The sequence below is a fragment of the Populus alba genome, chromosome 10 (assembly GCF_005239225.2).
Source record: "Populus alba chromosome 10, ASM523922v2, whole genome shotgun sequence".
Taxonomy (NCBI): Eukaryota; Viridiplantae; Streptophyta; class Magnoliopsida; order Malpighiales; family Salicaceae; genus Populus; species Populus alba.
The window spans coordinates 11,998,196-12,067,267 of record NC_133293.1 but is presented as its reverse complement, the minus strand read 5'-3'; the positions used below and the strand labels follow the sequence as shown (position 1 = coordinate 12,067,267).

The 69,072-nt window shown below is 35.9% G+C and overlaps 7 protein-coding genes and 2 pseudogenes across 19 annotated transcripts; 6 read left to right on the top strand and 3 right to left on the bottom strand.

The window, feature by feature from the left end:
- Positions 1–691: 691 nt before the first annotated feature.
- On the top strand, positions 692–11,774 carry LOC118046445 (phragmoplastin DRP1C). Its single transcript, XM_035055348.2, has 16 exons — positions 692–1,109; positions 1,207–1,270; positions 1,420–1,524; positions 1,629–1,730; positions 2,712–2,762; positions 2,884–2,945; positions 4,331–4,421; positions 4,541–4,605; positions 4,703–4,897; positions 5,054–5,173; positions 5,270–5,340; positions 5,563–5,788; positions 6,332–6,382; positions 7,473–7,713; positions 8,040–8,179; positions 11,388–11,774. The coding sequence occupies exons 1-16, from the start codon at positions 978–980 to the stop codon at positions 11,511–11,513; spliced, it is 1,842 nt and encodes a 613-aa protein (XP_034911239.1). The 5' UTR covers positions 692–977; the 3' UTR covers positions 11,514–11,774.
- Positions 11,775–20,987: 9,213 nt separating this feature from the next.
- On the bottom strand, positions 20,988–23,875 carry LOC118046446 (adagio protein 3). Of its 4 annotated transcripts, none has more exons than XR_004687172.2 (3): positions 23,495–23,875; positions 21,310–23,073; positions 20,988–21,218 (listed from the first exon to the last, which is right to left on the bottom strand). XR_004687172.2 is itself a non-coding variant. In XM_035055349.2 (2 exons), the coding sequence occupies exons 1-2, from the start codon at positions 23,770–23,772 to the stop codon at positions 21,468–21,470; spliced, it is 1,884 nt and encodes a 627-aa protein (XP_034911240.1). In that variant the 5' UTR covers positions 23,773–23,875; the 3' UTR covers positions 20,988–21,467. The 4 variants fall into 4 exon arrangements, 2 of the variants coding, with proteins under 2 accessions (XP_034911240.1, XP_073268171.1); XR_004687171.2 differs by having other exon boundaries at positions 20,988–21,205; XM_035055349.2 differs by having other exon boundaries at positions 20,988–23,073.
- Positions 23,876–29,638: 5,763 nt separating this feature from the next.
- On the top strand, positions 29,639–35,915 carry LOC118046447 (two-component response regulator ORR21). 2 transcript variants are annotated; one of them, XM_073411786.1, is made up of 7 exons: positions 30,025–30,165; positions 31,270–31,435; positions 31,585–31,737; positions 31,817–32,215; positions 32,697–32,773; positions 33,753–34,910; positions 35,555–35,915. In XM_073411786.1, the coding sequence occupies exons 2-6, from the start codon at positions 31,417–31,419 to the stop codon at positions 34,908–34,910; spliced, it is 1,806 nt and encodes a 601-aa protein (XP_073267887.1). In that variant the 5' UTR covers positions 30,025–30,165; positions 31,270–31,416; the 3' UTR covers positions 35,555–35,915. The 2 variants fall into 2 exon arrangements, with proteins under 2 accessions (XP_034911242.1, XP_073267887.1); XM_035055351.2 differs by lacking the exon at positions 31,270–31,435 and having other exon boundaries at positions 29,639–30,165.
- LOC118046448 (CRAL-TRIO domain-containing protein YKL091C) lies at positions 32,155–43,841 on the top strand. 7 transcript variants are annotated; one of them, XM_073411788.1, is made up of 8 exons: positions 32,155–32,215; positions 32,697–32,773; positions 35,555–35,640; positions 38,178–38,433; positions 39,859–39,895; positions 40,730–40,847; positions 42,235–42,345; positions 42,956–43,308. In XM_073411788.1, exons 3-8 carry the CDS (start codon positions 35,566–35,568, stop codon positions 43,091–43,093), a joined length of 735 nt encoding a protein of 244 aa, XP_073267889.1. In that variant the 5' UTR covers positions 32,155–32,215; positions 32,697–32,773; positions 35,555–35,565; the 3' UTR covers positions 43,094–43,308. The 7 variants fall into 7 exon arrangements, 6 of the variants coding, with proteins under 6 accessions (XP_073267889.1, XP_073267888.1, XP_034911246.1 ...); XM_073411787.1 differs by lacking the exons at positions 32,155–32,215; positions 32,697–32,773 and adding an exon at positions 34,862–34,910; XM_035055355.2 differs by lacking the exons at positions 32,155–32,215; positions 32,697–32,773; positions 35,555–35,640 and adding exons at positions 36,362–36,492; positions 36,627–36,751.
- Positions 43,842–44,654: 813 nt separating this feature from the next.
- On the top strand, positions 44,655–47,338 carry LOC118046449 (uncharacterized; annotated as a pseudogene).
- A 3,866-nt stretch (positions 47,339–51,204) lies between these two features.
- Positions 51,205–57,559, top strand: LOC118046450 (probable RNA-dependent RNA polymerase 1). Of its 2 annotated transcripts, none has more exons than XM_035055358.2 (6): positions 51,205–51,239; positions 51,526–51,593; positions 52,391–52,935; positions 53,648–55,503; positions 55,884–56,034; positions 56,415–57,559. In XM_035055358.2, exons 3-6 carry the CDS (start codon positions 52,408–52,410, stop codon positions 57,237–57,239), a joined length of 3,360 nt encoding a protein of 1,119 aa, XP_034911249.1. In that variant the 5' UTR covers positions 51,205–51,239; positions 51,526–51,593; positions 52,391–52,407; the 3' UTR covers positions 57,240–57,559. The 2 variants fall into 2 exon arrangements, with proteins under 2 accessions (XP_034911249.1, XP_034911250.1); XM_035055359.2 differs by lacking the exon at positions 51,205–51,239 and adding an exon at positions 51,296–51,419.
- Positions 57,560–58,326: 767 nt separating this feature from the next.
- On the top strand, positions 58,327–60,740 carry LOC118046452 (loganic acid O-methyltransferase). Its single transcript, XM_035055362.2, has 3 exons — positions 58,327–58,478; positions 59,238–59,897; positions 60,121–60,740. The coding sequence occupies exons 1-3, from the start codon at positions 58,338–58,340 to the stop codon at positions 60,469–60,471; spliced, it is 1,152 nt and encodes a 383-aa protein (XP_034911253.2). The 5' UTR covers positions 58,327–58,337; the 3' UTR covers positions 60,472–60,740.
- A 202-nt stretch (positions 60,741–60,942) lies between these two features.
- LOC118046614 (loganic acid O-methyltransferase-like) lies at positions 60,943–62,180 on the bottom strand (annotated as a pseudogene).
- A 125-nt stretch (positions 62,181–62,305) lies between these two features.
- LOC118046451 (MACPF domain-containing protein At1g14780) lies at positions 62,306–67,928 on the bottom strand. Of its 2 annotated transcripts, none has more exons than XM_035055361.2 (8): positions 67,425–67,928; positions 67,087–67,341; positions 64,530–64,722; positions 64,344–64,421; positions 63,782–63,965; positions 63,487–63,656; positions 63,338–63,402; positions 62,306–63,157 (listed from the first exon to the last, which is right to left on the bottom strand). In XM_035055361.2, exons 2-8 carry the CDS (start codon positions 67,326–67,328, stop codon positions 62,539–62,541), a joined length of 1,551 nt encoding a protein of 516 aa, XP_034911252.1. In that variant the 5' UTR covers positions 67,329–67,341; positions 67,425–67,928; the 3' UTR covers positions 62,306–62,538. The 2 variants fall into 2 exon arrangements, with proteins under 2 accessions (XP_034911252.1, XP_034911251.1); XM_035055360.2 differs by having other exon boundaries at positions 67,087–67,328.
- Positions 67,929–69,072: the final 1,144 nt, after the last annotated feature.

The following is a 69,072-nucleotide window of genomic DNA, read 5'->3' as shown; positions in this document are numbered from 1 at the left end:
ATAAAATTTGTAATAAATATTCATTTTTATATATAAAAAGGAAACTTTGAAAGGAAAAAAAAATTATTTGAGAATGATCATTATTGTTCATAGTACTATTTAATTATTTTTATACTATAAAAATTAATTTATTATTTTCAATAAATTACATGGCTTAAATGTTTTTCAATTTATTTTTTATTACATTATCAAACATCAAAAAATATTTTTTAAAATTTACTTTTCCAGAATTTACTTTTCCTGAAATTTACTTTTCAAAATAAAACTATTTTTCAACAGACAGCCTAAGTCATCTTCGTCGTAATATATAGTTTTAACTGAGAAAAAATCTAAGTTAAGATTGTCATAGTAAAAATACTTGTCTTAAAAATATTTTCCCAAGAATTTACATGGCAAAGTGCTTTCCATCTACAGGAAGCTACTAGCAGTACGTAAAGATATTGCCACAAAAAAATATTTTATCCCATGTTCATAATTTATAGTATCTCCCAATTTGTATAGTAAAATAAAAGTTGTATTTTTCATCATCGACCCTGTTTTTTCCCATCATTTACCCTCAGGTTTGGCTTAGGATATATAAGTGGATGATTAATGTTAATGTTTACAGCCAAATTTGGGAAAAATGTACACTTTTTTTTTTTTTTACATTGAAAAAAATATATGATATTAAAAGGGAAAGCAGACATGCATGTTGGGTAAGTAAACCTTCCCTCTCTCCAACCGTTTGTTTCTTTATTAAGCATTTTCTCTCCCGGTTTCAGATTCCACGTCCCCATCTATTCTATTCTTCTTGCCGAACTACAAAATCTCCATTTGTTATTCCGCCGATCCAAACACCCCTTTTCACACCTTTCCTGGATCCACAACTCGATCTCTCTCTGTCTCTCTCACACACATTTCTTTTTTTTTACACAAAATCACACGCATTGCATCAGATCTAAAAGATTCATTTTATTTATTCATTTAAGCAATTAAAAATGGCTACAATGGAGAGCTTGATCGGTCTCGTAAACAGAATCCAAAGAGCTTGCACTGTTCTCGGCGATTATGGCGGTGAAGGCATGTCCCTCTGGGAAGCTCTTCCGTCCGTTGCTGTTGTTGGTGGCCAGGTCTTCTTTCTCAACTTTTTTTTTTTGTTTTTTAATTTCTTAATCAGTTTTTTCAGGAGTAATTAATTTTCGTATATTGCCGTGGAAATGTATGTAGAGTTCTGGAAAATCTTCAGTTTTGGAAAGCGTTGTTGGCAGAGATTTCCTTCCTCGTGGATCTGGTAGGCTCTCAATTACCTGACATGATTTGATTTTGCATTTGAATTTCATTTTTTTCTAACAATTTGAAAAAAAACCCGAGGAAATTGAGTATCTAATATTGGCTTAGGATAAGATATTTATCTAATCTTGTTCTGGTTATGTATTGAAGGTATTGTTACAAGGAGGCCACTGGTATTGCAACTTCATAAAATAGATGGCGGGTCTGATTATGCCGAGTTTCTTCATGCGCCCAGGAAGAAGTTTACTGATTTTGGTATGAAAACTAAATCAGTTTTGGCTGAGGATTGCCATCCTCGCTCAGATCGTTGCCGAAAACTTTCTTAACTCAGTTATCTTGTTTATGCTCTATGTTTGTAGCTTCTGTCCGTAAGGAAATCGCAGATGAAACAGATCGCATTACTGGGAAGAGCAAGCAAATCTCTAACGTTCCAATTCATCTCAGTATATATTCTCCAAATGGTCGGTATTTCCCTTGCAACTACATTTTGAATAAAGTTATTTAATTGACCTGCTTAAGCTGTAATTGTGAGAAAAATTCTCTTCCCACAACATTTTTTAAATATCACTTTTCGTACAGTGCCTTATTGTGTTTAAATGTACCTGCATAGGTTTGTTTATTTAAAAAGACTGTTCTACAGAAACCTATGACCTAACTATCTCTAGTTCATCTTAAGACACCATTGAAAGGCCAATGTGAATTGTAGGCATGCCAGTTAAAGAGAAAAATATGGTGCAAGTAACTATTGTTATTGGCACAAGAGTTGGGGCATTTCTAGCAGCTATGATTTGCATCTCCTTTCCAATTTTTGTGCATGATCCTAGCTCCTAACCCCTTGTAGTACTGGTTTGTGATCTTTTGGATACGGGCTGCCCATCCATACCTCTAATGTTTTATATGTCTTCTTTTGGATTTCCTCTCTTCAGGGCAGATGCCATATGTTTTTCATTCAAGGTTCATCATCCTTGCCTGTGCATGTTTTGCATATTGTCACGTGTACTTGTTCTGTAGAACCACTTTCCTGCTACGTAAACCTTTGTCAGTTGAAGGGATCCCTCTAGAATTGACCAAGTTTCAAACTTGTTTCCTTTTCTTGTGATTTTTTTTGGGAGTTCACACAATAAATGCAACCAAGATCCCTCACACAATTTTCATTAGTGACAACCACTCACTCAGTATACATTTGCTGTCTCCCATCTTTCTCTTTCTCTCTCTTGGTTTCTTTATGTTGGGAGGATAAGGCAGGCTAGCTTCTTTGGGAAACAATGATTGTTCAAGCATTTATTCTGATTTTGTTCTTGTTCTTGTGAGTATAATAGACACTTAAAAATTTCAATGTTTCCTCATTCTCTTGCGTTCTCATTTTTCATTAACATAGGTTATTTCTGAGCATCTTGAATCCTTCAGATGGATTGACTTAAATTCATGATTTTGTTTGACAGTTGTCAATCTAACCCTCATAGATCTTCCTGGTTTGACAAAGGTGGCTGTAGGTAAGACTGTCTGCTCTTATCTTCTAGTAAAAATTGCACAAATCAATTCTTAAAATTTCTTTTATAACTGCTAAAAATTTTTGTTCATACATGCAATGATGTTTTATTTTGGGTTTTGCAGAGGGCCAGCCAGAGAGTATAGTTGAAGATATTGAAAATATGGTCCGTTCTTATGTGGAGAAGGTGAGAATAATATCTAACTTTTTAGTAGAAAAAAGATACTCCTTCATATGTGCAAGATGCTTAGAGAATAAATAAGAGAATGTGATCGGTGAAGGGATACCTCTTCACATGCATAATATTTTTAGAGATAAAAAAAGGATTTAATCAATTTCAATAAAATCAGTGATGGGAGAAATCCCATCCAGAACTCCACATGGCAATAAAGGATAAGAAGAAAAGAATAGGGATTTTTTGAGTGATCTAGGATGTTCTACCTGTTAGATTGAATCATGTTGATTCAGACATGGTTTCTTTTAAAATAACTTTGTTTAGTTTAGAGTCAAAGGATTTAATGCCCATATTATTCTGAACTAGAATGGATGCCTTTTAATTCTTGTTAGAAATCAATCAGTAAAAGCAAGTTAAATTTTTCTTTCTGTACTGCTAGTTATTTTAGCCATATGCTATGAATTATTTCCAAATGGTTTCTAATAGACTTAAAACCATTAAGCACAAGCCAGTGCAAGAGCAAGCAACGATTGATCTAGGGTTCAACCTCCATCTAATATGTGCATTGTTTTCTTTTGTTACTTTATTCTTGTTCACTCAAAAGTAGTTTGTAAGAGTAGTTTTGGTATTCCGAACCTTAGCCCCGCCATTTCTGTCTCAGCAACGGACCTTTATCAGTTCATCTGCCCAGGTCCTTGCAGAAGGAGACCACTTCTCCAAAATTGAAACTTCTTGTGTCAGTAATAGAGGCCTGGACTGGATTTTGTAATATATTAGCAGGTGGGATTCAGTAAATGGTGGGAAAAGGCTTGTTGTGTAGTGTTGAAAATCTATGAGCAAGAAAGCACAGAGGTGGGGCCTGTGATGTTTAGAAGCGTGTTGGTTGTAGAATAAATTGCAAGTAGAATAAATTGCAAGTTCAACCCGCACGTCCCCCCCATCTTTCATCTCTTCCTCTTCCACCTGTAGAGTTATTCTCACAGCCTATAAGATTTTGGGTTCTTTTTTTTTTTTTTCCCTGTTGCTGAAGGTTTCTTCAAGAAAACTTGGCCTTGCTAAATTTTGAGACAGTGAGGCAAAATGTCTTGTGTACTGGCTGTTAATGTGGAAGATCACGCTATCCTGTAATGTTTTTTAATGTGCATGGATGACATTATTGTTACTATTCTTCAAAGCATGCCTTACTCTTCTTCTTTGCCAATGCCGTTTCTGTTTCTGTTGCTGTTGACATGACATTTTAAAGTAGGAGCGAAAAGCACTATCTCTTCAAGATCCGTTTCTTTCTGTGTTATACATCACTTTTTAATTCAATTGCTCTACATGAAGTTTTGGCATAATCTATTTTGTGATTACATACTCTTTTACTTATCAGCTTATGGAATTCTCTGATTTGGTAGCCCAACAGCATCATATTGGCAATTTCTCCTGCGAATCAAGATATTGCCACTTCAGACGCCATAAAACTAGCAAGAGAAGTTGATCCTTCAGGTAAGACAACTTAGGCTGCAAATGTTTAAGGGTGAAACTCCTCCCTTCTAAAGCTTTCTTTCAAAGGTGGTTAATGGATGGAGAGTGAAATTTTTGTTTGTTGTATCTGGTGTATTTAGGTGAAAGAACCTTTGGTGTGCTGACAAAGCTTGATCTGATGGACAAGGGAACCAATGCTCTGGATGTATGGATTCATTTTTATTAACTACCTTGATTGCTAACCATGAAATTCATTTCCTCAATATATAAATCTGATAGTTCCTCTACATCAATGAATTAAGGTTCTTGAAGGGCGCTCATATAGGCTACAACATCCCTGGGTTGGAATTGTTAATCGTTCACAAGCTGACATCAACAAGAATGTGGACATGATTGCTGCCCGTCGGAAGGAGAGAGAATATTTTGAAACAAGCCCCGAGTATGGACATTTGTCCAGTAAAATGGGCGCAGAGTATCTTGCAAAACTTTTGTCCAAGGTCTTTTTATCCATATTATCTTCTTACAATGTCCCCTACTTTATAACAAATGTCGTTCCTTTTGGTGCTTTAACTTTTGAATCCCGTCTTAAACTGATGTTTTCTTCTTTGTAACCCCTTCCTTGTTTTTTTTTTTTGCACGTTTTCTCATATTAGCATTTAGAGACAGTTATCAGACAGCGGATACCAAGTATCATTGCTCTAATAAACAAGACTATTGATGAGCTTAATGCAGAGTTGGACCGCATTGGCAGGCCTATAGCTGTAGACTCAGGGGTGAGAAATCACAAGAACGAGAATTTCTGAATTCTTAGTAAATTAAAGTATTCAATCGTCCAATATTAACTTGCAATTATGTTTCCTTTCATACAGGCTCAGCTGTATACGATTCTAGAATTGTGTCGTGCATTTGACCGTGTATTTAAGGAACACCTTGATGGAGGGTAATTGCAATTTCCTTTCTCGATTCTATTTACTGACAGTTTTCCACATTGAAAAATCTACACAGATTCTTTGTTGATTTTATTTTAATTGTACAGACAATTTGATAAAAGTCAGAATTTTGTGTATGATGTTTTTGATTTGGACATGTTTAATTCTTTTATTCTGAAATTTTAATTTTCCCAGATAATTGCCATATACTTGAGTAACAATTCTTATCTCAGGCGTCCTGGTGGAGATCGAATATATGGTGTTTTTGACCATCAACTACCAGCTGCTTTGAAGAAGCTGCCGTTTGATCGTCATCTCTCTATGAAAAATGTGCAAAAAGTTGTTTCAGAAGCTGATGGTTATCAGCCACATTTAATTGCTCCAGAACAGGGATACAGAAGACTAATTGATGGATCCATAAGCTATTTCAAAGGACCAGCGGAAGCAACTGTGGATGCAGTAATGTTCTTACCTGTGCCAGACCTAATGATTTTGAAATTCTGGTAGAACTATATATGCAATGTATTATTTTGCTTAAAAGTCTCTCCATAACATGGTTGGAGGAATTCCTACTACCATGGGCAGCAAGAAGTTTTAGTTCCATATAATTTGCCTGACTTATTCTTCAGGCTTGTCTTTTATACGATGCATAAAATCTGGATAATGTGGGAATGATAGATGTCTTATTCGTCTTTATGTAGAAGTCCTTTGGTTGTGCTACGTATGTATACCCTAGGTGATGGATGCTATAGGATATATCTGAATGACGTGGTTTGATTTTTTATAACCAGGGGATTGAGGGGAAATAATCTAGAGATAGCATACTATCATGATTTTGTAATATTGTAACCAACATTGTTTTCATTTCAGAGAAAAAAAGCCTTGGAAACAAATTGATTTGATTTTTTTCATATATATATAATTATGTAGTTCTGGCATTGGATGCATCTTTTTATTCTATTTCTATCAAAATAATATTTTCTGCTATGCTCTCTTCCTTAGGTGCACTTTGTTTTGAAGGAACTTGTTCGGAAGTCAATAGCTCTAACGGAGGTAAGCAGTCTTTATTTGCAAGCAACTTTTTGCATGTAAATCAAATTTGCTCTCTGTCTAGATGAGTACACTGTAATGATTTCATTGTTTATATAACAAAATAGTCTTCTTTTGTTCCTTAACAGTCCTTGATGAAGTCATGTTGTTTAGTTTGAATGCTTCTAGTTTTTTCTCCTTGGCATAGAAGTTTTTGAGCCCAACTCAGTATAGATGCTGTTGCTACAGTAAAAGATAAAATTTTGGAAGAATAATGCTATTTTATCTTAAAAGTGAAGTGACCTCCTATTTATGTCTGCTTTGGAATACAACCAATATTACTGCCAAATCTAGGGACCCATGGAGACAGAACTGCAGAGAAATATTTGTCAAGCCACATAAGTACTCTTGTATGTACTTGCACTCGACAAAGTATGTGTAACATTGGTATTTGATTCACTATGAGATGCTCATGTGACTTTGGAATAGATTTATTAAGAATCCTGTTGAAATTGAAGTGAAATGGAAACCAATCCTCTCTAAAACATATTTGATAGGCTTGTGTTCAATTGATAGATAAGACCTGATTTTGGGTACTTTTAATGCACTGAGGTGAATTTGGTAAGTTTTACCCTGTTGAAGTTCAGCAAATGATGCTTTTACTTGGATGGCCAAAAAGCTTGACCTGCTGCCAGCCAAAAGCAAGCTGCATGTTGCATTGAAGTCAATTCTTCCCAAAATTTAAGCATCTCCCTGATGAATTGAAATGTGAGGGTTGCATTTGAGGGAAGACTTGTCTTTTTGAATTTTAACACAATAGCTGCTACCATAGTTTCGTTTTGAAGATTGGCTTTATACTTTCTGAAGATAGCCTTGCGCGCAATTTGAGGGCAGAAATGCCACTTGTTAATATGGGAGTTGAATGATGACTGCTGAGAACCAGTGATGTGTCCTCATCTGGAGTTAACTGTTATATGCCATCCAACAATTTCCTACTATAAGTGCGTTGTCATGTGGTCGTATGTGAGCTTGAATGTTCAGTCATGGATGAATCTGAGGATGCCAAAAATGAAAAAAAAAATAAAAAATTGATGCTATCTTATGGCCATTGCAGGAACTGAAGCGATTTCCAACCCTTCAATCTGACATTGCTGCTGCTGCAAATGAAGCTTTGGAGAGATTCCGCGATGAAAGCCGAAGAACAGTTCAACGCCTGGTTGACATGGAGTCTAGCTATCTTACTGTGGAATTTTTCCGAAAGCTTCACCTAGAACCAGAGAAGAACACAAACACCAACCCAAATCAACCAGGCCCAAATGCGGATCGTTACAATGACAATCATTTCAGGAGGATTGGTACGGAATTCTCTAATTGTTTTCCCCTTTGTTCCTTTTTCCTCTTTTATTAGGGAAACTGCGAGGCACTTAGTTTAAAGATCTTCATTTTAGCAATCAGTTTAGTGTTATGGATGAGAACTATCTGTATGATTATTCTTTTTTAATTTGTTTATGTTCTTTCTTGTATGCAAAATTTGGAGCTGTATGAATAGTTGTGTTCATATATTACTAGAAGTTCAATTCTGAAATTCTTTCATTTCTCAGAAATTGGGAAGTATGTAATTATCAAATAGTAGGAAAACATGCGGACCCACAATTGCTGATAAATCATAAATTTATTTCAGGATCCAATGTCAGTGCCTATATTGGTATGGTTTGTGATACACTGCGGAACTCTATTCCGAAAGCGGTGGTTTATTGCCAGGTTCGAGAGGCGAAGAGATGTCTTCTAAATAACTTCTATGCTCAAGTTGGGAGGAGGGAGGTAAAGTTATTAAATTTCTTTCCTTAATGTTTATCTATCATATTTTTTTAACATGGGAAGGCCAAAGACTCAGGACTTGAAGATTACTCTAGTTTGAATGAGTAGCTGTGGTTAGTTAGCGGTTGGATAGGGAGTGGGTAATGCAGACGCACTAGAAATTTTGTCAAATTAAAATATTCCATTAGAAGCATTGATGATCTTGACCTCACCTCCTTAGTCACATTGATGCGAGAGCGAAAGTGGGAGTCCTCTCTCACTTCAATAATGCCCAAGGCCAAGCAAGGGGGGAATCGAGACGGGGAGTGGTGTCCCCAATAACCTTGATTGACACTCCTCCAATACCCTCTCATTTGCGCTTTTCCTGAGACGTCAAAGGATAGGTATTATGAGCCATGTAAATAGAGCTCTCTCCAGGCAGGAAATGGGGAGAATTCGCAACCTAGCCACCACTTTAGAGTTTAAAAAAGCTAATCACTTGGCTGGACTCCATTTTCTCAAATTTTGTAGCAAGAAAGCCAGACTGGACTGTCAGTTCAAATGGGAAAACGTGAAATTGATCAAGTTGCTGGTACAGTCGATTCCCAAAATCAATTAATTTTATCTGGCTAATTTTGCAATGTGCTTGTTCTTACACCCTAGGCCACTTGTAGTTTGGTCCATATCTCATAAAAACTTTGAATTTAACCCAGATTTCACACCTTATCACAGTTAATCCTAGATTAAAAAATTCTCCAATTTTTCTCACATATAAACATATTGAAATTCAGGTTTTTATCTCAAAACTCCTTAACTCCTCTAATCCCGTGATCTGGCTAATTCTGTTACACTAGCAAAAATACATTAAGGAATCAAGATTCAGTCATTGATTGATTTCTTGAGTCAAAAAAGTGATTGGTGGAATTTTTTATTCTATTGATATTTCAACTTGCTGCTTGTGTGCATGCATGCATACGTGAGGGTCTTAGTTTAAGCTCGCGATTGATATTGTAACCTTTAGGAAATATGTATAGCGTCATTGAACTTTCCTCTTGGCTATTTTTACCTTGTGCATGAAAAAAAATCTTTTCACAATGGATATGTCGTGAATTATGCTTGATTAGACTGGGTTGAGTTCACCAATTGAAGGTTAGACTAGGGTTGACCTCTGGAATTTTATCGCTGTTCTTAGGTTAACATAACCACCTACTTAGACCGATTGGTTGCCCACAAAAAAATGGGAAGGTGATGATTAAGCACTCCAATTATCCTGTAATTGCAAACTAGAAGCCATTAATGTTAATCTTTATAAAAGATTACGGTATTGTCGGTTTATTCTTGAAGTAAAACTAGAAGGCATAAATATTTACAATAATGGGAACGGCAGACATATGGCTTCGTCAGATTTTGATATAAAAAGAAGACATTACTCTCTCTACTAAAAGAAGGCATAAATATCCACTCTCATTTTATTTTATTTTTGTAAAAACATCTACCCAACAAATTTTTTTCTTCTAATTTTATCCTTCAATATTTTATTGATTTTGAATTAATTATTATATAATTTATTTTGGTTTTTTTTTATAAAGTTATTGCAGTCTCAAATAAACATCTTAGTATTTAGTTGTATCTAATTTTTACAAATGTTTATTTTTGTTATTATATCATTAAATAAAAACTAATTAAAAACTATTTTTTTTAAAATTTAGTGGAGTTTATGATCTTGATCGTGGGTTTTGCGAGTTAAGCTAGAAAGCCGGGGTCGTTTCAATATATATATCATCTTGAAAAACCAAACCATGCTTTTACTGATCTTCCTAGTTGTTTGTGGACCTGACAAATCAATTGGGTTATGTAGAATCAATTTTTATACGAGTTAATTTTAAACTTGGGTTAAACAAGTAGTTAGATAAGGAGGTTTCAAGGTTGACTTACTGGGTTTGATTTTATAACAATGTCAAATCGTGGAGCCCAAGTTGATTTAATATCTCGCAATCCTAATATATAAAAAAATGTTATTTTAAATTTTTTTTATATAGTCAAATCATGTTTTTTAATCAGTTATCCAGGTTGTTTTTGAATCTATCAAGTCAATTGAGTCACTTTCACATGGTTAATTTTAATTGAGGGCCAGGTAAGAAGTAAAGTTGAGAGAATTTAAAATTGACTTGTTAGATCAGATTTAATAACAACGCAAAATAGTTTCTTAGAACTACATATTTTCTTAGGTTAAAAAAAAAAAACTTTGATATAACGTAGAAAGAATACATACATGTCACAAGAACGTAAACATACTATTCAAACAAGCCAAAACAAAGACACTACAAGCATACTAACACTAGCTAGTTGATAAAATATCCATCCCTTTTAATTTAGATGTTTGGACTCTTACCCTCCCCCTCCCCCCTCCCCTTGTTAGCCAAACAACTAACGAAGTGATAGACACTTGAGGGTCTAGCTCAGTGGTCAACTGCAAGGCTTGCCTTGCGACTGTCCCGAGTTCGATCCTCAAGAGTACCAGCCTGTCACCCCCGCGGTGCCTTACCTGCCTACTGGGCTTGCAGGATGTTCAGTGGGCTCGGGGAATAGTCGTGGTGCGCGTAAGCTGGCCCGGACACCCCGGGTTACCAAAAAAAAAAAAAAAACTAACGAAGTGATAGACAATTCATCCCTTCTCCTATATTCCCTCAGTCCATCTTTCTTCCAATCAATCTTCCCTGAAAAAAAACTCCAAGGGATGCTCCGAGCAGAATACCTAAGAGGAGAGTCAAAGTAATGCAACAAAGTGTTAATTTGATAAAATATTTAGTATGTTGAGAGAATACCCAATCCTCTATTATCCAGGATTGTTGGGATTCTTTGTGTTATATAGATAGAGAGAGCCGGAACCAAATTTCTCTAAAAGTCAAAATTTGCTGAAGCGTGGGGGACTTTAGATTGCTTAACCCGTCTTTGGTTGTTGAGAAGTTACGAAGAAAAAAGAAGCTTTAAAAGTTGGTAAGACTCGAACTTAATATCTCATCTCTTTTGTTTTTGCAAAAGTTCCACTGAGCTGCAAGCTCATCAGTTTAGTTCTTTAACATTGCGTTTGCTAGTTGTTTATCTAAAACTTGCAAACCTTGTCAATCATTGTGGAGAGGCATATGGAGCTCTGGGTTGTCAGGTCCTTGTTTTATGTTTAGAGGGAGTAATTAATTCTACAATTGACAACATTGTCTTGGATTCCTCGCAGAAGGAGCGGCTTGGTGCAATGTTGGATGAGGATCCGCAACTCATGGAGAGGAGAACCGCCATAGCTAAAAGGCTCGAGCTATACAAGTCAGCTAGGGACGAGATTGATTCAGTTGCATGGAAATGATAGGTACTCTGGCACGCGCCACGGCTTTCTTCCAGAAACATAGCAGCCTAGATTTTCTACGTCGGCATTCTCATTGTACTGCTCTTTTTGTGTTTGACAAGAATGAAACTCTACTCGTGCACGTTCCAGGCTAGATTAATACGTTGATGATAAAACTGATTCCATATTCTTTTTGTACTTTATAATAACGCGGAGATTGTACACGGTGCTACTGTACGATGGAGTTTTCTCAATGATATCGCCTCATATGGTTGGATTTGCTATTTGTTCTTCAGTATAATATTCATATTCAGTACGAGATTTGACTCGTCAATCCCTTAGGCATTTATCCAATTTCCAATTTTGCTCCTGAAGTCCAGAATTAATCAATCTTATTCTCTTTCTACCCAACATTTCTTAATGTTCCTCCATCTAAAATTATGAACTACAATGAACTAGCAAGGGAACAAAGAAGCCTGTATTGTTATTTTTTTGACATGGGGATCAATGAATTTATAAAGCTCTTCAGCTGTAAAACTCGACAATTGAAAAAATGATAAGCAACCGGATTTACTTTTTCTATTTCCTAGAAAGTTAAGAAAATATTTTTAAAATTGGAAATGTTATATATATATATTTTTTTTTTCATTTTGAGTTTGATCATAACGAGATCAGAAATTGTTTTTCTTTATTTCCTTGTGCTTGCAAGGAAGAGCCTCGATTTTGAAACCTCTCAAGAATAGAGAAAATTAGGGGTGGCAATACAGGCTCATAGGCCTAGTCCAACAAAGTCAAACATGTGTATTGGAGAAACCCTAATCATGTATAGCTTGTTCAGTCAACTTTACTTGAGTTGAACCATGAATCAATGGCACAATCCTATCCATAGCTAATTACAGCCAGTGATCCGAGTATCACAACCTTGGCTGTTTCACTAGAATGCAGTCAATATATTGACTGATTAATGGAGTACCGGGGCTCACAAAACGCAGGAGTTTGGAGCCACAAGGAGGCTGGGTGGCATTATGAATGGATTGCCTTTGACTATTTGAAGTCATAGGCTTTTCTTCTTGAATTATGGATGATATAGGGTCAGTAACGGTGACAATGGGAACAACAACCACCAATGTCCTGTTTTCTTGTGCTGATCTTTGTTCGGAAATTTGAGCATTGTTGCGGCACTGGCAGCACATTTGCAAATGTGAGCTGCATTCCAAATGAAAACAAGGCACTTCTCGAGTTCAGGGATGGTCTTATTGATCATTTAAACTGGCTGCTGTCGTAGATAGGAGAAGACCGCTGTCCCTGGAAAGGAGTGGTTTGCAGCAGGACTAGCGGTCATGTTATCAAGCTTGATCTTCGAAATCAGTTTCAGCTAGATGAGCTAGGCATTCCCTATTTCGATTTCTATCCTGGAAATTATAGCAGCGTTTTCTTGAAAGGTGATATAAATCCTTCTCTTCTTGATTTGAAGCATTTGGAATATCTAGACCTGAGCATGAACGATTTCTCTTCGAGATCCAAAATTCCATGATTTATATGGTCCTTGATAAAATTCAAATATCTAAACCTTTCCTCTGCGGGTTTCCTAGCAAAGGTTCCCGTTCATCTTGGAAACCCTTCAAGCCTGCAGTATCTTGATCTTGGCACTTTTTCAGCTTTCTGTGCTCCTTCGAATTTCTTGACTTCTGACAACCTCCAATGGACGTTTACTCTTTCTTCCTTAAAATACGTGGACTTGTCTGGAGCGAACCTTCCAAAAGACAACAAATGGTTGCATTCCATAAATATGCTCCCTTCTCTGCTAGAATCACGTTTTATCCCGTTGTCAACTTTCAAGTATTCCTCAGTTTCTCAAAGTTAATTTCACATCTCTTGAATTGCTTGATCTTTGTCAGAACGGCTTTGATTCTGTAATCCCTCCTTGGTTTTTTAACTTCAGTAGCATTCAATATCTTGATCTTAGTGAAAATGCTTTTCACGGTTCCATTCCTAGCGATTAGTAGTTGTAAATTCCTTGAAGTGCTTGACCTACATGAGAATAATCTTGAGGCTGAAATACAAAATACGCTGACAAATCTGTGTACCCCATCTGGATGCGTTCATAATAGTTTGAAGATATTGAAACTTGGATCAAATTGGTTCACTGGATATTTGCCAGTTCAACTTGGACAGTTTAAGCATATACCTTAATCTCGAATGAAACTCATTTCTAGATCCGATCCCAGCGTCACTAGGAAGACTATCGTCTTTGATACAGTTAAGTCTCGGTTTTGATCATTTGAACGGAAGTATTCCAAAAAGTTTTGGGCAGCTCTCAAATCTGGAAGTTCTAGATGTCTCTGACAACAAATTGGGTGGCATGGTGTCTGAACTTCACTTTGCAAACTTAAGGCATTTAACAGGACTGATATTGTCTTCAAATTCTTTTGTTATAAATTTCGCCCAACATGGGTGCCTCCATTTCAGCTTCAAGGTATCGGGATGTCGATCTCAGTTTCCACAATGGCTTCAAAGTTCAAACACAAAAGAATGTTGGAATTTTAGAAATGTCTAATACAAGTATAATGGTTTGAAGAAATTTCCTCCTGTATTTTCTGGCTTAATCTATCTCACGATCATATTAGAAAATGTTTACCAAAGCTTAAAAAATCTTTTATTGTTATTGGTGGAAATATATATTTGAATGACAATAAATTTGAGGGACCATTAGCAACCTTTCCTCTTGAAGTGGTTGTACTATCTTACCAACAATTCTCTCTGGTTCAATTCCTGAAGCCATTGGCCGTGTGTGGCCCAAATTACACGAACTAAACCTCTCTTGTAACCAGTTGAATGGCAGTATTCCATTCTATATGCACGATGAAGGATTTGAAAACTCTTGATCTTTCCAAAAATTCAGCTATCTAGGAGACTTTCTCGGTTTTGGAGACAATTAGTTCGTTTAGAGGTTATAGATATTTCAAATAACAATCTGGGTGGCCGTATTTCCAATTCTATGGGTTCTGTATAATTTCTCCGATATTTACATTTGCAGAGAAATAGTTTTTAAGAAAGCTCCCTGCATCATTGACTGAGCCAAGATACTTGCAAATCCTCAATCTGGCTGAGAATACATTTACTGGCACTATCCTTCCTGGATAGATGAAAAGTTTTCTCTGGAAATACTAAGCATTCATTATAACGAGTTTGATGCGAAATTCCTCTAGAGTTTTGCCACCTTTCTCAACTTCGAGTGCTGAACTTGGCGCAAAGTAGGATTGCTGGAATTCTTCTTCGTTGTTTTAGCAACTTTTCTGCTATGATTGGAGAGGCAAGGAAATGTGAACACTGGCTTTATGCAGGAAAGTATGACGAGAATGCTTTGGTTTTGTTGGAGTTATGCCTTAAGTTGCTGCCTTTGTTTTATTTTAGTATTGTCTGTCTTTGTTATTTTAATTCTGCTGAAATAAAAGACTAGAGCTGGTCTTTAGGACGTGAACTAGTCTTTAGGAGTCAGTTATGTTGTTGGCTGAACATGGTACATTTATGTTAGTGGTCATGTTAGTGGTCAGCTGAACGTGGCACATTGTAGTGCTACAAACCAGCAATTTCAGTTTGTTTCAAGTTTATTTAAACGTGTAAAGATTGCTGAAACAGGTAAGCAATCAACGATATTTTTCAGTTCAATAAAACAGTAAAAAACTTCCACTGTTCAAAGCCAAATCTGCATTCTGTTTTTCACTTCTTCTTTTCAATCTTTTCAAACTCTTTCAATTGGTATCAGAGCAATTTTCTTGAAGGGCATGTGATGGATTCTGAATCAAGTTTCACCCATATTTCTCCTCCAATCTTCAATGGAGAGAATTTTCAACTATGGGCAGTAAGAATGGAAACTCACCTAGAAGCCTTAGATTTGTGGGAAGCTGTTGAAGAGGATTATGAGGTGTCACCACTGCCTAATAATCCAACTATGACTCAGATCAAAAGTCATAAGGAGAGAAAGACCAAGAAATCGAAGGCGAAGGCATGTCTGTTTGCTGCTGTTTCCACAACCATTTTCACCAGGATCATGTCACTTCAATCAGCAAAGGATGTTTGGGATTACTTGAAGAAGGAATATGCAGGAGATGAAAGAATTCGTGGAATGCAAAGCTTAAACTTGATACGTGAATTTGAGCTGCAAAGGATGAAGGATTCTGAGACTATAAAGGAGTACTCAGACAAATTGATGGGGATTGCTAATAGAGTCAGGTTGCTGGGAACATCATTTGCAAATTCCAGAATTGTTGAAAAACTTCTGGTCACAGTACCAGAAAAGTATGAAGCTTCAATTACAACATTGGAGAATACTAAAGACCTGTCAAAAATTACATTGACAGAGTTGCTAAATGCCTTACAAGCTCAGGAGCAGAGAAGGCTTATGAGGCAGGATCATGAAATTGAAGGTGCTTTGCAAGCAAAATTTACAGACTATGACAAGAAGAAGTTCTTCAGGAAGAACACAGCTTCAGGCAGCATTAAACCAAATCAAGGTTACAACAAAGGAAAATTTATTAAAAGGAATTTTCCACCTTGTCAACACTGCAACAAGAGTGGTCACCCACCATTCAAATGCTGGAAGAGGCCTGATGCAAGGTGCAGCAAGTGCAATCAGCTAGGACATGAGGCAATAATCTGCAGATTCAAAAATCAAAAACAAGAAGAAGATGCTCAAGTCGCGAACCAAGATGATGAGGATCAGATGTTTGTGGCTGCATGCTTCTCGGTTCAAACCACCTCAGACCATTGGCTAATTGATAGTGGTTGCACCAACCACATGACTTTTGATAAAAGTCTTTTCCGAAATTTGCAGCCTACAGAAGCTGCAAAAGTCAGAATTGGAAATGGTGAATGCATTGAAGCCAAGGGAAAGGGAACAATTGCCATCACAACAAATTCAGGTACAAAAACAATTGCAGATGTTCTTTATGTGCCTAATATAGATCAAAATTTGTTGAGTGTGGGGCAATTAATTGAGAAAGGAATGAAGGTGATTTTTGAAAATCAACATTGCTGTATTTTTTATGCTGCTGGGTGTAAAATTCTACAAGTTAGAATGAAGAGCAAAAGTTTCTCGTTTCTGCCATTTGAGGAGGAGCATAATGCTTTCCCAACAAAACTCAATTATACTAAGTTATGGCACAAAAGGTTGGGGCACTGCCATCAACAAAGGATGCTTACCATGAAGAATTCTGATGCTGTCAGAGGTATACCTTCATTTACTGAAATTACATTGAACTGTCATGTTTGTCAGTTTGGTAAGCAGAATAGAAAATCATTTCTGAGATCAACTTGGAGATCATCCCAAAAGTTGCAGCTGATTCATACCGATGTGGCTGGTCCTCTAAGCACACCATCATTAAATGGCAGTAAATATTACCTGCTGTTTATTGACAATTTCTCTCGAATGTGCTGGATTTATTTCATGAAATTCAAATCAGAGGTGGCTGGAATTTTCTGGAGATTCAAGAAGAATGTGGAGAATCAAAGCAACTGTAGAATTCAAGCAATTCGTTCAGACAATGGCAGAGAATACACATCAACAGAATTCAATCTTTATTGTGAAGAAGCTGGCATTGAGCATCAACTCACAGCCCCTTACACTCCAGAGCAGAATGGTGTTAGTGAGAGAAGAAATCGATACATAATGGAGATGGCTAGATGCATGCTACATGAGAAGAACTTGCCTAAAGTTTTTTGGGCAGAAGCTGCTAACACAGCAATATTCCTGCAAAATCGTCTCCCAACAAAGCTTTTGACAGAAAAAACTCCTTTTGAAGTGTGGTATAATTACAAACCCTCACTTAGTTTTCTTAAGGTTTTTGGCAGCACATGTTTTGTTCACATTCCACAGATTAAGAGGGACAAGCTGGACAAGAAGGCAATGCAAGGTATCTTTATTGGCTATAGCACAATTTCTAAAGCCTACAAAGTATACCTCCCTCAAATCCAGAAGATTACAATTACACGGGATGTGTAGTTCCATGAAGACGACAAATGGAACTGGGATGAAACACAAGAGATCACGGTGCTTGATGATCAAATTATTACTCCCCTGCAAAATGAATTAATTGATGAATCAATTGATGAATCACCAGTACGAGGCACCAAATCACTTGAAGAAATCTATCAAAGGAGCAATGTGGCTGTTTGTGAACTAGAAAATTATGAAGATGCGCAGATGAATCCAGCATGGCAGGAAGCAATGAAGGAGGAAATACACATGATTGAAAAAAATCATACGTGGGAACTTGTTGATCGACCTGCAGACAAGAACATTATTGGCGTCAAGTGGATTTTCAGGACCAAATTGAATGCTGACAGCTCCATCAACAAATTCAAGGCAAGGCTGGTTGTCAAGGGGTATGCTCAAGTGTATGGGGTGGATTATTCAGACACATTCGCTCCAGTAGCAAGGATGGACACCATCAGATTGTTGATTGTTGTTGCTGCACATAAAAACTGGAAAGTGTTCCAGATGGACGTAAAATCAGCCTTCCTCAATGGCGATTTACAAGAAGAAATTTATGTTGAACAACCTGCTGGATTTGTTGTTCAAGGAGAAGAAGACAAGGTGTACATGCTGAAGAAGGCACTTTATGGATTAAAACAGGCACCAAGGGCCTGGTATGGCCGAATTGATGACTACTTGACAGGGTTTGGATTTCAGAAAAGTCTTTCTGAATCAACCCTCTATGTGAAGAAAATTGATGATGATGTTCTTATTGTGTCCCTCTATGTTGATGATTTACTTGTAACTGGAAGTAATTTGCAGCAAATTGAAAGGTTCAAGCAGGACATGATGCAAGCTTTTGAAATGAGTGACCTTGGACTCATGAGTTTTTTTCTTGGCATGGAGATTAAACAAAGCAGAGGAGTGATCTTCATTGGTCAAGAAAAATATGCGAAGGAGATTTTGAAGAAATTCCAAATGGAGAATTGCAAACCAACTACTACTCCAATGAATCAGAAGGATAAATTCAGCAAAGAGGATGGGACTGCCAGGGTAGATGAAGAAAAGTACAGAAGCTTGATTGGTTGCTTGTTGTATTTGACAGCAACCTGACCTGACATTCTTTATGCAACAAACCTTCTATCAAGGTTTATGCATTGTCCAAGTGAGCTACATATGAGGGCAGCCAAACGTATCCTGCGTTACATCAAAGGAACATGCAGTTTTGGTGTTAAATTTATGCAATGTAAAACACTGAAATTGCATGGCTTTTCTGACAGTGATTGGGGTGGATTCATTGATGACATGAAAATCACTTCTGGTTTTTGTTTCAATCTAGGCTCAGCAATATTTTCATGGTTATCCAAGAAGCAAAGCATTGTTGCACAATCAACTGCAGAGGCAGAGTTCATTGCTGCCACAGCTGCAGTTAACCAAGCTTTATGGCTTCAAAAGTTACTGCGTGATCTACATATGGAAGAGGAAGAAGCAACTGAAATCTCAATTGACAATCAAGCAGCTATAGCAATCTCTAACAATCATGTGTTTCATGGGAAAACCAAACATTTCAACATCAAATTATATTTTATCCGAGAGGTGCAGAAGAATGGAGATGTTAAGCTACTTTATTGCAGGACTGAAGATCAAATGGCTGATTTGTTTACCAAAGCACTTCCTGCTAACAGGTTCGAATTTCTCACAAGGCTGATAGGAGTATGCAACCCTTAATGCAAGGAGTGTTGGAGTTATGCCTTAAGTTGCTGCCTTTGTTTTATTTTAGTATTGTCTGTCTTTGTTATTTTAATTCTGCTGAAATAAAAGACTAGAGCTGGTCTTTAGGACGTGAACTAGTCTTTAGGAGTCAGTTATGTTGTTAGCTGAACATGGTACATTTATGTTAGTGGTCATGTTAGTGGTCAGCTGAACGTGGCACATTGTAGTGCTACAAACCAGCAATTTCAGTTTGTTTCAAGTTTATTTAAACGTGTAAAGATTGCTGAAACAGGTAAGCAATCAACGATATTTTTCAGTTCAATAAAACAGTAAAAAACTTCCACTGTTCAAAGCCAAATCTGCATTCTGTTTTTCACTTCTTCTTTTCAATCTTTTCAAACTCTTTCAGGTTTCGTGGAAAGTGAGGGAGCTTGAATATACCAAGACACTTGAATTTCTATTTTCAATCGACATTTCCAGCAAAAATCTATTTTGAGAGTTTCCAAAGGAGTTGACGAGTCTAGCAGGGCTCCAAAATCTGAATCTGTCTGAAACTCCAGGGAGCAATCCCTTTAAATATTGGGCAATTTGAATAGGATGGAATCTCTTGATTTTTCTACAAACAAGCTATCTGGCGCAATTCCTCCAAGCATTTATGCTTTGAACTATTAGAGTTACTTCAACTTGTCATTTAATAACCTATCAGGTCATATTCTATTAGGAAACCAACTTCAAACCTTAGATGGATTTTCGTGGACCTCTAATAAGGAGTTGCCCAGAAGATGAAACATCCTCTGAAGGTCATGAACGAATTGAGTACAAGATTAACGATCAGCCAGAAGCATGTTATGGGGTTTTGGTTGGGGTTGAATTCCTAGGGGTTTGTAGCAATTTACACTTCATGAAATCTTCAACAAAATATACAACCATGGTAAAGAAAGGCAAATATGATCCAAAGAACATTCGGCGGAGGCAACTTTCAAGCATGAAAAGATTAGTTCTTTTTTTCTGCGTCGATATCCCTTCAAACATTCACATTACAAGTCCAAAGAGTATAGTCACATGTCCATTTGGGAAAGATATTGTTTTTAGCTGCGTTCATGGTTTTTAAAAAACAACAGAAAAAAATATGATATTAACTTTTAAAATATTATCAACAATTAAAATTCGTGGTCAGATTCCCAAAAGGCTCTAAATCTAATTGTTTCTCGGCGGTGTTGATTGATTGCTGAGATTTTTATATGATTTATACCGTCCTTAAATTAATAAAAAGATACAAGATTCCAGTTGTGATTCTTAAATCTTTTAACATTTTGCATCATTAATAACTCCTGATTTCCTTTTTGATATATTTCTGCTTCTAATTTGAAGCTACATCAAGTTAATGATAGATAAAAACACCTCCCAACTCCTTTGGCTTCAAACACAAGCACGGCATATCTTTGGACTTCTGTTTTTGACAAAGCAGAGAATTTCCGAAACAGGTATTTTATAAGAAGATTTGTTGGAGAAAACTCAAGCTTGTCATCTCAACAATATTGTGAATTTGAGAACCCCGTTATGTTAATGTGCCATTCAATTCTTTATATTTGGATTGCAGGGTTCCACGGGGTTTTGCTGTGCTAAAACTGAATGATCTTCCGTTCAACTTCAGAGGAGGGCCTGTATTGTTATCAATCATGAGAATTAAGCCTCGTGCTTGATAGAGCTGGCCTCTTTCCATGGGCGATGCATATCTCGGTATAATTATTGCCGATAGATACATTGCATCTGTCTAGAAACCAGGGATGCTTGTAATCCATCTTGGGTTATGTGAAAAGAAATAATAATAATAATAATCATGATTGGATGGTGAATCCAATGTCGTATGCACTCAGAAATGCTTTTGCTGCATATCGTACAGGGGCTCGTCAGTTAAAAGATCCTTCCCATCCAACCACCAGCATTCTCACGCAATAGGAAAAATAAACAGGGAAAGTTAAAAGAACAGAGGAAAGCACATAAAGCAAAACCAGCTGATCACGTCCTGCATCAGATTTCTAATACAAGTCAATAGATGTAAGTAATATATGATTGCAACAACAAAAAGCACAACACAAAATCAAGACAAGTTGAGGTTTTCATACTTACAAGTATGCACACAAAGCATGGGGGAAGTATGCAGTGATACAGAAAGAAGTGATCTAGCTGAAGAACCTCAAATGGCATAGGTCATCAAACAAAGTTTTGTGGAGTGGCTGCTGGTGCAAAATTTGTGTCAACCGACATATGGACAGCTCAATGTTAAATCATGGTTCTGAGTCTTGCTTGCTTGCTAAGCACAACTCATGCAATTCGTTTAGGATCCATTCCTCCCCAGTGTGCCCCCCCAATACCAGGACCCTAGTCCCTCCAACCACACAGGTGCTATGGCCCCACGCAAGCTTAGGTGGTTGACCAGGAACGTTGAGAATCCTCCATGATGGTTTCTCCTCAGCAGGATCTAACAGGAAAAGCTGGGAAGGAGAGTGCAACCCAGCAATAGAACCACCAAAGATTATAATCCTTCCACAGGGCATGCTAACAGCAACATGATCAAGTCTGGGAGGGGGGACAACAGAACTCTGGCTCCCTATACCAGTTAATGCACTACACTCCAATAGCCTCCAATGTGGTTCTTCATCCTCCAAGTCAATGGTGTAGGCCTCACCTGATCTCAGTCGTAAGTGCCCACTCTTGGCAAGTCCGCCAAACATAAGAATTTTCGTCCGACCATAAACTGAGAGTGAATGCCCTAATCGAGATGGAGGAGCCCAAGAAGTTAGGATCTCCCTCCATATAGGCTTGTCTATAGTGAGATCCAACAAGTAGGTGTCACTGAGAAGTACCCCAGCATCTGTACATCCACCTGAGACAACCAACTTAGAACCTTCTATGGTGCAAGAGCTATGCCACGATCTAGGAAGAGGGGGAGTTCCACCAGAAACTTCCTTCCATGTCGGCTGTTTGGCATCCAAGTCCAGAACAAAGACATCATTGAGCAACCCTTGCCTTCCACATCCTCCAAACACCACCAACAAGGAACCATTTAGGCAAGAAAGAGTGTGACCCCAGCGCCCTGGTGGGGATGATTTCACACTTATCCGCTGCCACTCTGGATTTGCAGCATCAAGATTGAGAACAAAAGTGTCATCCATCGGCTGCATGTTTACTCCTTCCCCTCCAAACAATACAAGTCTATTCCCTACTGCACATGCACTGAAATTGCAACGTGAAGGCTCAACCGCTCCTCCCACTGTCACTTTCCTCCAGCAGACAGCCTCAAGGGTAGTCAGTTCCCTTGCCAGACGTCCCCAACCCAACTTTTTAGTCATCAGCTCCAATGCACCTGTGACTTCTCTTCCCCATGCATTTTGACAAACCATCTTCCTTACCTGCTCATTTTTTGTTAATTGCCGGATTCTACTGCAGACAGATCCAATGGATGCAACATCCCTTGGTGTCAAGCGTGATAGAATGTTATGAGCCAATACTTCATCAGACAACTGAAGTATCCCGCATATTTCTTGATGCTGAGTAAATGGTGATTGTCCATGCCGTGGAGAATAATTAGGTGAGTGATCAGACCGTTGAATGCAAGTCTCTTTGTAGACTGGATATGACACATGGTTCAGATCTATTTTGGCTTCAGAAAATACCTGAATACCTATTACCTGTGTGATAATTCCATCATCATCGTGTATAGGTACAAGCCTGAGCCTGTTCACCAGTGGAGTACCATCCTTTCTAAAGTTTAGAAGTTCACCTTGGAATTCCATCCCTTCCTCAAGACATCTTCTGATTTCAGAAACAACAACAGGGTCTACTAAAGGATGCCTTCTTTGAGCACGGGGATCCCTGTATTGTAAGAACCGACTGAAAAGAAAAAAAATTCCAGGATGGTTAATATAGATCCCTTGCAACATAGGAAAATCACGGTATGAATAATCAAGTAAGCAAAAATATTGACAGAGAACCGACGAAATATCCCAAAAAAAAAAAATTCGAAGCATGAAACAACCCAGCAACCTATGAGAAAAGAGAATTTAAGATGATCCCGTCTCCTTATGCGAAATATATATATATAAACAATAATTCAAAATCAAATAATCTAATTCCCCATTTTCTTACCAACCAAACAAGAATACACGCATTTAAATACAACGAACAAATTAAGTGAAATTTAAATTCTTCTTTTTTATTTATACATCAAGTGAAAAAACAGAAAAAAGTATTGAAAAAAGTAAAAGAAGAAAAGAAGAAGAATTAAAAAAAAAATGAATAAATAAAAAGATACCAGTTACGACCGAGGACCTCGTGAGCATGGTAGCCAGTGAAGATCTCGAAGACCTTGTTGACATAAATGATAGGAAAATCAAGCTCTAAGGCATCCGAAACCACAAAAGATACGGGTGTCGTTGGGTGGAAAAACAACCCTCCTCTTGTATCCTCCATTAATGAAACATCGCTTTCCATTTCATCTTCTTTAAGGGATTTGGTGCATTTCAGCCTTTTGCCTGAGCATTGAAACTCTTCTTCTTCCTCCTCCTTTTCTTCTTCTTGTGGTTTTGACATCGCTTCTCTCTTTCTATACGCGTAAAAACAAAAAAGGACAGATTTGTGCTGTGCGGGATTGGAAGCGGTAGTTGAATGTCATGTGTGGTGGCACTCTCTGCTTTTGTTTTGCCCAGCCCAGATATTCGTGTTGTTACTCCTTCTCCAAACACAGTGCCCCTCTTGTTTCCCTTATTTCCCAAAATGCCATTTTTTATTGCTTGGAAAACAAATTCATTTTATCTTACAAGAGAATTTATTATTAAGATTTTCTTTTTCTAAAATTATTATCAAACGTATCATATGCAGAGCGGACAAGTTTTCCTCCACCTCCAACGTGTAAAGACAAGATCTTAATAATTAATCCAGGTGATCAGTGGTAAAAAATAAAAACTAAAAGGTTTTATTTTTCTGTAATTTTATATTTAAATTTTGTGATTATTAATATAATGACCACTGAAAATTTACATAATTATTAACTTCATGATTCATAAGATTAGTCGAGATATATATAAGTTTACATGGATATTCATATTAATAAAAAAAAAAAAATTAATAATCCTAGCCATTGTTTACAACACTGTCATTTTTAAAAAAATTATAAACACATAAGAAAAACTATTTTTAGTATTTATGTAATTTTAAACATTAATATACAAGTGGTATCAATTACCAATAATTAAGGGAATTTGTTAGCAAAACCTTTTATTAAATTTTTTCCAATATAATTTAGTGGAATTCCCAATCAATTAATTAAATAAGAAGTGTGAAGTGGGTTTAACTGTTAATTTGATGAGATGTTATTGAGTATTTTTTATTTAAAGAAAATAACAATAATGATTGGACATGACAATTTATATAATTGAAAACAATTAAATTAGTAAAAAATATAATTTGGAATGCCCCTTTCTAAATAAATAAAAAACGTGAAAAATGCCAACCACAAGGATGGCAATTTGGTGGTAAAGGGAACAAGTGAGGGCACCGAGGGGGTTTAAGCAAGAAAAAAGGTCCACGTTGGTTCAGGGATGGAAAAGCGTGCTGCGTAAATATCTTAGAAACGAAAATATCTAAAAAACTAGGTGACGTGCCACACTGAGCCTCTACGTGACCGACCAATAAAGAAGATATTTTTATATGGCGTCAAGATGTGGCGGGAATGGGATCACCTCTCCCTCGCATCATCCCCTCCCAAACTCCCGTGCTCTCTTTTTTACCCTGTAAGCCACTTCTCCCCCTCCCTTCCTCGTCCCCACAACAAGTAAATATTTTACAGATTTACCTTGATGACATGCTTTTAGCTGGGGTTAATTAAGTAAATATTATAATATCTTAGGATCGCAGAGTAAAAGAACCTTAAAAGCACAAATAGCGAGGTACATGTGGGCCTATGGCCCTTCACCTAAAAGCACATGTTATTAGACTTTAGTATTTATCCAAGTAATGCGGAGCTTATCTGCTTAGGTAATTAATCTTGTTTTTCTTATCGTATGAACTCGTCTACTCGATTCTTCATCATATCTACCCTTCTAATGGTTTTGATAGGTTTTATACACTTCGTTGATCTCAATTATTAATATCTGCTATATCATTATTATACATTGAGCAAACAGTTTTTTTTTTCTACTTGTTGGTGCGAGAATCACCTTTTATAAGATGATTATGATAGGAGATTTATTTAAATATTAAGATGTGTCACAGCTCAAAAATACAATATGCATTAAATATTATGGTTTTAAATATGATATTATTGAAATATCATGTTTATCAACTATGAATCATGATGTTCTTGAATTATGCTATTTTATCCAAAAAAAATTGATCTTATATTGTTTCAGCATTTGCTTGTATTTATTATGCTACATATATAGTAGTACAGTGGTAATTTTGTACAACATAATAATACCATGCTACATCATTTTTCTTACAATTCTAGGACATGATAGAATATGCATACATGATTAAAACCCTATTATTTATAATATATGATTTTATTACACTATATTGTTAAAAAAAAAGTAAGTATTAAAAATAAACACATGGAGTTAAAAAAAAAAAAAAACTGTAGACTAGTCTGAACAAATCCATGATAAGAATGTTAACGTCTCGTGTTTTTTCTTTTCTTTTCTTTTTCTCCAACAATATGCATTGATTATGACCTCTGTGAACCTGAACTTTGGTTTGTTATTTTCAGGTGGTTAAAAAATTATGTTTCAAGTGAGTGTATAAATATTTTTTAAAGTAACCCCAATCATCACATAATAATCAACTATTATTTATTAATTTAGGCATACTGTATAGAATATTTCATGATTAGAAATCCGATTACTATATTTGTTTATTAATTACGCACTCAAATCGTTGGCTCCATAAATCAGCACGTGTAAATCAATTAGCCGGCTGCGCCAGAAGACGGAGGAAACAAACATGCGCCTTCAAAACGCGGCAGGAGTGGAAGCACGGGGTTCCAGTGCGGCTGGACAGTTTCACGAGTGCAGGTGCACGTAACCAAACGTCACCGACACTGGTGCGTCCCTGTTACTCGACATGCAATGACTATGAGCCAACCAACTAATCTTGGTTTAATCTTACTGAGAGTACGGACTCGGATTAAAAACGCACGCGAACCACTTCCTTCCGTCCTGCCATGGGACCACCGCCACCGCCCCACTGGCTCCTTCTCTCTTTCTCTCGTCATCATTGAGACGAACAACAGAAGAGTTTGAGCAGTAACCGAGATCGTCTCCTTCACTTTTTAAAACCATTTTAAGGGTATATCTTTTGTACATTTGTGCATTTAAGAGATTCCGATGACAGGTTTCAAGATTGTAATAGAAAAAGTTAAAATCACTTTAATGTTTCGGAACTACCATTAACGCACCTTCATAAATAAGAGAGCTCTACAATGCAAAGTTGCCGCCAATCAATAAATTTTATGATTTCACCAGCTGTGGATCTGCGCTACGCTGCAATATTTTTTCATTTTTTTTGCGTAAAACATATGTCAAGGTAATATGGAAATGTTTTAAAGCATTAAAAATAAATAAATTGTGATCAATGGGATAAATAAAATAATTTTATTTTAATTAAATAATAAAAAATACATAATAATAACAAATGAACCAAACAAAAATAACAATCATGATGACCTAAAAAAATCCAAAAAGAGACAAACTATACATCTTAATTTCTAACTCGTTTAATACAAAACAATGATACTGTATAAAAAATTAAAAAAAATAATTTGATTCAACTCAAGTTAACATGACAAGTTTGTAATCCAAAGTTGAGTCATACAAGTTAACTCTTCAAACTCGCAGCCGAGATCAAAATAACTCAAAAAAAAATAAAAAAACTACAAAACTTTTTTTTAAAAAAAAAATCTATGTTAAATTATGAAAGCTAAAAAGAAAAATATGTAAAAAGGACTAAAACTAAAAAAAATATCACTTTTCAAATTGTGATCTAGGTCATTAGACATAGATCATTTTATATGGAAAAACACCACAAAACTCAATTATCAACTAATCAAATTTTGAAAACTGAAATTAAAGAAGGAGTTTCAATTATGAAAATGATCCGGAACAAAAAAAAAATAGCAATTAGAAAACTAAGGATTAAAATTGGACTGAAAATTAAAATTTCTCCCTTCGATTTAACATTCTAGATCGTCCTCTCATTTATTTTTTATTTTGAATTTAATCCTTGTTATTTTAATTATTATATTTTTTTTGTTTTTTATCATTTTATATGGTTATTTTTTTTCTTCAATTTCATCATCAGGCATTTGATTTGTTGGAAACTAGGCTTTATGGTTTTTCTATATGAGGTGTTTTTGTTATAGTGAATCGGGTCACAAGTTTGAGAAGTTAACATGGGTTGGCATTTTGTTTTTCACTTATTTTTTTTATTTCATTATTCGACATTGTTTATTATGAAAAATGAGCTTCATGATTTTCTTCAGTTTCTTTTCAATCAAGTTATCCTAATCTCATAATTTGAACAAAAAGTTTGGTTAGTTGTCTTCAATATTTTTTTCGCGGTCACTTTTTGTATTTATTTTTTTTGGCTTTCTCTTCAAAAATTTTAAATATTAAGCCTCATTATTTTTCTTATTTTACCTTTTATTAAGTTATCACATTCTCATAATTTGGCTCGCAAGGTTCGATAACCTTATATGGACTTGTAGTTGTTTTTATTTTTACAGGCATCTTGTTGTTGACTTATTTTTTTTTTTAATTTCATCATTTTAAATTTAAATTGTTGGGAAGTGATCATTATTTTTTTTAGAAAAATATTTATACGAGGTTAACCTAACCTCACGACTTAGGTTGCGAGTTTTTCATGCTAGCTTGGGTCGACTCAAGACATTTTATTTCATTGTTATTTCTATTTTTTTAATCCAGTCCTTAAATATACAAAACTTCCTTCATTAGTTTGATTGGAAACAACCTCTCCATAAAAGCAATCTAATTTCCAATTAATTATCGTGTCAAACTTGGTAAATTTATTGCTCGCACTTTATTTTTATTGGGATTATCAATAAATATTATTTAACACCATTTTTATATAAAACTCTCAGGGTAGTACCTCATGGCTATTCTACTTTAATAATTACAATAAGACTTTAATGGTGGGATTACTTCAATTGTACTCATGAAGTAATAAAATATCACCTTTTAGTTGAAAACAATTACATTTAATGCAAACAAAATTTTAACGCTAAAAAACTAAGGAAAAATTTTCACCAATTCTTTCTTCTTGCTCTTTGTCCTTTAGGTTTCTTCCTTGTTTTTTCACTACAATACCCAGTATGGGTATCCCATCATTATCAGGAGATACAAAGCAAAATGATGGGACTTCTTTGCAGCACAAGCCAAAATTTTCAAACCTATTGTCATGGAATTTTTATAGCAACACTAAAATGCTAGGATTATAAACTCAAACTCTTAGTTCAAATTTCTAGCATGTCGATCTCATACTTCTGCTTTTCATGTCTTAACACAACATGAACAAGAATATTTTTAAATCATGAAGCAACTCTTGCAGAGCATCAAAGACAATAATTCCTCTTTATCCTCATCATTCTCGGGTTCTATAATTGGCCTAACAAGTGACAATGAAGATGATTGGTATGACATGCTCCCTCATATAGCAACTCCTATAAAAAATCTTAAGCAACCACTGTCTTTATACAAAAAAAAAAATATATATTTTAAAAGGCTCAAAAATATTTTAGCCCATTTTATTTCTTAATCTAAATTCTTCAAAACCATTAGTCTCACATTTTTGTACGGGTATTAGTGGTTAGAACAAGAATCACCTAACTTTTCAAATAGCCAATCCTCCGCTTACATAAATAACAAATAACTTTTGGTGATAATTAATAAATAATATTTTTAAAAGTCAAATCATTTACTTTATGAATTTTTCAAACACAACAACCTTATTCTACTTTATATAATATCTATCCCCGTGTAACATACTCAAATTTCACTGCAACCTTGTGTAGTATTATTTGTCTTGTAAAGAGATCCATACTTCTTGGATAAGAATTTCTATAACCATTATTTCATGTATTAAATTCAATATAATTTTTCAGTAAGTTCCTTTAAATCTTACTCTCCATATTATATATATATATATATATATATATATATATATATATCCTATTTAAATCCTTTTCAAATCACTACAATTTTATTTCTGTAAATTTAGGTATGTTATGTGTTTATTAAAATTTTTTATAGTTCTCACATCAAAAATTTTGTTTGATCTGACTTATATTCGGTATCAGAGCAAACTTATTTGTTTTTCATTTATTTTATTTGGTGCAAGTATATATATACTTTGAATAAATTCTATAATTACAAATAAGGGCCTCTTTTATTGCTCTCACGCCTCATCCAGCCACTCGAATTCAACGTGAGTGAATTCAACGTCTTTTTGAATTGAATAAACCAAATATCCCTCAAATTTATCCAAAATCCTCTCCCTATTTCCCGATCTGAACCCTAAACACTCTCCGACTTCCCATAATTTCTCTTTTTCCTTCAAAATTCTAGGGTTTCCGTTAACAGATCTAGCTTCCTCAAAATCCACTTCAATCTTACGACCTCGCCACTGGACATGCTTAATTTAAGCTTCCTAGCTTTAGAATTTAGAAGTAGAGAGCGTGACTAGTTGTGTGTTAGTGAGTAGCTCAGTTTCCGTTTGGCATTGTAATGGCTGCTTTGCAGCGAGTGGCATCGAGCTTGAGCGCGAGCGCGAGCAGTTACGGATCATGCAAAGGTGCAGGTGCAGATTTAATGTTTTCTGATCAGTTCCCGGCTGGTTTACGGGTTCTGGTAGTGGATGATGACATCACTTGCTTGAGATTGCTAGAGAAAATGCTTTGCCGCTGCCTCTATAATGGTTAGTTTAACCCTGCTCTCTTTTTTGATTGCTCAATTTGAGCAGAGATGGGCGTAGAAGGGGTTCTCTGGGGCTACTTTTTATGCATGTTCATGTATGGTGACAGTATGAGTTAAATCTGGATGGAAGCTGGTTAGTTACTGATAGAGATAAAATGGCAGGGCATCTACTGGTCAAATGATTTAGTCGTACTTGGAAATAAAAAAATAAATTGAAAACAGAGGTAACTCAAAATCACCTTCATAAAACCAGTAAAAAATGACACCCATATCAATCCATGTTGTTTATTGATCCGTCAATCGCAATGAGATTTTTTTTCTGATGTCTGCTCAAAATGCAGTTGTAGTTTTTCTTTTCCAATTTAAGCCCAGTTCTTTAAAATTTGAAAAACACTGGTATAAACGCTCAAAACCCAAGTCTGATCCCGCTGCACAGTCTCTGCAATCCCAAACTGATTTGGGCATGTTATTGAACTCATATCACATAAACCTCCTCACACACGCTTGAAACAAGACCCAGCAGTAACGTTGCATCCCCAGTCAGAAGAAACAGAAAAGGAAGATTAGAACTCATCAGCAATTGCTGGATCTTAGCCAACGAATCCAGGAAATAAAGATTACCGATTGAGTTGTTGGAGGCATATTTGAACCATAATCATGGACTTTGACCTCCACACAAACCATCCTATCCATCTTCTTCTTTGCATAAATGCAAACTTGGGCCCATGAGATTGTATTCTGGTGCTACCTTTTTTTACAATCCCCATTACTCAATGCCATAACTCTCTTGAAGTTATTAATAAATCTCAATGAACGCTCCTCAGAGAAACTTGTTTATCCAAGTAACACGGCACCAAAAGTCAACCTGTGATAGCAGAAGAGCATGAGATCTAACTGTTGCTCTACGAGTAGTGATGCATTATGGCACAAAAGTTAGCTCTTAGTATCATGTTTAACAACCACCTCCATATGGATTTTCAAGTAAACACAAGAATAAGAGCTGGAAAACACTTCAATTTAAAAGGTTTTTTAGAAGCACTTGTAGAATTAAGAATTAAGATTTATAAATGAAATGCAAATCTGACAACTAGATTCTGTTTTTCAGATGTGACTTGTACAACCAATAGGGAGAAAGGGTTCTTACAGAGAGGGAGGTAAGGGGGGGGGGTGAGAGATCAGTCTTTTTTTCTCAGGATATGAAGTAATTAACAGAAAAGGCAGTTTCCGTTGTTCTATTTCCTGGTTACTTGCTATGTGTGCTATTATGGAGAGTGAGTATTACTAGGCTGTTTAAATGACTGCAACTAGAATTCCTGTTCATGTAAAAGATACAAGTTTGCTTCAATCTCCTAGATGATTTAGAAAAAAGTATCCTGCTGTACCTATCTAAAATATTTTATTTTTGTTCATTTGGTTGCAGTTACCACTTGCTCCCAGGCCACAGCTGCTTTGAAACTTCTGAGAGAAAGGAAAGGCTGTTTTGATGTGGTACTAAGTGATGTTCACATGCCTGACATGGATGGATTTAAACTTCTTGAACTTGTTGGGTTGGAAATGGACCTTCCAGTTATTAGTGAGTGTTTTTTTTTTTCCTGGCAGTAAGGATTTCTAAGTTGTGTATCTAACTGTTGACATAATAATCTTTGCTGCAGTGATGTCTGCTGATGGGAGAACAAGTGCTGTAATGAGAGGAATCAGACATGGAGCATGTGATTATCTGATTAAACCTATCCGTGAAGAAGAGCTCAAGAATATATGGCAACATGTTATTAGGAAAAAGTGGAATGAAAACAAAGAACAAGAACATTCTGGAAGCTTTGAGGATAATGACTTGTATAAACGAGGGAGCGATGATACTGAAAATGCATCTTCTGTTAATGAAGGAGCAGAAGGGGTTTTGAAAGGCCAAAAAAAGAGGAACATTGCTAAAGAAGAAGACGATAATGAACTGGAAATTGATGATCCCTCTGCATCAAAGAAACCGCGTGTTGTGTGGTCAGTGGAGCTCCATCAGCAATTTGTCAGTGCTGTAAACCAGCTTGGAATTGATAGTACGATCTTTAATGATCCTCACTTTTTAATTGTTTGTGTTTTTCTATTTAAGGAAAAAAAATAGATGGTATAATTATATATGTATATATGTGTGTGTGTGTGTGTACTGGTAAAAGAAAGATACAGTAGCAAGACTAACTAGGACACAAACAAGGGAAGACAGCCTCACTTAAATCCCCTAATAACAAGCTAAGTCACCTACTCAGAGGGGAATTGACAATTGAAAGACCCAATGGTAACAAAAAAGCATAATTCACTAACCAATCAGCAATAAAATTGGCCTCAAGATACACACAATGGACTCTAGCAACACAATCTTGAGCTAGAAGGCCACAAATTTCTTGAATTATCCGCAATGGCCATTAGATGTATGTTATGCTTTGGGATGATGCTTGTAAATGTTTTAATGTCATTTCAGAAGCTAGGTTTGAGTGGTCACTGTATCTTTTGCTCAATGCAACTTTTTGGCTATCATTTCAGAGGCTGTGCCTAAGAGAATTCTCGAGTTGATGAACGTGCCTGGTTTAACTAGAGAAAATGTTGCAAGTCATTTGCAGGTTTGGTTTTTTCCTACATCTCAAACTTCCATCATTCCCTGTGCATTTTCTTTTTTAATTTTCGTGTCAAGGCTTCCCCCTCTGGGTTCTCATGCAAGCATTTGCTGTTATTAAACTTGCATCCTTGGTGCTCTAAACTCTAAAGGATGTCTAGTTGTATTTGTCTTCTTCCGTTGCTACTACATTCTATGTTATTATACTCATCATATGACAGGACTACCGAAGGGGTATTTGATACCATGGGTTTCATTTGCTCTGGGAGGAATAGTGCAGCCTAAATGATTCACTTAGATCTATCATGCCATGAGCAATAAGGGGATAAAATGGCATGTCCTCTTCTTATAGTCCTTTTGTTTATATTTTTCCATGTTAAGAAAGCACTATAAATGTAGGTATTTTTTTTTTTTGGGAAAATATAATACGCGGTAATGGAGACTAGAACCTGACTTGAGATGTTAAGAAAGCACTATAAATGCAGGTTTTTTTTTTTTTTTTTTGAGAAAATATAATACGCGGTAATAGGGACTTGAACCTGACTTGAGATGTGAAAGTATAGTCGATCATACCCGAGAAAAGTAATAGAACTCAGAGCATTATTTTTTACTGTTTGCTTCATTTTTTCATGTCATACTATATTTTTAGGGAGGATGGATCATGGTTTGAGTCACCAAATATGTTAGTAATTGCCCTCAATTGTTAGTGAAGTTCATAATTCCCAATATGGTTTTGGTTATTTCTCTTCCTATGTATTTGAATTTATTTTTGAGATTTTCTGCGTTATGGTTTGATTCTCAACCCCCTGCCTGCATTTTGCACTAGGATACTCTAATAACAATTGAAACTATTAATTTTTAAATGTTAAATCAGAGACCATGTCTTCTTATAGAACAGTATGGAGTTATATTTCAATAACTCCGATGTATTGTAGTCCTTCATTGTGTTAATACTCTTTAGTTTGACTTGTGACATCAATTTTCAGAAGTTTAGACTCTATTTGAAGAGATTAAGTGGTGTTGCTCAACAAGGTGGGATTTCTAATACATTCTGTGCACCGTTGGACTCAAATGTAAAAGTTAATCCACTTGGAAGATTTGACATCCAAGCTTTGGCTGCCTCTAGCCAGATTCCTCCACAAACATTAGCAGCACTGCATGCTGAACTTTTTGGTCGTCCTACAGGCAGCCTGGTTACAACTGTGGACCAACCAGCTCTTTTGCAAGCATCCATGCAGGGTCCGAAATGTATTCCTGTTGAACATGCTGTGGCATTTGGTCAACCATTAGTAAAGTGTCAATCCAACATTTCCAAGCATTTTTCGCGAAATGTGATCTCTGTTGAGGATGTTGCTTCAGGATTTGGAGCCTGGTCCTCTAATAGTGTTGGTACAGTAGGATCCAGTAGCAATCTCGGAGGGATGAATAATCAAAATAGCAACATGTTGATGGACATACTGCAGCAGCAACCACCGCAGCAGTCATCATTATCAGAGCCCAGCCGTTCAATTAATGTGCAGCCATCTTGCCTTGTGGTCCCTTCCCAGTCACCAGCCACTTTTCAAGCAGGAAATAGTCCTGCTTCAGTCGATCAGAATTGCAGCTATAACAGGAGCGCCATGATTGATTACAATCTTCTGTCAGCTCAATCAAATAATTCCTCATTGAATATTGGACAAATATTGAATGGGGATCTCAAAACCACAGGTGTGAGTGGTTATTCAGGCTCAGTTTCCATATCTCCCTTATCACCATGCTCTGTAGATCCTGACAATACATCTCAGCAAGGTCGAAGCTCAACCATGGCAATTCGAGCTGTAAGACAATTACCAGGACTTGGTCCTAATATCTCCAACTTCCAGGGTTCTTATAGTGCAAAGTCAAGTGAAGTGCTTGATCAAAGACCTCTTAGGAATCTTGGATTTGTTGCTAAATGTACTAGCATCCCAAGCCGGTTGGCTGTGGATGAATTTGAATCAACGATGAGCAGCTTAGACCATGAAAAATCCTATATGGAGATCAGTGGTAATAAAGTGAAGCAGGAACCAAACGTTGAATTTATGGATAATGCCAGAGTGGGCATCCCAATATTACAACAATTGACCCCAGCACCAAGCGATCGTATGAGTGTTTTCACAGAATAGGTAACTTGGCTACTTGGTGTCGCTGATAACAGTCTTACTTGGACTGGGGATTTGACTTAGTTGATATAGCCTAATCTAAATGTACACTTATGCTAGTGTTATAGCTCCTGCATGTGTTTAGGACCATGATGCGGTCTCTTCTGCTGAGCTAGCTATCTCATTTGACCAACTGTTTTGCCTGCAGAACTAAATTTTAATTTGTTTCGCAGACATTTTTTGATGTTAGTCTTTTCTCTTTCCACCATTTAACAGGCCTCACTAAATTATTCGAGATAGAAACACAAGCTGGGAACACTCGTGTTTTGGATTATTACCTCTATGATCTGGTCACTCAAATTCCTTTTATTTTAGGACCATGCACCTTCTACTTCTTATATTTCATTCTTGGTTAGGCTAGTATATCTCATGCAGCAACAAACTTGATGCGACAGTGCTAGTTAATTTTATTTCCATGAGAGCCACTTTATCTGCGTGCAGACACATTTCTAGCAGAATTTTATTTTGTTTTTTTGCCTTTTCTGTTACTGGGTCTCTATTTTGCTTTTACTGTTTCCTAAGAGAATGACATGATTGGGATTTTCAGAGAACTGCATGAATGATCTCTTATAGGTTTGGCCATCTTGTCTAATCCCAACTCATTGCAGGTTTGTATTTGATGTTCCCACTGGCAGGATGGATTTGTTTCACATCATCAAATGTTCAGAAAGGGATTCAAATCTTAATTTCCATGGTTAGTGCAGATTTATTTCTTATCACCCGCTTCAAGCTGAAGTCACACTTTATGGCATGGCAAATTTCTCATTTTGTGAAATTCCATTGGCTTGCTGGGGGTGAAGCTGTAGATGCACGAAGTGACAGCATTGTCTTTTAATTAGTCTGTAGGGAAAATAAGATTGTACCAGACACCCAACAGCTTGAAATGTTGCCCATCGTCTTGCCATCGTAATTATGTAGTTATGTAGTTTCATGTTGATAAATATAAAATATGATCATTTTTTTTAATCATGCCACTGATCCAGTATTCGTGCATTCCTTTTTTCTTCGATGTACAGTGGTAAGTTATAACCTTCCACCACCTGCTGAGAAGTTTCAGAGAGATTAATCTTTAACTAATTTGATTACAAGTGGTCTCGCTTCCAAGTCTGACTACGTCACGTTTCCTACGCCAGCTTTATTGTGATCTTGTCCTCTTTTTGTTGTTTCTCATGATCACCTGGAATTCTAATATATATTTGTTGTCACACCTCGTCCCAACAAGTCCGGGATTGGATTATTGTGGATTTGAAAAGACCACTTAGAAATTTGAGGAAATTAAAAATCTCAAAATTAAAGTTTTACTGATTTACACACACCCAACAATTACACATTTTTACATAATAAACACAATAATAAACAAAAAATCATTCCAAATTTGCAAAACACCTTCTGGACAAGGTTTGAATAGCCAGAGGAGCTGCTGGGCTTCACCGGATCTTCAGGAACAGTGACGGGGCGTGGGCACCACCCACCCCTCCGGCGGCGCTTGGGCTCACGCCTAGTGGATCTGAAGCGCCTTTCCTCCCTCGTTATTCCTCTGCCGACGGTGAGCCTCAACGTTACCAGCAAAAGAGGGAAAAAAAATCACAGCACAGCAAGCGGTTTTTTCTTTTTCTTTTTTTTTAGGCTGTGCAAGGCTGAAGCGGGTTGTTGAGGGCTGTCTTGTGATGGATGACACAGGTAGAAGATGGAGCTGCTGGTGGAGTGAAAAATGGAAGATGAAGCTGATGTTGGTTGTGGAGGCTGTCACGGATGGTGCTGTCTTGGCTGCTGAAGTGCTGAAAAAACAAAAAGAGACGAGAGAGGGGCGGTCTTCAGCTCAAATAATGTTTTTTTTTTTTTTATATAAAAAAATTAACATATTTTAAAATGCTATGAAAACATACAAATATTAATTTAAAATTAAAAAAAAAGCAAAAACAATTCCTGCAAAATATCCGAGCCCCCCCTCTCTTGCTTTTCTGTCATCATTAAATACGCAGACCCCTTTTCTTTTATTTTTTCAACCAGGGACCCTCCCATTTAGTTTTCCTGTCTCTCAATTATTTCCGTTCAAAAGTCTTTCGTCTCTTTATAACTTCCACCGACTCACTTGTTTTTCTTCTGGACTGGGTCCGCTCATTCAATTATTTTTTTGGTTCTCTCATTTATTTTTCCTCCCCTGAGTTGTTTCTTGGTCGCACCCTTAACTGCCAATTTGTTCTTTTCTTCCTTTTTCTTTCTGCTGTTAAATGCCTGTCCCCTCCACTCTCTCTTTATTTTTTTTTATTGTTTTTTTCTTTAAAAAAAAAACATGTAAACGCAGAAATAAGCTAGTGGGTTGAAAATTAAAAAATGACCGGTAAACGGCTAAATTGTGATAAGAGTCAAACTTTAAAAGCAATATTAAATAATTTATTATCGTATTCGTAATTTAATGTGCAACTATATTTACCATGCATAAGAGATCCAAACATATCATATTTGTATTTTGATAGTTTTTATTTTCTTCATATAATTTAAACTAACTTAAATTTAAAATGACATGTCAAGATAATGTTTTTTGTTTTTTAATTGAAACAAATAAATAATGAAACTCCTTTTTTTATTTTTTTTTCTTCTATTTTTGTAAGGAAGACATGAAATTTTGTTATAACAAGTGATATGAAAAATATTCACCCCCTATCTAAAGCCAACGGATAAATGTAAAAAATTAAGGTATAATAAGGATTAAGAAATATTATTTATTAGTAATTACTTCAGGAAAAAAACTCAAAAATTCAGAGACTACCGAAATTCCAAGGTCGTTAAACCTTTCACAAATTGGCAGCATAGTAAATATGCAACACGTCCAGTGCCAACTCTCTTGTCATTTAGCGGCTTATGTTGCTTTTTGTCAACGGGAACTCTCTTTCACATGCTCTTTGCTCTCTTCTCTCTATGTGGCAAATACTATTATACTAAAGCTTTGAAGTTTGAACACGTTCTCTCCTGGTCTCAATTTGAAGCCGCAGCAGACAGGTTGTCCCTAATGGACAAAACCCAACAAGAAGTTGCACTGACCCAGCTGAGGAAATCAGTTCAAAAGCTTGGTTCTTCCACTGATGTACATACCTTTCACATAATGCACCAAGTCTAATACACGTATATAGTCGTGGAATGTCATTGCGTGGGTGTTGCTAGATAATTTATTTTGTTCTAGTTGAAGTTCAATTCTTTACAGTTCTTGATTTTTCGGGTTTGCATTTGCAGAAGTATGGGGACCCAACACTGATGAGGTTCTTGATTTCAAGATCAATGGACCCAGCAAAGGCAGCAAAGTTGCTTGTAGAGTGGCAGAAATGGAGAGCTTCATTTGTGCCAAACGGGTCTATCCCAGATTCCGAAGTTGAAGATGAACTGGGACCAAGAAAGGTCTTTTTGCATGGTTTGTCAAAGGATGGATATCCAGTATTACTCGTCAAAGCAAACAAGCATTTTCCCTCCAAGGATCGGCTCCAATTTAAGAGTAATTACCCCGATTCCTATAATTGTACTGTTTTAATCACAGTTGATTAATGATTACCTTGTAATAGTATTCAAATGCATGTTATTAAGGTTTAGTCTCGGTGATTAAAATTCTGGTTTGATTGGTGCCACGATACTTTCCAATCTAGATTGTCGCTTTTATGGAACATATCGAGAACAGTTCCCTGAGAGAAAGTTGTGACTTAAAGTTGGGTGGATGAGTAGGACTTTTTGACTGTATCACTTGTTTGCTGTCCGAGAATCATGGGGCTTTAAAATAGCTGGTCTTCTTGGTGTGTGTTTTTTCTCAATATTGGATGATTCCATCTGGTAGTTTACTTGCTATATGTTGGAGGTATACTGCCAAAAAGAAGCTATACTTGTGCTATATGACAGCAATTGGGATAGTTAAAGAGTGCCTTTTCTAAAATATAATGTTCTTATTTTAGTTGTAATTATTTGAAATGCTCTAGAAAATGGGACCCTTCATTATAAAAATAAGGAGCTCGGGCGATTAACTAAAAAAGCTCCAATCTGATAAATAGAAAACACCATGGAGGAAATAAATAAAGTGTGGTGAAATTATTTTAAGGGCATGGTGGACCTAATAGTATTCTAGTTGCCCCGAAAGGCAATATTTATTTTCAACAACCAACTTGTTTATTTTTTAAATGATAGAATTATGGAAGTCAAGCTCTATGAATCAGTTGACTTGTTGGGATTTTGTTTTTATAGTAGTGGGAGCAGGTAGTTTCATGACGTGGTTTCATTGGTGAGAAGCCCTTTTTCTCAAAGATATCTCTTTTAAGTTTCTTTGTCTCCACAGGCCTTCCATCAGTCACCTGTTGTTCTTCAGGAGATTTTTTCTGATCTGAAAATTTCCTTCAGTATGGAACCTTCATTCTCATATTTTGATGAACTGGCAGTTTGACCTGATAATGTTTATTCTATTATCAGAACAATCTATTCTGTGTCCACTGCTATTTTTCTTAGCCAAAGCAAACTGTGGACTGCTGTTTTTTTATTCGAGGCTACTCTGAAGCTGCTTCCTAGAACGTTTGTACAGGAATGGCTTCCGTTCCATCCCAATAAACAGATGAATGTATTAACAAACTCCCCACCTCATTACCCTATATATGTGTGTCAGGAAGCCATCTGTGCTTTTACTTTTTCTCTCGGTGAACACACACAGCATGTACAAATGGGTCGGTCAGAGGTGCTTTGTGCTCAGAGCAACGATGTATAATAAACTATATTAACAACAACAGGATAGGTGAACTGAAATGCATCCTTAATTATTTTCATTCTGAGCCAAGGCTTACATTTAAAGGAAACAATAATTGGAATAAGTTCAACTTCTTTCTTTCATTATCTTGATAAACTGGCAAGGGAACCTTCAACTCATTTTTGTTTGCTCTTGGTGCAGAGTTCGTCGTTCATCTGCTAGACAAGACTATTGCAAGGTACCATTTACTTTAAATAATGAACGTGGTAAGAAATTTATAGACAAAAGGATTGCAAGTTCCTCCTTTTCTCATATTACACGTGTCCACAAATCTACAAAAGAAGCACATTCTTAAACTAAGTGCCAATTTGTATCATGGTTTGGTACTTGATGATTTATATATTTCGAAAACGATTATGATTGCTTACAGCCATGATTTTATGCTATTTGCTCATTTCGTTTTATTCTGATTGAATGAAAATGGTACTGGAAACATTGATAATAAAATCATCATTGCTTGTGATTAATGTTCTTAAAACCACTGGCAGTAGACTTTTGCCATCTAATTGGCATATACATGTAAAGGCAGTTGGGGCAAGGGCTTGCTGAAGGAGTGCCTAGTCCATGTGTCAGGAACATGTCAATTCAGATGAAGGTGATGATATTTCTAGATGAAGAGTTCAATATCCTAATAGAATTTCAAATATATAGCATAGACTGAGAAAACTTAGAATCCAGCATTTGCATGTTGTTCTAGGAAACCAAAGAGGTAGATTGAAATTAGTTGTTAAGTGTTTTGCACGCTGATCTATTTCTTGAATCTCATTCCTACTGACAATGATTGCAACTCTGATCTGGGTACCTGTGAAACATAATTCCACATATCAAGTCTATTTAATGTATTTACCTATGCTATTATGCTATATAACTTTCTCTTTTCCAAAATTGTCATGCATGTCATATTTTCATGTAGTATGCTTCCCAAAGTTTATTTACTCTGTCTATGGTGATATATTAATGCATAAAGAGTCAAGAAATCATTTCCATAATGCATTTTCTGATCTTGTTTCAGCTCATTCAAAGGAAGAGAAATAGGAAATGAGAAGTTGATTGCCATCCTTGATCTGCAGCATATGTCATATAAGAACATTGATGCTCGTGGAATGATCACTGCATTTCAACTTTTGCAGGTAATTATTTTGTATGTAATTTTGACCGCTAGAAAATATTCCATCTGGAAATGGCAATTGAAAAGAGCCTAAGAGCCAGAGTTTGCATAATGAAAAGACATAGCTAAACATTTTTAATATTATAAAGGAAATGGAGGGAAATGAAAATTTTGGATAATAGTTGAGAGCTTCCCATTGTATCTTTAATGAGTCTATTTTCAAGTCCCTCATGGAGATGTGTTGATGGGTATCAATTAAGTGTGAATTGATACCAAAATACACTTATAAACATTGATAACAAAGAGACAGAAGAAAGTGTTCACCTCTTTTTCACCAGATACTGAAAGAAAAGAAAAAGGTGTATTGCCTGGATAAGACAGCTGCAATTAAGCCTGATTTTTAGAACCAATTTCATGGAAACTTTTCACATTTCTGTAATAAAAAAAGCCCGATTTAATAAAATCTAAATGAGGAGATGAGAGAATGGAGCCATTTTTTAGAGAGCACATTTTACTAAAATCTAAATCTTCCATATTTCCTTAGTTGAAAACTCTGTTCAGTCTGCTTAGCCTGATGTACTTGCTTGTTTTGTTGTATACATTTGGTTCTCATGGTCGTTTTGCTGAATATATTTTGTTATCTTCCAAATTGAGTGAACCTAGAGATGAATTTTGCAACTTCATCTGCAAGTAAATAATAATATTCTCTTATGGAAAAATTAAAGAGTTTCCCCATGCTGTCTCCCTTTTTCCCTATCAGGGAGATTCTTCAAAAAACTAGGCTTAAACCAAATATATTAGAGTGACCTTGGTGCTAATACAAACAAAATAAGTCCAACTTGAAAAAAGCATGCTCAAAAGACCTCCATTCCATGAAGGGCAACATCTACTTCAGCTTATACTCGGTGGTGCAACTTATACTTCAAAGAAAGGCTTGCCATGACTTGTGAAGAGGGTTGGAAGGAAACAAAAAAGAAACAGTCAAAGTATATGCTCAGAGAGATGATCCCAAGATGATATTCTGTATGTAATTACAGGAATAGCCTGGATAAATAAACCTGAAATTCTTCCTACATTCATTGACATGACTCTCTGGCAATAGTAAATAAATCTATTTCATAAAAATAAAACACTCTCTCTCTGCATCACGTTTTATTTCTTCTTTCCTGGTAGGGAGATCTTCTGTCTATAACTATCCATATAAAAGAAAAGGCATAAACTGAGTATGTTAGAAAATGCATTTGACTCCATGTTGAAAACATTTTAGGTCATATCAGAATACAGACTGCTTCAAAAACTTCTATTCCGTCAGGCACAATCTGGTGGAGTATATATGGTTATTCACTGATCGGGACAAATTCATTACATTATATGAGTATCTAATATTTCTAGATTTTTTTTTCATGTAGTCTTACTATCCAGAGCGTTTGGCGAAGTGCTTCATTTTAAGCATGCCATGGTTCTATGTTAGTTGTTGGAGGATGATTTCTCGCTTCCTCGAGAAGGGCACGTTGGAAAAGGTATTATATATCTCAGAAATCTACATTAGTTAAGTCTGTAGAACTCATTGATCCATATAATTATGAGTGGACATGCATTTGTAAAAGCAACTTGGCAGTGGATCTGTATAAACCTGAATGCTTGTGCCGTTTTCTTGGTTATAACTTGTATGTCATAACGAATTTAAATTTTTTTCAGCACATTGGAAATGTCATCTTTCATGCTTGCCACTGTACATATTTTCTCCCATTTTTTTCACCTGCGTTGTCCACATTGTTTTTGCAAATACTGTATATATAAGTGCTGCAGTAGTTTCTGATCTATTATCAATGGGAGAGGAAAATAGGGATGTTTTGGCCAAACTCATGCAAATCTTTTTAGTGTTTTTAATCAAAGTTGGTCCAAATGGATTTTTTTTTCAGAATCAAGATTATATTTTTGAAGCTGGTTTTTCTCTTTTTCCTGTGAATGATCGGTACCTCTTGGTGCATTTATAGCTTGTATTCACTTTGAGCACCAGAAAGAACGCAAATAAATTAATAATTATTTTCCAAGCTAGATCAGGATGACACATTACTTGTGTTCCATATTAAATTAGCTGGGTGTTTTGCTTTGTGGTAATGAATGCAGATTGTGATAGTAAACAACGACGAAGAAAGAAAATGTTTTGTAAAGGAGATTGGTGAAAAAGTCTTGCCAGAAGAGCTTGGTGGTCGAGCAACGCTAGTAGCTCTCGAAGATGTGACAGTGCCACCATTGGAGGGTTGATCCTCATAATAGAACATAGCTGCTAATACAGAGGCAGCTTTTACAGATGCTATATATGGATATGATACTTGAACATCAACATTGGATAAGTATCTAATTCCAATTTAACGGATGCTAGTCAACGTTGAGCAGTCAAATGCTGCAGTGCTTGTAAGTTACAATTGAAAATAAGATAAAATTTCTCCAGCAATCCATTATGGTTGCAAATTCACTTATATTTCTTGCTTTGCAACATTACACTAACCACTATCAATGGCGTTTTTGTTTGTTTTCATACCATGAATTCGAACTGTTTTCCAGAATTTTAACCTGGAGAAATCTTTACTAAAGGTGCCATTTAGCTTTGGAGCCTTGGCTCATGTGGAAGTGGATTTGCTTCCCAGGTTGATTTTCAAGATTCCGATCTTAATGCACCGGTCTGAAGATGGTCCGATCAAAGTTCAAATTAAGAGGAAAAGGCAAAGGTGCTATTAGAAGTAATGTCAGTCAAATCAAATCATTAATCTTGAAATTAAAGCTCATATTGTTTGATAAAGAAAAAGAAAAGGAAAATATAAAAACAGTAAGTAATTACTAGCTAGTATATTGTCGTAGAGACTGCAGCCAAATTACTGAAAACACTTCCCCGTTTTGGTGATTTCTTGGAAAGTATTTTCCAATAAAGGAAAACATAAGAAGGTTTTGAGAAGGGAGAGTGTTTTCCCTTTATATGTGGCGTGTTGACATTATTTTTTGTGTTTAAGTTATTTTGAATTTATTGTTTATCACTTTTGTATTGTAAAAAAATTTAGTCCCTTCTTCTTTCATTATATACTACTTCTCACTCCTTTTTTTTTTTTTTTATTGTTTTAAATGTTTAACTTGCAATATTAATTATAATATAAATAATAATTAGGCTAAATTTCATTCAGGTTATGTCGTGGATTTATTTATAATTAAATATATTTTTTTGGTTCAAGCTATATAAAACATTTTTTTCTTATTTTGCACGTTACATGCTAAAATTTGTAATTGATTTTTTTTAGTATACACCAAATATGAAAAAAGTTCTCCACTTCTTTGGAAATTATTCGTGTTTATATTAATATTTTTTTAATTATCCACTTCTTTGAAAAATCGCAAAACATCAAAATTATTATTTTCTATAATAAAAATAAGGGTCTTGCTTGATTGAGCCAAAGTTTTATGTCCATCCTTTATTTTTTTCAAACAAGTCATTTTTTATTTAAAAAACAATTATTTAGTAAACATGTTTATTTAGTTTTTTTCATGAAAAAAATATTTTTAGGATAAATAAAAAATTTATAGATGGAAAATAATTTTCCAAAAATAAGTAGAATCTTTTTTTTCTCTCTAAATATTCACTATAAAAAAAATAACTTGTATATTCATCTCTTCTATTATTTTTAAGATAAGCCAAGAAAACCCTTGTGCTTTCTATTTTGGAAATTTTATACTTGATAAATATGTTTTTTTTAACTTTTATACAGATTTTTTTTATATAAAAAAACTAGATATGAAAAATAAAAAATTATTTTATGAAAGTAAACATATTCATAGTAGAATTTCCAAAAGGAATCAAACAAACGGTCCTTAATCAAATGTAATTCGCTCCTTGCTTCCTCGATCATAGCATTGAATGCGGGCGAGAAAAGAAAAACGAAAAATGTATTATATAAAAGGGAGGCAAAAACCAAAAGGACACCGTACAGGCATGCACCAACACTCATCATCGGATCGAAACTGTCCAAGGCACGATCTCCTCCAACCCTTCTCCTTTCGTTCTGCCAGCCGCATCTCACTTTTACTGTTTCTCTCTCAATCTCTCCGTCCCCAAAAACATGGCAGCTCTAACTCATCCCCCCAGCCAGACTCACCTCTTCACAAAACTCTCCCTTAAACCCAAAAAGTTCACTTCACCTTCTAGAATCCGCATGACCCTTCAAGAAAACGCCCCCTCTCTCGCTGTGGTTGGTGGCTTGGTGTCACTGGTGCTGTCGGCCAAGAATTTCTCTCTGTCCTCTCTGACCGTGACTTCCCTTACCGCTCCATTAAAATGCTGGCCTCCAAGCGCTCTGCTGGCAAGCAGCTCACTTTCCAAGACAGGAAGTACACGATTGAAGAGCTAACCGAAGATAGCTTTGATGGGGGTTGATATTGCGCTTTTTAGTGCTGGCGGGTCTATTAGTAAGCATTTTGGGCCGGTGGCAGTGGAGAAGGGATCCGTTGTGGTGATAATAGCTCGGCTTTTAGAATGGAAGAAGGGATTCCTTTGGTGATTCCTGAGGTTAATCCGGAGGCTATGGAAGGGATTAAAGTTGGGACGGGAAAGGGTGCTTTGATTGCCAATCCAAATTGTTCAACTATTATTTGCTTGATGGCTGCTACTCCTTTGCATAAGCATGCCAAGGTAATGAATTGTAACGTTATTGTAGAGTTTGTTAAATTTTTGTATTTGTTGCACTCCATGATCATTGCTTGGAAATGTTAGTGTTTTTTTATCGTAATTGGTCGCTTATTGATTACTCATTGACAAACACAAATTATTTGATATGACTTAATGATTTATATTATGATGTGTTTATCTCTTCTTAGAATTCTGTTTATCTGAGTGTCATTTGCAAATCATTGTCTTTAGTTAAGGGTGATTCAATTCTCTTAAAAAAAGTTTAAGCGAGATTTAATACTCTGTTCTAAAAAAGAAAACCTTGTGAGGTTTTTGGTGCTGGATTTTTTTGTGTAAATGCCAGCTGAATCATTTGATGTGGCAGGTGATACGAATGGAAGAGCTTGAGTTGCAGACTCGTGAGGTTTCTGCTTTCCATATAATTCTGTTATCTTTGATCAATTAGTTTGTTTAATTTCATGTTTATCTGGGATAACTGGTGCTGTTTTTTATCTTCACATAAATTGATTCCTTTCTTTTCATGTTTGTAAGGTCTTGGAAGGAAAACCACCCACTTGCAACATCTTTAAGCAACAGGCTCGTCTTTGTTGCGCAATAACTTCAACATTATAATTAAAATTTCTTCATGTCCTATGAAGAGTTCAAACTTAACCTCCCAGTATGTTTGATTTGCAGTATGCTTTTAACTTGTTTTCACATAATGCTCCTATTCTATCAAATGGGTACAACGAAGAGGAAATGAAATTAGTTAAAGAAACCAGAAAGATCTGGGTAAGTTTTAAAGGTTTTTTTTTTTTTGTTACGCTTATATCTAATAAGATTATGGTTTAGTCCTTTCTAAAATGTTTCCATTTTTTTTTTGTCAATTTTTCAGAATGATATGAATGTTAAAGTCACTGCTACATGTATACGTGTTCCTGTCATGCGTGGACATGCTGAAAGTGTTAATCTTCAATTTGAGAAGCCCATTGACGAGGTTAATCACTTACTTGGCCAAATACAAACTTAGAACTATGGTAGTTTTTATTGTGTTTTTGATCTAGTTGCTCATTGTAAAGAAGATTTATGACTTGTATAAAACTTCTCTGGGTAAATTTTTTTGAATGCACAGTATACAGCAAAAGATATTTTGAAAAGTGCTCCTGGGGTGGTGGTTATTGATGACCGAGCATCTAATCACTTTCCTACACCTTTGGAGGTATCAAACAAAGATGATGTTGCAGTTGGCAGGATTCGTCGTGATGTGTCGCAAGATGGATATAAAGGGTAAGACTAATTTTGGGTCTTTTATTGCTTAATTGTTTTCTATCCTTTTTGCCAAGGTCATTAATTGCTGGGTGTCAAGCAGGTTGGATATATTTGTCTGTAGTGATCAAATACGCAAAGGAGCTGCACTTAATGCTATTCAGATTGCCAAGATGCTGCTATAGTCTGTTGTTTTGCTTTAGCGGTGAGGTTCATTTGATGGATTATTCAATTTGGTGAGATAAGGTGATTTAAAACAATCTATATTCTAATCTGTCGATGAGGATATTCATTCTTGCATAATTCTTGAGAAGATTGAGAAGTATAAGCATTTAGGTTTGTTAGCTTGGCAAGTGTGATGTTTTCAGTTGATAGGGTGGCTTTCACCATAATTGTTGCATTTGGAGGAGATTTTGTTCTTTTATGTAACTTATGATAGCCTATTGAAGTTAGAAATTTTGTCAAGTATAGGAATAGACTCATAGGGTATCAATTTCTAACATGTCATTATTTCCTACCAATCTTCATCTTCTCAAATTAAGCACAAAAGCAGGCATGTGTGCACAATACTTGTCAGCGTGTAGGTGATTTATTGAGCTTTGCATCCATGTTTTTTTCTCTTAATCAAAATATAATCTGAAGAACTGATGAAGCAGTTTCAGCAGCCGAACTCAGGATGAGGTCTTCATCCATACACTGTTTATAGAATATTGTGTTTGGTAAATGGTTCTATGTTGGCTTATGAAGTTATGACAATAAAGAGATCCTGATCGTGAAAACAGGATTGGGCGGATGCAGTGCTTAGTGTAACAATGGACTATTGTGGGAAAGACTTTGAGAAACAATGTCTAACGTTTGAACCAAACTAGTTGAGAAGTTAAAGAATGCTTGCTGTGATGGTTGGTGTTTGTTATATGTCTGCAACCATCAGTGATGTTTGGCTTTGCACTGAAATTCAATTTGTGAGGAATTAGCAAAATATCTTTCTCTAGAATTATTGGGGTCAATTACTTAGGATTGCCATGAAATGAGGAAGGGTACATGAATGCTCTGAAAACCTTGAGAGGTCTCAAAATTTAGAGTGTTTGCATTGGATTGGCAGTTAATCCTGAGTAGATGATTTGATGTCACCTAAGAAGGTTTTGCAAAATGTGTAAAGGATCAATGCCATGCTATTGCAGAAATGTTGTCTGGAGTGGTTGACATTTGAGAATTTAACTGGTAATATGGGGAAGTATCAAGCAGGAAAGCTGAGAATAGTTGAAGATAATGATGGTGGCCCATCCTCGTGTGAAAATAAAACATTGATGTTGCCAAAGAAGGGATGAACTTGAGAGTGGAGTGGATGACGGGATCTTGGTGCTTAGGGTTTCAACTAGAGCATGCTTGCTATTTTCTTATTAACAGCAACAATGTCTTGTCTTTACACCAGAAGCGGATCTTGGGGGTATTGATGGCCGCTCTTTATATATATATATATAATGACCAATGATCGTTACCATTGTTGAAAATTAAACTCACGGTGGCGATAGAGATTTTTTTAAGAAAATAGTGATAAATAAAATAACATCCTCGCCCTCCCTCCCTCCCTCCCTCCTTTTTTTCCACTTCAAAATTAAAACTTTATACCCATTTAGTTTGTTATGATGGTAGACTTTTACTACAAGTGATTCTCTTTTGTAATATCACGACCTCATTAAGAAAACCTTATTTAATAAATTATTCCAAACGTTGAGACAAGGATGAAATTGCAAGGCCTCGATCCTAATCCAGTTGTCTGTTTGATTTGAATATTATTGTCTTTGTATTAAAGTTCTATCAAACCATTCACCACCCATATTGTGTCCCACATTTTTATTAATTTCACCATTTATTTAACAACAAATAATTATGGCATCCCTCGTATTTATTTGTTTTTGAAATAAATCAAAGGGTTGTTTTGAAACTAAGAAGTAAAGAGAAAAAAAAAACATATCCACCTATACAAAAGCCAACATATTTTTGCTACACATGGTGCTCAGAAATAAAGATAATGTCGTGAGCCATGATATTTTATTTATGCAAAAATACTAAATTGTTCATATTCAAACTTGATAGTTGTAAATAAAAATAAAAAAACAAAAAATCTCTTTACTTAAGAAAAAGACAATTCCAATTCATGAGCATATGATAATTTTACTGTACAGCTAGAATGAAAAATTCAATATTCCAATTTAGAATAACAACGAGTATACGTGTAAAGGAGAATGTTAGAACAAAGAGTGAATGAAGCTTGAATCGCTAGCCTGGGGCCCACCCGGGTGCATCATGAAGCGTTTTAGAAAGGAGTGAGCGCCCCATGCTTGATTGCTTTCGATTAGCAAGCAGCTACGGAGAAGGTGCCCAACAGACAAGAAGACCAAACTTGTTGGAGAAGTCGCACCCAAGTTCCTGACTGCCACACAAGTTCACGGAGCCAATAAGGAGTAACACCGTGAGCTGCCTTCGACGCAAGGGTCATTCCAAAGATTAATTCCATCGCGCTCGAGACTTTTGGGTCAAGCATCGGATGATCCCATCGTATCCATTCTCTGCTTCCATGGCAAGGGAAGTAGAATAATATTACTGTTGCTTTTCTGGGCTACTTTTCATTGATTGCTGATCGTTTGTGGGGCACACACGCGTTTCCTTGCAAAAGGAGGAGGCTCACACAGCACAGATATGGCTTTTCCATTTGACTGGCCGGCGTTTAAAAAAGTGTTGTCGGAGCACACTGGAAAAACAAAACTAATAGAAATAACACGCTTCAAAGCTCTGTTCACTATTAAGAGTGTTTTTTTTTTTTTTTTTTTAATTTTAAATATTCTGTCCACCCTGAGTTAAACAATGAAATATCTCCCAATCTCTAAATCCAACATCACTCTATATGAGAATTAATTAAGGATTAAACGTGAGGCATTCTAGTAAAAATCTCAAAATTTAAAGGCTGGCTCATATATTTACGCCTGCAATAGCTTCCGTTTATAGATGATTTTTAAAAATATATTTGTTTTCAAAAAATTAAATTAAAACTTTTTAATATTTTTTATAATTTTAATGTAATAATATAAAAATTAAAAATATATCTTCAAATAAAATATACTATTAAAAAACACCAACCACACCATGCATCCACTTAGGTTTTGCTTAATCCAAAAGTACATACATGCAATGTAATAACAGTAGTCATAACAATGCAGTAGAAGTTTCGAGAACTTTTAGAGTTTTAGTCATCATCCAATCAATTTGCCACGTCAAAAAAAAAAAAAAAGAGATTCTGTGACGCGCACCCATACCACTGGCTATTTCTGGTGTGACGCTGCGGTGCTTGCTCTTGCTGTGACAATAGATTTTCCTCGTCTACCCCCAGAGGAAGATAAGCACGCCGGCACCTGGAAGCAACTTAACCGCCAAACTATAAAGAGAATTCAAGCACAGTGCTAGTTTGCTGCTTTGTCGTTTCATAGGTTTAAAGGACAAAAGTTGAAGTTAGACATCTATTTGAACCAATAGGATCCCGTAACGTGTCATTCCCGTGGGTAAGAAGTTTAACTGGGCTAAGAAGTTGTGCTTACGTAAGCTTCCGTACATCAGCATAAATATATATGAGTTAACAGCAGTGATAACTTCAAATCGATCCTCTAACTATAGAATTAGTTTCAATTACATCCCCTAACTACCAAATTAAGCAAAGTTACCCAAAGTATCCCACCCTTATCAATGTTCTCCCCACCATTAGTCTCAATTCAACAACCCCTCTAACAAACCTGTTCTTATCACCTGCATTGTTAGGGTTGTACTTTGGACATAAAAAACATCCACGATCCGGCTTAATTCAATGAAAATTATAAAATAGTTTCAAGTAGTTCTTTATAAGGTTGCAACATTTCAAGAGATAGAGAGTGATATATATGCTATGAGCAAGATAGAAATAGAGATTATTTTTTGTTGGTGTCCAAAATATAACTTTCACAAGTAATGTTTCGAAAGCATGTTTTTTAATGAATTTCATAAGCTGAAACTGGAGTAATATTCCTTGAATTGGCAGACGAGGGATGTCATTGAAAGTGGCATCATAATGGGGGACTTATTTGAAGTTATCCCTTGATCATATTACTTAAACCGTCTCCCTATTTATTTGAGAAATTCCTTTTCTAGTATATAGTTTTTTTGTTTGTTTTAAAAATACTTTTGAAAGGAATTAATTTTTTTTTTATGTTTTTATATTATTTTAATGTATTAATATTAAAAATAAAATTTAAAAAATAAAAAATATTATTTTAATATATTTTTAAATAAAAAAAAACTTTAAAAAATAATCATTATCAAAATAACCGGCAATTGACTACAAACAGTACTTGCACTTTCCTTTGTCTGCACTTCTCGGGGGTAAAAAGCCTATATATAGCGCTCTTGCTGCTTTCTTTCATGGTAGAGGCCTGCCTGTTGATTTATTTTAATCTCTACAACCTCTTGGTAAGACTTGTCATTTTCTGTACATGTATAATTAACAAAACCTTGTTCATTTCTTTAGCTCTCTCTCCCTTCTTGTTCCACGGACAAACATCACTCCTGAGTTTGTTACACAAACATTTCTATCTAATATTTAAGGTTGTGCTATACTGGTGTGGTTTGATTTCAACGTGTGACAAAGAGGTTTCATTATTAATTATTTCTTGGATTTTTTCTCCTGGGCTCTGGCTATTTGTGTACTTGTAGTATTATACGTTCCTCTTTTGACTAGTGCTCTCTAATTGTTCAGGAAACTCAGTGTCTAAGCTGTCTCTACTTAAGGAAAACACCCGCTTACCTTCTCGCCTAACCCTGTGGGTATGTTTTGCTTTCTTTCCTTCTAATCTGCTGGTTGGATCCGTCTAATAGGTTGTAACAAGCTTGCGTTGGAGAGTTTTGATAACATTTTGTTTGATACTTCATTAGCAAGTGAGCGAACAGAAGCAATACATTTGCTTCTTGAAATTCTGGATTTAACTTGTACCTTTTAGGATTGCTGTTAGTTTCAAATTACAACGCTCTTGTGTTGATTTTTATGTCTCTGAAACAATTCTAATGAAAAATCAGTTAATGGAGAGGGAAAAAGATGCATCTTTCTTTTGGTTTTGTCTACTTTTCTTATTTTTAATGACCCGTCTTAAATTTGTAATGGGGTCAATATAGAGTCACCCTGATCTATTTTCTTCTTCTCCAAGAATCTGGGTTGCCTAGAGAGCTCATCATCACTATCAACTTTCCTATTAAATTACACCTGTATTTGAAAATCAAGCTGCATCTAATCAGTTGTTTTCTTTTCTTGAAAACCAATCAAATGTATTCTTAAACCCTATGAGAATCATCGGCTTTCTACGGTAATTGAAAACCAACAAACTGTATTCTTAAATACACACTCTGTATTTATTCTGTTATTATACAAACCTCTCATGTCGTTCCCATACACAGTCACTGGACTGCTGTAGCATATGAAGAAGTAATTTTTTTTAATTAACCTCAAGGCATGTTTGGAAAATTTCCATGTATGAAAATTCCAAATATTCCAAATCTGATTATGTTCCAATCAAAATTGAGGTACTGTACGATCATGCATTACTAATTCAGTGCTCTATGAACTGCAGTAAAAGTTGACTAGACAATGGCAAAGACAATTAGCTTGTATGGTTTTCCTACTGTTGAACCTCAAGATGACATAAAGGAATTTCTGGAAGAATACTCTGGTGAAGGTACAGTTGTATCTGTTCATGTTGCACAACCAAAAAGTGTAGGGAAAAGAACAAATGCTATAGTTGAATTCACAACCAGTGAAGCTGCTCAAAAGATCAAGCTCAAGTCCTTAGATGATGAAGGTCTATGGTATGGTAGTTCTTATCTGAAAGCGCGGGATATGTATCACGATACTGTTCCAATGCGAAAGGCCTCTCAGACTCAGTATAGCATGGATAACATAACACTGAGCTTCGGATGTCAGGTTTCAAAGGAAAAATTCTCAGTTCTTTGGACTCAAAAAGATGTTTCGGTAAAATTTGGTGTTGAACTGAGGAAATTCCTCTTCTTTCTGACGTATCTTTCCAAAAGATACAAGCTCGAGCTATCATATGAGAACATTTGGAAAATTGAGCTGCATCGACCTCGTGGAAAAACTAAGAAATATCTTCTCGTCCAGGTTTGATAGTTTAAATTCCTCTCTAGATTCTTTCAAGGTAATTATCAAATGTTAAGTTGTGTGTTTTAAATGGTATATTTGTGAATCATTATGAGAGCCATGACTCACATGCTGCATATTTTTCTAGGTAGAATTTAGCAACCCTTACACACAAATATCTATTCTAGGCATAAGATACATCCAGCTCATGTTCGTAAGCTTCTACCAACTTAGCCAAAAAAAAAAATGAAGAAAAACTCTATCAGCAATAAAATAGACTGTAGATGCTGATTCAAGCCACTTCTAACATAAATGTAGTGTTTGTCTGTGGCTATGAAACGACTTCTCCATGAAAGTGTTTATTGTTTTATATCTCAAAGTTTGGAAAACTTGAGAGTTTTGTTCCTGATTTTGATACTGTGAATCTGATTAGAATTCTGAAATGTTTTAAATTCCATTTCATACTGGATAACTGATGCAAGTTCGAAGTACACAAAGATTTCTTCCTGAATGAATTGTGCTACATGCCAACAATTTCCTGTATCGTATAAGATTTGGTATGAATTCATGATGAGTAGATAGTAGAGAGTTCAAGCCTTCATTTTTTGAAATAACAACTCTCAGATGCTGCGGGGAAAAATGTGTGTTCTATTATTTATTGAGTTTACAAAATGTTGATTTTGTTTATTCGTGTAATAGTTGTGTAACACCTTCTTCCTCTTTCGTTTGGTAGATGCTCGGAGGCCCCAAGATTTTTAAGAAAGACACGCATAAGCTCAGCAATTTTAATACTGATGATCAGTGGATTCGAGATGTTGATTTTTCTCCATCTTACTGCATAGGCCAATCTTCTGCTTTGTGCTTGGAGCTTCCGCCCAACAGCCAACTTCCGAATTTTCAGGAAAATTTTGTCTGTTACAAAGAAGATGAAGGCCACTTCATTCTGGAAAAAGGATCAACCTTCTGTTGCAAGTCAGATCTTGTTCCTATTTTGAGTGCAGCTCAAGTATCTGAACTTCCATATGACATTGTGTTTAAAGTCAATTCCTTGGTCCAGCATGGTTGTCTTCCTGGACCAGCACTTGATGCAAGGTTCTTTCGTTTGATCAATCCATCTAAAATTCGTATTGCATACATACAACATGCCCTCGAGAGGCTAAGTCATTTGAAGGAATGCTGTTATGATCCTGCACGATGGCTCCAGGAGCAATACCAGAAATACCTCACCACTGGCAGACTTCCTACACCACCTGCTATTGCTGAAGATGATGGGTTGGTATTTTTACGTAGGGTTCAGATAACCCCTACTAAATTGTACTTCTGTGGCCCAGAAGTGAGTCTCTCCAATCGTGTTTTACGCAAATATCCTGATGATATTGATAACTTTCTTCGGGTTTCTTTTGTTGACGAGGATCTTGACAAACTTTTTTCTTCAAATATATCGCCACGGACATTTTCTGCAATTGAGGGGAGGCAAACCAACATTTATCGAAGGATACTGTCAGTTCAAAGAAATGGCATAACTATCGGATCTAAGAAGTTTGAGTTTCTTGGTTTCTCACAGAGTCAATTACGGGAGAGTTCTCTGTGGATGTTTGCTTCTAGACCTGGGCTCACAGCAGCAGACATTAGAGAATGGATGGGTGATTTTCGTGAAATAAAGAATGTGGCCAAATATGCTTCAAGGCTTGGCCAGTCTTTCAGCTCATCGAGGGAAAGTTTCAACATTGATAGGCATGAAATAGAAATTATTCCTGATATAGAGGTTAAAAGCGGTGGAGTCAACTATGTTTTCTCTGATGGTATTGGAAAAATTTCAGCAGAATTGGCAGACAGCATAGCTCAGAAACTTGGCCTTAGAAGATTTACTCCTTCTGCCTTTCAGATTAGGTACGGAGGCTACAAAGGTGTTGTGGCTGTTGATCCTACTTCATCAATGAAATTGTCACTGAGGAGAAGTATGTCCAAGTACAAATCAACTAACACTAGCTTGGATATTTTGGATTGGAGCAAGTATCGGGCTTGTTTTCTCAATCGTGAAGTGATCACTCTTTTATCTACCCTTGGGGTTAAAGATCAAGTTTTTGAAAGGAAGCAAAGGGAGGCTATAGCTCAACTAGATGCTATTTTAACCGATCCAATAAAAGCACAGGAGGCACTTGAGTTGATGGGTGCTGGAGAGAACGCATATGTTCTGAAGGGAATGCTTGCGTGCGGTTATAAGCCGCGTGCAGAGCCATTTCTAGCAATGATGCTGCAAACATTCCGTGCATCGAAGTTGCTTGATTTGCGGACAAAATCAAGAATATTTGTTCCAAAAGGAAGAGTAATGACGGGATGTCTGGATGAAACCAGGACGTTGGAATATGGTCAAGCGTTTGTCCAGTACTCTCGTGCTAGACTTAGGAAGTTATATGATCATTTCAAAGGTGGCGAATCAGATCAACATACTCTGATTTTTAGGGGAAAGATAGTTGTCGCGAAAAACCCCTGTCTACACCCAGGAGACGTGCAGATCTTAAAAGCTGTGGATGTGCCGGCTTTGCATCACATGGTGGATTGCATCGTTTTCCCCCAAAAAGGAAAGAGGTAAATTTCTTATTTTCTTATTGTTTTTTAAAAACTCTTATTTGCACTAGACATTCTGAAGCATCACAACTTGGAACTTGTTACAGAAGTCCTGTTGTCTGTGTCTTCCACGTTCTTTCTGGACTTGGTTGAAACGAACACTTCTCGACTTCTACGTTTATAGTTTTTTGTCAGTCAGACTTAACACATGCTGCAAGATTTATTTTGTTGTTTCTTGGGAAACTCCTAGCTTTGCTAATGAAAACATCATTTAATTGTACTTTTGAATCTTCTGAAGTAGGCATGCTCTTCCACACGGGCTTAAATATTCTTGTTGTTATGCACTATATGTCTCTATGCATACATTGCTCTCTGATACTAGTAATTAAAATTTTGATCAGACCTCATACAAATGAATGCTCGGGAAGTGATCTAGATGGAGATGTGTACTTTGTATGTTGGGATACCGATCTCATTCCTCCTCAGAAATTTCCACCTATGGATTATGCTGCACCACAAACTACGATTTTGGACCACGATGTTACAATAGAGGTAACTATTCAATCAAGTGTTTTAACATTTATCAAAGGGGTCTCATTAATTACTAATCTTCAACAAGCAATCATTTTTAATCCTTTGTTTCAGATGTTCTTCCCATCATTTCTAATTTTCGCATAAATGAGCACAGGAATCATTTCCTGAACAGTAATATCATTAATTGCCTGGGTAGTTCGTCATTGCTCTGGAAAGAACTTTATCGAAAAGTTCTGTTTATTTGAATTCCTTGTAATTAATGATATGTTATATAGCACAGAGTCTATTTTCAGACCCCCCCCCCCTCTCTCTCTCACACACACACACACACTCATCTGATTCGTGTACTTGTAGAGACATTTTCCCTTTGCGTTGACTAGTTTACTGCAATGTTACAGGAAGTTCAGGAGTATTTTACAGATTACCTCCTCAACGACAGCTTAGGGATCATTTGCAGTGCTCACGTGGTCTTTGCAGACAGTGAGCCTGACATGGCAAGAAGTGAAAAATGTATTGAGCTTGCTCAGCTATCCTCAATCGCTGTTGACTTCCCCAAAACCGGTGTGCCTGCTAAAATTCCTAAGGAACTACGTGTCAAAGAATATCCAGATTTTATGGAGAAGCCTGCAGATAAACATACTACCTATGTATCCCAGCGTGCACTTGGAAAGCTTTTTCGAGCTGTAAGAGACATCGCACCGGACACAAGTCCTATAAGACCCTTCACTAAGGAAGTGGCAAAGCGGTCTTATGACCCTGGAATGGAAGTTGATGGATTTACAGATTATATCAACGAGGCTTTCTATTACAAATGTGAATACGACAACAAGCTGGGGAACATGATGGACTATTACGGGATCAAAACTGAGGCTGAAATAATCAGTGGTTGCATCATGAGAATGGGAAGATCTTTTGATAAGAAAAGGGACTTGGATGGCATTAATTTTTCTGTAAGTTCCTTGAGGAAGCAAGCTAGGGCCTGGTTCAACGAGAGCGGCTCAGAGGAAAGCCCTGATGATGTTTATCGAAAAGCATCAGCTTGGTACCACGTCACATATCATCCTCGTTTTTGGGGCCGCTACAACGAGGGAACGGATCGAGTTCATTTCCTCAGTTTTCCCTGGTGTGTTCATGACAAACTTTTTGAGATTAAGACGGGCACGACATCAGTGGTGCACCAGTTCAATCGAATGGCGAGCTTTCATGTAGAGATCGGAGACTAGAAGACATCCCTTCTTCTGTCGTCTCGCAGGCGTGCTCGTTGCCTCTTTTATTACGAAGTATATATTTATTTGCCTATAGAACTCAAAGCATGTGCGTATTTGATATTTGTGTGACTACCTGTCTTTAGCTTACTGTTATTTGTGTGTATTGTCTACAGTATTGTTGTGAGGAGTGGTTTGTTACTGGTTTAATTAGGTTAATTTTCAGTGATCATAATAAATGAAAGCTGTAATCAGAACTGGGGAGATATATTTCTAGCTTCTGTTATTGAATAAATGTTTGGTTTGCCATTTTCTATGGAAATTCCTCGGTGTCATTGTAAATGCCATCCCATCACCTGCCAAGTGGCATTCAGAAAACATCGATCATCATGATGTATGCTGCACGTTGGAAGAAATTAAACTCTCTCTTGTTTGTCTTTTATACAGCGTTCAATAGGCATGGATGACGTTTTTTTTATATACATATACCAATAACATGAACTTAATTTGTAGTCTTCTTTCTCAATATTTTGTTATTGCAAGATCGACAATGAACTTTGCAGTCTCATGAAGAGACGTACACTTGTCATTTTTTATTTCCTAGATTTTTCTTTATCGTTTTTAATTGTTGTTTACATGTTCTTAGCAGAAGTGTTCGAGTTGTTTTCAACGAAATCAAATATATATATATATATATATATATATCCTCTTTGGTGGTTATTAATAGACGATTCTGGTCTAAAACTAATTTAGTCCCTTCCTCATCTGTTGAGTTTTAAATCAAAATCTAACCAGATCTAAAAGCACATGGTTTTCAATTTTGACTGGTTTGTTATTTAAAAATGAATTAATTAGAACGAACATCGGTGCGCGTGAAAGGTGGCTTGTTGATGCATATCTTTACCATCGGTGGGGCAAAAAAATACAAATTGACGGAAAATGAGAATATAGAAAGAAATGCGTCACATAAAAACATCCAAAATAGAATAAGCAGGCATGCCACTCTGTCCAAAACGGAAAATGACAAAAAGCATCAACTATGCAAACCTTGTAGTAACTGTTTTGTCTTGTCGCTTGACAAAACCTTCTAGAGAGAAACAGAAGGAGAATAAATACATGCTCGATCGAGGCTTCACTTCTCCTCAAACCACACCAAGATCGATGAGCAGCAAAGCAGAAATCGGATTGCTGGGATCGTTGCCAGTTATGAACGGTGGGACTGGAACATACAGCTATGCCAAAAACTCCACCTTACTGGTTTTACTTCAAAGAGCTGGATATATTATTTATACTTTTATAATTAACGGCATGTTTATGTTGAGTTTAGCAGAGCTCTGATACCACTAATTATAATGAGCTTAGTGCAGCGCAATTTGAGTACTAAACCAGGGTTATTATACCACTAATTATTGCACAATAGTAGTATAAATGTACTAGCTAGTTCACACGATCACTACAAATAATTATATCACACTCACTCTCACACACCACACCCTAAGTTTAATGAACCCGTATAGGAGTTATTTCTAGCTCTCCTCACTTGGTGTTCTCTGCTCCACACTGACTCGATTGATGGATGCTAAAAAGGGGAGAGGGACTACCTATTTATACTAGCTGGTTAAAATATAAAACAGAAGTAAAAAAAAACGGTGTATTAAGTCATTTTCCGGCAAGTAGAGGTCGGTGCACTAACTCACCTCTCCGTAGTCCATAGCTACAGTTCGTAGGATGAGATTTTGCATGTCAAAAAGTTTACAACATTTTCATGTGAAGGCAAAGCTTCCATGACAAAGTTGCTGGTGCAATTTAATGCCCGTGTTGAATTTCAACAGCTTATGCTTTCAAACATGTAAGCAATTCATTGATATTTAAGGACCTCTAATTTTGTAGTCAATTTAAAATTGGCAAGTGTTATATATAAAACACAAAATTTCTTTTCATAAATATGAAGTAAAAATTAAATTCAAAATTATATATCTAGATGAACTTAAGTGCATCAAAATCTTACTTCTGCAGCGAAATTTGGCAAATGCTGTGAGGGAAAAAATTGATGAGGCAATTGCAGAGAAACTTGATATGGAAACCCTATGTTCTAGCGGCAAGTCATTTCATATTGCAGATTTTGGATGTTCAACCGGACCCAATACGTTTATAGCAATGCAAAATATACTGGAATCTGTAGAAAGGAAATACAAATCCCAGTGCCCTACTAGTCAAATTCCTGAATTCCAAGCATTTTTTAATGACCAAGCATCGAATGATTTCAACACCCTCTTCACCACTCTCCCACTGGATAGGCAATACTTTGTAGCCGGTGTGCCCGGGTCTTTCCATGGCCGGTTGTTTCCTGATAGCTCTCTTCATTTTGCTTATTCCTCTACTGCACTACACTGGCTCTCTAAGGTGCCAGAAGAATTGCTAGACAAGAACTCTCCTTCATTTAATAAGGGAAGGATTTACTATTCGAATACCCTGGATAAAGTGGTTGATGCTTATTCTTCTCAATTTGCTAAGGACATGGAAATCTTTTTGGATGCTAGAGCAAAAGAGCTTGTTGCTGGAGGAATGTTGGTGATGACGATGCCTAGCCAGCCTAATGGAATCCCTTGTTGCCAAACAGGGATGGGAATGATGATAGATTATTTGGAGTCTTGCTTCTTGGACATGGTGAACGAGGTGAGTACTCCACCGAAATAAACGCAATATTATCGATATTTCATTCGTAGCTCACTCTCTAGAACTCATAAAAAAAGAGCTTTTTTTTTTCTCAAAACATGATGTACAGTGTAGATCTAGTTCATGATAGTGTATGTTGGGTTGTTATTGTTAAGGTTGGAGCATTATTTGACTTTTATGTATGCATCTAATAAATTCAACTCCAAATGGTCGCTATCTACAGGGTATAATAAGTGAAGCTAAAGTGGACTCTTTCAACTTGCCAATGTATTCGGCGACTCTGGAAGAGATGAAAGAGTTAATACAAAGAAATGGGTCTTTTAACGTTGAGAAAATGGAGTTGACAACGGCAAACGGAGAATCAAATCCTCAAAGTTATAGCTCTTACTCGGGGCGAATACTCCAAATGCACTTGAGAGCTGGGATAGAGGAAATAATCAGTAAACATTTTGGAACTGAGATTATTGATGACTTTTTTGATCGCTATGCTATGAAAGCTGAGGAATTTTCCCGTCGTCCGCAATCAAGCGAGAGGAAAGGAGCTCTATTGTTTGTTGTTTTGAAACGCAAATGATGCGTGTTCAAGTGCTTGTCGTTCATGCAGGCTTTCTCTCCTGCTAATTTAATTCTCCACGAGTGTTGATTTATTTTCTGCAACTTTGTCATATCTTATTACTGGACATTATGAATTGCTTAGTCGTTTGCAAACAATTATTATGGATTCATCCATAGTTACTAATCAATCGATCAACCTTATCTCAATATTCTTGTTCTTCCAATCAATCAGCATACTTCCATTCTTGTACGTAAATCAAACGGTTTATGAATGATCATCACAGCAGCAAACGCACAATGGTGGTTTTATTCTTTTATACATTCCTTGAATAACACAATTGTGGCAATCTTTTTTCGTCGTTACTCTTTCTGTCTTTATCTTATTTGTTTTTATATTTAAAAAAGATTTTAAAAAAAATTAATTTTTTTTATTTTTTTATTTGTATCAAATTAATATTTTTAGTGATTTTAAATGGTTTTAATGTGCTGATATAGAAAATAAATTAAAAAAAAATGCTTTAAAAATTGTTTCCAGGGGAATGAATGTTGAACCAGAGCCATTTTGGGTGATGCTTTCCTCAATTGTAACGCCTCTGCTAAGGAGCCACATGGAGTGATGCTGGTGTTGCCACATTCTTGATTTTGAGCTTCAGATACCATTCCCTGTAATGGAAGTTATTGGCCTTTATCAAATAAATGTAAAATTTTATGGGCATAAATAATCTTAGAAGATAAAACCTGAATATTACTCGTTAGCTTAATTACCTCCTTCACCATATCAATGAAGCTCAGTGACATACACTCAAACATAAAGCCATTTTGTAGCTCAGAATAAAGCATCCCGTTAGGGATACCCTGTGAAACTATCACCACCATCCCTACAGGAGCAAGCTCTATAGATCTTGCGTTCAAAAAGTTCTTTATGTCCACGGCAAATTGAGATGCCTATGCATTTACAACTTCTTTTGGTGCATTTGTGTAGTGAATTCTTCCTCTATTCCATTAAGGGGGATTCTTGTCGAACATTTGTTCTGACACAGCTTAGACAGCCAATAATGGAGTGAAATAGAGCAGTGCACCAAGTGGAGAAAGGACTTAGGAAATAACTGACCGTAGAATGAACCTAGCACACCAGCTGCAAAGTATTGCCTTTCTTGTGGGAGATTGTCAAAGAGGGTATTAAAATCGTTAATTGGTTGATCATTGAAGAAAACTTGAAATTCTGGAATTTGGGAGGTGTGGAATTGCAATTCATACTTGTGCTTGATAGCTTCAAGCAAAGTTTGATCATGGAAAAGGTGTTTGGTCCTACCAAACATTCCAAGTATGCAAGACGAAATGTGTTTGAAGCGATTGGAAGATTCTTAAAGTCCAATTTCTTAGCAATCTCCTCATCAATTTCTTCTTTAACTACATTTGCGCTTCATCTCCGAAACAAAAATGTGCCAAGTAACTCGTGATCAGATTGATGTTACCATTCTAGTAAATGAATCTTGTAGGATAAGGCCATATACATGGTCTTGCAAGCAGATGCATATTAAACATTGTAAATATAGAGAGCACGTAGTTGCATCAAAACTCCCTCGTTAGCATTCCAATCATGAATAGAAATTTAATAAGAGGGCTTTAAAAAGTAAATGAGATGTGAGGAAAGCCAATACACTAGTTAATCAGCAAATTAAGGCAACACCTGCAAGTAGGAGTTCTTGTAATAGCTTTAAGCGCCATCTCCACCAACCTCAGGAGGTGCATTGTCTCCGGTTTTGACTCACCGGTGTCTTTTTTTAACATGGATATATTGACAATTACTAAAAAAATTCAGTCCAAATTGAAGAATGAAGGAAAGAAGTGTGTTGATCCCTCAACCTTCACTCGCATTAAAAAATTTCCATACACTTGATTTCTTATATTGTTTCGTATATGCAAAAAATAATTACATTACTGTAAAGCCACTATTCTATGTACATATTTGTTGCAAGGTGGCAAGGACGATATTTAGAAGTTCAGTTTGAGTTCAAAAGAGAAGTTTCACACTAGGAATCTTGTATTGATTTCTTATTTGCACCTTAATTTTTTTTTCATTTTTTCATGAATGAATGTTTAATAAGGAGAACTTAACCTGCAAGCTTATTTTCCCTTTATCCAAGTCCAGCCTAGCCCCTGTTACTAGCCAATGCCCAGGACTGTCCTGTGGCCCTCTACACAACTGTGATGTATCTACGAACTTCAAAAGCTTTTGTGTTTGCACCGGCACTGGAGGCCCTGATGGAAATACACTGGAATCCACCACCACGGCCTTAGGTGTCTCTTTCACAGGATTGCCTGTTATCGACGTGCTTATGGCAGAGAAGAGGCCAGACTTCTGCGAAAATCCTGAAGAGCCTTGTGCCCAGCTTGACTGAACTATAGAAGAACATGAAACCTTGGAGAACAGTAGCCGAAGATGGAGGACACTCTTCGAGTTGTGATTCTTTTTCTGAAGTTTAGCTCCTGTGACAATGTAAGCTACATCTTTTCTAGTACTCCATCTGGGGTCGTATTTTACTGGTGCTGTGCATACATGGGAAAACTTTCTTCGATTTATAGCTTCAAAGTATCCTTCGTTATCCATGTCATCGGACCCTCGCCATAATTGCATGCTGTCATCTATCTTGTTTGCAAGAATTGCTGGAGTGTTTGTTAGGTGTTGGAGGTGTATGGCTAACCTGAAAAGGGGATATATAGGCCTGATTAATGCTAATCATCAGGCATATATGATAAAGACCATGCCACATTGCCACAGAAACGTGTTCATCCTCCAATTGGCCAAGAAAAACGATGGCCGTAAAAATTCTTAGATTTCTAGAGGATTATTTTAAAAATGTCCATATGTTTTTGACTATTACCTGTTGCATTTCATGCCTTCAAGATAAAACCTCATTCCAGTTACTGGTCTCTTTCCAACTGTAACCTGTATGGCCAGAGCATAGTTTAGCAAAAACAGGCACTGAATTATATGAAAATTCGTACAAGAAATGACAGGTTCAGCCGTTACCTGACTAGTGTTCACATATAGTTTAGGGCCCAGAAAGTTTAAGTGAAGAGCTGAAGATGAACTTGCCACATTTGTGGAAGGGCCTAGTGGCAGGTCATTGTGAACAGGTGCCCAACTCTTGTGAGATTGGAAGTCAAGAAAATAAGGCAGATCAGATAACGGAGGCTTGTCTGCAATCACATAAAAAAAGAAAAATCAGTTTCTCGCGAGTGGATTCGGAAAATGCAACATGCTAATTCTACTTTAGTGCTTGTTACAGCATTGCAGTAAGAGAGACAACAATGGACACACTTACATCTAAGATAAAGATTGATAGCGTGAGACAAGAAACCTTTGCCAGGAACATCTTTAAGGAGAGACGTTATGGGTATGAAGCTAAATTGAATTGCATCTGGCATGGAAGAAACTGTTGGAAGCCACTCAAAGTGACTACTTACTGATGTATCACCTCCCTTCTTGGCATATAGAACAGTGATTCCCTGCAAAAATCAACTCCCTACTTCAATATGAGTTCGAATAATTCGCAATTTTTTATTTTTTTTGAAAAATTAGCTCTCTCTGTCTCTTCCTTGACATGTGTTATTTCCATAAGTTGTTATTGAATTGGAAGATTATATAGAAAGAAAAATAGATATTGGTGAACTTATACACGTCAACATTGTGATGGTATCCGCCATGAAAGTAAATGTGGGCTGGGGACGTTGGGTCCTCTGGGCCATGAATCATGAGGAATGTTGAATTATTTTTATAGCTACCCATTAAGTTCCTCATATTCCAAACCGGTGTCGATAATCAATAATGTGGTGCCATGACAGCATTAGAATTTAAAAATGATCATTTGCAAGAGTGGAACATACATCTTTTGTGTTGCTGACGGAAGAGAAGCTATCGAAGGCAACAGGTTGTGGATCAAAGACATTGAAAGCCTGCGGTGCCTGCAATTGACAGCACAGATGAATTGTTAGGACAATGCTAGGATAGAAAAATCTTAAATAAACAAACAAAAGATTTACTTGGTAGGAGAGGGGATCGATTAACGTAACCTTAGACTTGTGATCTCTTGCTTTTGGAGTAAAATTGCACGTCCCTGAGAACAGCTGATCGCCAAGGTCATCTAAATGTTTCTTCAGCTCCGATGAACCCACATTAGAAGATTTGTCTTGCCTGACCAGAACCACGTCATGGCCACCTATGCTCAACCCCACAATAATATGCGTCCCGTATTTTTCAATGAACCTGTCAGGCATCAAAATTTTAATGACATCAAATTTGGCTTGCAAGTTCCACGAGTTTGGTTTGTGTAATAACTTCGTCCACCAAACCCTCCAACGTACATTAGCCTTGTGGCGACCACACACGGTTACGTTTCTTCTTAAATTTTCAATTCTATGAACTTAATTCGAAAAAAATAAAAATAAAATATAGTGAGAGCGGGATAAGGGGAATGGGAGGGTGGCCTCTCACTTGTCTGAAAGTGGTTCATACTTCAAATCCAAGCAAGTTGATATTGTTGACTGCCATGTTAAACAAAAAGAAATTGCAATTAAAAGAACACCCTTTGATTTGACTTGGTCTGTGGAGCTGGTTTGGCCATCTCGTTGAGTTTTTCCTCCCATTAGCACAGTTAGGAGAATAATTTTCATTCTATATATATAAAAACATGCGCACCTTACACGTATTTGCTTCATGCGTGTTTACAGGTTGTGCATGTATTATATTCGCAATCTATAAGGTGCGCATGTATTATATTTACTACTACCTAATTAATTATTTGAAGACAGTTTTTCTTTTTTTCTCTCAACTCAGGCCAAGTAATCTCTCTCTCCACCGTAAAAAAACTGTTTATTTCTCTCAACTCATTCCTTGTTTTAGCGAGAGTCAAAAGATTAGATCCTAGAAATTTGTCCTTTCTCAATCATTGAGTTTTATGGTGGTGGTGTTTTCATTTTATAAATTGGTCAATCTCACTCCATAGTTTATTTTTATTACTAAATAGATGAAAATATCCCTAAGTATATAGTACTTGCGTGTTGTATTTATATCTAGAAAATATAGCTAAAAGTAGATAGCCTTCCTTTTCATGATTAGGTTGCCTTTTATAATTATCTATAGTCAGATTAAGTTTATTTAAAAAAATATTCACACTTAATTTTTTTTTTCTTGTATAAGATTTTTTGTGTGTGTGTTTTTAAATGTAAAATTCTTAAAACCGCGTTCACCAATAAAATAATTATTTCAAAAAAATAGTAGAAAAAATAAAATTTTGAAAACTTGAATTTTTTTATTTTTCTTTTTCTAAAGTTTGAGAATATATATTTATATAAAATTCGGTCCTTTTAAAATTAGATATTCCGTAATTATATTGAAGATAAGGGATAACATGGTCTATTAATAAAATCTATAATAAATATGAAGTGGAATTAAAAATTCATCGTGCAAATAACACCAATGACCATCCTGAATATAATTAACTATGACCCATAAATATATCTAAAAAAAAAAAAACTATGACTCATAAATATATCCGTGTGTTTGTGTTAATTATGCCTTTAAAATTGGTCATTTAGATATTGAATTCTCACATTTTTCTAATTCTATCTTTAAATGTTGTATACAGTGTGATTTAAAAAAAAAAAAACAGAGAGAGAGAAGTTCAAATAAGTTCATGTCTAGAATGTGAAAGACCAAAAAAAATATATCATTTTTCTTAAAGCTAATAATTTCAAACTTCAAATTCCTCTTCCAAAAAAAAAGTCCACCCTCAATTCTTCTTCCTATATTGCCATTTTATACATTTAAGAAAATTTACTATTCAGGTGACTTTTCTCTTGCTCTATTTTTTGAGATTTCTCATATAATTATCGTGGTAATTTTTTAATTTCTAGATTTTCTCACGTATAAAATACTCGATGCTTTGTAATATAACTTTTCTTATACTATACTTTTGTTAAAGTTTATGAAGTATTATAAGCCACTTTTTACAAAGAAATTAAATAGAAAACTAAAATCATACGATGATCTTACTAAAACATCGAAAAAAAATTACAAGTCGAGAGGGAATTGCATGCTAAAATTGTCCAGCAAAAAGAAAGAAAGTAGCGAACGGTCTTAAGGGTAAAAATAAAGAATTAGAAAACATAAAAGTCTAAACAACCAAACTGACACAAAGTTATGGATAGACTTCGAAGTTTGGCCCATCTTGGTCGACCGATTCAACTTTCGCATTGGTGCAAAGAAAAAAAAAAGAAAAAGAAAAGTTGGTTTTATCTTTCTAATAAAGTTATCAAATCCGAAGCAAGCAAACAAGCAGAAGTTCCTGTTTTTCTCCATCCATTGCATGTATTTGTAATTTAATATACTACTTTTTAGCACGATCATGTTCATTATTTTGTTCATAAAAAGAAAAAAGAAGAAAGAAAAAGAAAAAAAAAAAGTTGGTTTCATCTTTCTAATAAAGTTATCAAATCCGAAGCAAGCAAACAAGCAGAAGTTCTTGTTTTTCTCCATCCATTGCATGTATTTGTAATTTAATATACTACTTTTTAGCACGACCATGTTCTTTATTTGGTTCATAAAAAGAAAAAAGAAGAGGATGAATACCTTGCTAGAGCACAGGGATCCCAAGACGATGGAACTGCGTCTCGGACTTCATCACAGAGAACCAGCGGATACCGATCAATACGAAAATTGAACAGGGTTATGAAGCAACCATCAAGTGCCAAACATTTGGTGTCAGCTGCATCAGCTGCCCATGTATCACTTTCAAATCCAAACATGGAGTTAAACAGCCCAGATGGGATTTTTCCTGGCACCGATGCTTTCTGGTTGAAGAACTCTGACATCTGCACTTTTTCTCTACTCATAAATTTATAACCCGATATGGCAAAATCAGTAACAAGAATTAAGAGCAAAAACTCTCTTGAAGACTAAAAGAATACCTGTTGGAACTCAAGGATGTCTGACTGGTATCGGACACGATCTCCTTTGTCGCACTTTATATCAATAGAAACATCTTTGATGGCCCCAAAACCAGGCACCTCGAGCTCTTTTTTCTCTGCTTCACTAAGGAAAACTAATCTTTTTTCTCCTTTGCAAAACTTGAGTCTGAAATCCGATGTTAAGTCGAATCCCCTTCCAAGGCTCTTCAGAGTCCTCTCCATTATCCCATTGCTCATCATGATCGATCTCCTGTTTGTAGCTCCCTAGCTCGCTTTTTTTTCTGTTTAAATAGAGTACTGCCTTGCTGTTGAAAATTATACGGGGTGAGAAAGAGCATTCAGTTCATGAAAGAAAATGTCAAGACGTATATTCTTGGGATCACATTTGTTTTGTGAATTTATATGTATGATTGGTCAAATGTATGAATGGAGGATATTTATGAAATGGTAAAATCTGCAGAGTACCTAAGAAACTTCATCTCCTTTTCTTTGATTTGTTCATCTAATTTGACTTTGATTCATTAGTATTTATAGTACATACAGAGAAAGCAAGCCTAGTCTGCTTTCACACACAAATGAACAAGAATTATGGGCTCATTATAAACTTAGTCCTTGTAGTTTATTGAATAGAGATGAGGAAAAAACTAAAAAGTTGTTTAAATTGAGAAAATCAGATAAAAAAATTAAAAAAATAAACTGTAAAGAAAAAATTGATTAAACTGATTAAAATTTAAAAAAACAGACCGGTTTGTGATTTTGGTTTTATAAACCTGAAATCGAAAAAAATTAAACCCAAACCGGAAACAAACCGAGCCAAACCAGAAAAAATTGAGTCAAACTGGTTTGAACCGATTTTTGTTTTAAAAATCAAACTGAAATCAATTTTGGTTCAGTTTCAATTTTTTTAAAAAAAAATTATTTTAATTATTTTTTTAATAAAAACCAAACCAATCAAAAATAATAACACTATTACCAAACAAGTTATTAGTTCTTATCTTATTGAAAATAACTACTTAGTTCCCTTAACCATCCTCAACTTAGTGGCTTCTTCTTTCCAAAAATTATCTCTCATCTTATTCTCGTTTTTATTTTCCAGCTCTCAAGCAAAAAAAAAAAAAAAAAACCGAGAAAAGAGCATGAAATATTGAAATTGATAAAAGGACCAAATAACAAAGAGATATAACAATATAGGATTAAACATATATAACAATAATCCAGGGATTATTAGTAACTTGAGAAATGGGGAGCAGCCAGTTGCTCTAGTAGGTCCCTGCTGTGTATACTCATGACCATGCTTGCGGCATGATATTTCTCTAACATTTTTGCGTCAGCTGACTCAAGTGATAGATGAAATGGGACAATAAGCCATAATGTCCTTAATTAGTTATCCAAAAAAAAAACACTAAAATAGCTCGTGATTTCAAGACACAAAATACTATTTACCCGTGCTCTTGTGGATCAGACTGTTTTTTTTTAAACTTAAAAAGATTATTAAGTATGAAGATTTTTTTTTATCATCTACAGTTGATGTCATCAGAAGGCTTTGTTACGGAAAATGTGCATGCAACACTAAGGTAAACCCATGTCGTTTAAATTATAATTTTAAAACTCAGTTCAATTTAAGATTCAGGTTTTGAATTTTAACAGG

Coding starts and splice junctions, on each gene's coding strand:
- LOC118046452 (XM_035055362.2), top strand. CDS start 58,338: ATGCTCGATCGAGGCTTCACTTCTCCTCAAACCACACCAAGATCGATG. Junction 58,479..59,237: donor CCAAAAACTCCACCTTACTG/GTTTTACTTCAA, acceptor TTACTTCTGCAG/CGAAATTTGGCAAATGCTGT. Junction 59,898..60,120: donor TCTTGGACATGGTGAACGAG/GTGAGTACTCCA, acceptor CGCTATCTACAG/GGTATAATAAGTGAAGCTAA.
- LOC118046445 (XM_035055348.2), top strand. CDS start 978: ATGGCTACAATGGAGAGCTTGATCGGTCTCGTAAACAGAATCCAAAGA. Junction 5,341..5,562: donor AAGGAACACCTTGATGGAGG/GTAATTGCAATT, acceptor TTCTTATCTCAG/GCGTCCTGGTGGAGATCGAA. Junction 6,383..7,472: donor AGTCAATAGCTCTAACGGAG/GTAAGCAGTCTT, acceptor TGGCCATTGCAG/GAACTGAAGCGATTTCCAAC.
- LOC118046450 (XM_035055358.2), top strand. CDS start 52,408: ATGGCAAAGACAATTAGCTTGTATGGTTTTCCTACTGTTGAACCTCAA. Junction 55,504..55,883: donor TTCCCCCAAAAAGGAAAGAG/GTAAATTTCTTA, acceptor AATTTTGATCAG/ACCTCATACAAATGAATGCT. Junction 56,035..56,414: donor ACCACGATGTTACAATAGAG/GTAACTATTCAA, acceptor GCAATGTTACAG/GAAGTTCAGGAGTATTTTAC.
- LOC118046448 (XM_035055353.2), top strand. CDS start 37,843: ATGCTCTTTGCTCTCTTCTCTCTATGTGGCAAATACTATTATACTAAA. Junction 38,434..39,858: donor GGATCGGCTCCAATTTAAGA/GTAATTACCCCG, acceptor CTCTTGGTGCAG/AGTTCGTCGTTCATCTGCTA. Junction 40,848..42,234: donor CTGCATTTCAACTTTTGCAG/GTAATTATTTTG, acceptor TTTTTCATGTAG/TCTTACTATCCAGAGCGTTT.
- LOC118046451 (XM_035055360.2), bottom strand. CDS start 67,664: ATGATGAGCAATGGGATAATGGAGAGGACTCTGAAGAGCCTTGGAAGG. Junction 64,723..67,086: donor GATCCCTGTGCTCTAGCAAG/GTATTCATCCTC, acceptor GATGCCTGACAG/GTTCATTGAAAAATACGGGA. Junction 63,657..63,781: donor TATCAATCTTTATCTTAGAT/GTAAGTGTGTCC, acceptor ATGTGATTGCAG/ACAAGCCTCCGTTATCTGAT.
- LOC118046447 (XM_035055351.2), top strand. CDS start 29,976: ATGGCTGCTTTGCAGCGAGTGGCATCGAGCTTGAGCGCGAGCGCGAGC. Junction 30,166..31,584: donor TTGCCGCTGCCTCTATAATG/GTTAGTTTAACC, acceptor ATTTGGTTGCAG/TTACCACTTGCTCCCAGGCC. Junction 32,216..32,696: donor AAACCAGCTTGGAATTGATA/GTACGATCTTTA, acceptor CTATCATTTCAG/AGGCTGTGCCTAAGAGAATT.
- LOC118046446 (XM_035055349.2), bottom strand. CDS start 23,772: ATGTCAAAACCACAAGAAGAAGAAAAGGAGGAGGAAGAAGAAGAGTTT. Junction 23,074..23,494: donor GAGGTCCTCGGTCGTAACTG/GTATCTTTTTAT, acceptor TTTTCTTTTCAG/TCGGTTCTTACAATACAGGG.